This window comes from Salvelinus sp. IW2-2015, linkage group LG8 (genome assembly GCF_002910315.2).
Source record: "Salvelinus sp. IW2-2015 linkage group LG8, ASM291031v2, whole genome shotgun sequence".
Taxonomy (NCBI): Eukaryota; Metazoa; Chordata; class Actinopteri; order Salmoniformes; family Salmonidae; genus Salvelinus; species Salvelinus sp. IW2-2015.
This window is the reverse complement of record NC_036848.1, coordinates 51,716,425-51,788,513: the sequence shown is the minus strand read 5'-3', so window position 1 is coordinate 51,788,513 and position 72,089 is coordinate 51,716,425. Positions and strand designations below refer to the sequence as shown.

General features: G+C 40.9%; 3 protein-coding genes and 1 pseudogene across 3 annotated transcripts in view; 3 read left to right on the top strand and 1 right to left on the bottom strand.

Moving 5' to 3' along the window:
* The first annotated feature begins 19,161 nt into the window (after positions 1–19,161).
* On the top strand, positions 19,162–55,184 carry LOC111968270 (microcephalin-like; annotated as a pseudogene).
* On the bottom strand, positions 33,831–48,393 carry LOC111968113 (angiopoietin-2-like). The gene is made up of 9 exons (XM_023993668.2): positions 47,854–48,393; positions 43,271–43,426; positions 39,651–39,772; positions 39,070–39,302; positions 38,686–38,813; positions 36,803–36,904; positions 36,505–36,671; positions 35,026–35,156; positions 33,831–34,274 (listed from the first exon to the last, which is right to left on the bottom strand). The coding sequence occupies exons 1-9, from the start codon at positions 48,133–48,135 to the stop codon at positions 34,114–34,116; spliced, it is 1,482 nt and encodes a 493-aa protein (XP_023849436.1). The 5' UTR covers positions 48,136–48,393; the 3' UTR covers positions 33,831–34,113.
* A 333-nt stretch (positions 55,185–55,517) lies between the features above and the next one.
* LOC111968112 (1-acyl-sn-glycerol-3-phosphate acyltransferase epsilon) lies at positions 55,518–67,395 on the top strand. The gene is made up of 8 exons (XM_023993667.2): positions 55,518–56,291; positions 57,353–57,422; positions 57,587–57,702; positions 58,155–58,244; positions 58,938–59,028; positions 63,810–63,971; positions 66,094–66,217; positions 66,742–67,395. The coding sequence occupies exons 1-8, from the start codon at positions 56,073–56,075 to the stop codon at positions 66,965–66,967; spliced, it is 1,098 nt and encodes a 365-aa protein (XP_023849435.1). The 5' UTR covers positions 55,518–56,072; the 3' UTR covers positions 66,968–67,395.
* A 3,415-nt stretch (positions 67,396–70,810) lies between these two features.
* LOC111968111 (transmembrane protein 14A) overlaps positions 70,811–72,089 on the top strand; it is a 2,561-nt gene continuing 1,282 nt past the window's right edge. Inside the window, exons 1-2 of the mRNA XM_023993666.2 lie at positions 70,811–71,007; positions 71,182–71,264. Of these exons, the coding sequence (XP_023849434.1) occupies positions 70,928–71,007; positions 71,182–71,264 (163 nt within the window). The 5' untranslated portion in view covers positions 70,811–70,927. The remainder of the gene's footprint in view (positions 71,008–71,181; positions 71,265–72,089) is intronic.

The following is a 72,089-nucleotide window of genomic DNA, read 5'->3' as shown; positions in this document are numbered from 1 at the left end:
AACAAGAGAGCCTCATCGAAAATGCAACAAGCGGTTCTGTGAAAATTTGATTTCATCAGAAGTCACTGCCAGATTTCTGGACAGGGCTGCGCTCAGAGTTTCTTGCCTTGGCAAATCGCGCTGTTAAGACACTGATGCCCTATGCAACCACGTACCTATTAGCCTATCAGAAGCTTTTAGAGCCATGACATCATTTTCTGGAATTTTCCAAGCTGTTTAAAGGCACTTAGTGTATGTAAACTTCTGACCCACTGGAATTGTGATATAGTGAATTATAAGTGAAATAATCTGTCTAAACAATTGTTGGAAAAAGGACTTGTGTCATGCACAAAGTAGATGTCCTAACCGACTTGCCAAAACTATAGTTTGTTAACAAGAAATTTGTGGGGTGGTTGAAAAACGAGTTTTAATGACTCCAACCTAAGTGTATGTAAACTTCCAACTTCAACTGTAGGTATGTACACCTCGAACTCAGGAGACTAATCACTGATCTTAACAGCGCCATTATTACGCTGTCGCATCATCGCACTTGCAACATCGACCTTTATCACAGGTTGGCAAGAGAAATCCAGACCTAGCAACATCACTATAAACCTCATAAAGCTAGCTAACTAGCAACACATCAGTGGAGGCTTCTCAGAGGAGGAAGGGGAGGTACATCCTCCTCAGGGAATTTAATGAAAATAGTGAAACATGAAGAAAAAAAATTACATCAACTATAATAAATATATTCACGTCACAAAATAATTGATTAAAACACACTGTTTTGCAATGAAGGTCTACAGTAGCCTCAACACAACTCTGTAGGGTAGGACCATGGTGTAGCCGGAGGACAGCTACTTTCCATCCTCCTCTGGGTACATTGACTTCAATACAAAACCTAGGCGGCTCATGGTTTTCACCGCCTTCCATAGACTTACACAGTAATTATGACAACTTCTGGAGGATGTCCTCCAACCAATCAGAGCTCTTGCAGCATGAACTGAGATTTTGTCCAACCAATCAAAGGATCAGAGAATGAATCTAGTACTGAAAGCATAAGCTACAGCTAGCTATCACTGCAGTGCTTAACATGTGGTGAGTAATTGACTCAAAGAGAGAGAAAAACAATAGTTGAACAGTTTTGAACAAATATATTTCTTCAAAAATGAAGTTATTTTTTTTACTTTCTAACTTTCTTACTTAGTTAGCTAGTTTAGCCTACTTAAACACCCGGGTCAAACATGTTATGTTAGCAAGCTGGCTATGGCTATCCAACACTGGAACTGTTCCAAGTCAAGGTAAGCTTTTGATTTGATTAATTTATTGCCACTGGGGCCCGCTGGTGTAACTGCTAAACTGCTTGCTCACTGTACTGCATGATTGTAGTGGGTTTACTAATGACAACGATGTAGGCTGTGTGTAGAGGTTAGCGGTTCTGATATGAAGGTTTGGCTTGGAAAGGTTTTTTCGCCTGGTCACAGACAGCTGAGTTTTCTTTAAAAAAATAAATGAACATCAATGCCAATGTCAATATCAGCTCAAACAATTATATTACCATCTTGACCAAGCTGGTCAGCTCAAGCATATTTCCACTAGCTTGGCCAAACTGGTCTACCAGCTCAATCATTAGGCTACTTCCAAGTTCCACCAGCTAGGTCAAGCTATGGTTTACAAGCTGAACCATGTTTCCACCAGCTTGCCAGACAGCTCTGGGACACATGCAGAATTTTGTCCAAGTTTCCATTTAATATCTGTTCTCCTTTTGCTCCCATTCTCCAAGTGCCTCTTTGGAGAAGCATGAATGAGACCCTCTTTAGAGAAGCATGAATGATACCCTCTTTAGAGAAGCATGAATTATACCCTCTTTGGAATCCACTTGTTCAAAATGTGTCTGATGCTGGTGGGAGTACAGCTGTGCAGGAGAGCTTTGGGCAGATGGCAAGAGCTTTCTCTTGTTGCTTAGTTCACTGTTCAATCAGGTCTGCTGGGTTTTTCCCCCTCTCTACGTCTGCTTTGCCAACTATGTGGTGGACTGGAAAATAGCAAACAGTGGTCACGTTCCTCCTTTTTTGTTAGCCCTGGTGCCATCCACATTTTACATTACAGCAGGAGCTCTTATCCAGAGAGACTCACAATAGCAAATGCTCACGTTTGTTGTACTTTTTCATATTGTTCCCCGTGGGAATCAAACCCACAACACTGGCATGGCAAGTGCCATGCTCTACCGACTGAGGCACAAAGGTACAACCTAAGTACCACAGTGTCAAGCTGTCCCAGAGCAGCTGAGCCCATTGCATCTACTCTCTGGTAGTGGAGCCCCACCTCTCCCTAGAATTAATTGGAATAAAGGTAGATGCCAATACACACTGACATGGACCGGAAAGCAGCTGCCATCTCTTTTGAGAATTCTAGCTTCGGAGCTTATTAATCAAAGGTGCTAGAAATCAAAGTATTGTAACCTCAATACAAAATAATCACCGGTCTCTCTCTTACAGTAACATGTCCCAGTATACCTATGAAGAGCTGTATTTTGATGATGTTTGATGATGGACAATGACATGGAAAACAATGCTTGATTTCTCGATACATGTAACTGTGAGCCCGGATATCTGTGTTCAGTTATTAAACTGCTCTGTCTTCCCTGGCAATAGGTGAGATCTGCTATGTGATACATTGTTTATAACAACCTGGTCTCAGAGCATTTCGTATTATTCTGTAAGTAAATCAGAGACACTTCATTTAGTATGTTATTTTACTTTTCATACGGTATGTATTAATTTGTGGATGTCCATCACCCATTTCGTATGATATGTTACGAATTACAATTRGTATTATAAACTCAGCAAAAAAATGAACGTCCCTTTTTCAGGAAGCTGTCTTTCAAAGATAATTCGGAAAAATCCAAATAACTTCACAGATCTTCATTGTATAGGGTTTAAACATTGTTTCCCATGCTTGATCAATGAACCATAAACAATTAATGAACATGCACTTGTGGAACGGTCGTTAAGACACAAACAGCTTACAGACGGTAGGCAATTAAGGTCACAGTTATGAAACCTTAGGACACTAAAGAGMCCTTTCTACTGACTGAAAAACACAAAAAGAAAGATGCCCAGGGTCCCTGCTCATGTTGCAAGGAGGCATGAGGACTGCAGATGTGGCCAGGGCAATAAATTGCAATGTCCGTACTGTGAGATGCCTAAGACAGCGCTACAGTGAGACAGGACGAACAGCTGATCATCCTCGCAGTGGCAGACCCAGTGTAGCAACACCTGCACAGGATCGGTACATCCGAACATCACACCTGTGGGACAGGTACAGGTTGGCAACAACAACTGCCCGAGTTACACCAGGAACGCACAATCCCTCCATCAGTGCTCAGACTGTCCACAATAGACTGAGAGAGGCTGGACTGAGGGCTTCACAAGACATCACCGACAACAACGTCGCCTATGGGCACAAACCCACCGTCGCTGGAGCAGACAGGACTGGCAAAAAGTGCCCTTCACTGACGAGTTGGATTCGCGTTTATCGTCGAAGGAATGAGCGTTACACCGAGGCCTGTACTCTGGAGCGGTATCGATTTGGAGGGTCCGTCATGGTCTGGGGCGGTGTGTCAGAGCATCATCAGACTGAGCTTGTTGTCATTGCAGGCAATCTCCCATTGAGCACGTCTGGGACCTGTTGGATCGGAGGGTGAGGGCTCGGGCCATTCCCCCAGAAATGTCCGGGAACTTGCAGGTGCCTTGATGGAAGAGTGGGGTAACATCTCACAGCAAGAACCGGAAAATCTGGTGCAGTCCATGAGGGGGAGATGCACTGCAGTACTTAATGCAGCTGGTGGCCACAACAGATACTGACTGTTACTTTTGATTTTGACCCCCCCTTTGTTCAGGGACACATTATTCAATTTCTGTTAGTCACTTGTCTGTGGAACTTGTTCAGTTTATGTCTCAGTTGTTGAATCTTGTTATGTTCATACAAATATTTACACATGTTAAGTTTGCTGAAAATAAGTTGACAGTGAGAGGACATTTCTTTTTTTGGTGAGATTATGTTACACATTTGTAAAATGTACAATATGTTAGGAATTTGCTAAACGTATGATATGTTACAAATTCTAGCTAGGTGGCTAGGTGGCTAACATTAGCTAGCTGGCTAACGTTAGCTAGGCTAGGGGTTAAGGTTAAGTTTGGGAGTTAGGGTTAGGGGAAGGGGAAGGGTTAACTAAAAGGGTTAAGGTTGGGGTTAGGGGAAGGGTTAGCTAACATGCTAAGTAGTTGCCAAGTAGCTAAAATATAGTAAGTAGTTGAAAAGTTGCTAATTAGCTACAATTGTCCGTAATGACATTCAAACTCGCCTACCCATCCAACCCGACCAAGTAACCATCTGTCTTATGTAACCATACTAAACGTAATATATCATGCTAATTTGAGTGTCCCGGATTTACGTTTACTATGTTACATCTAGTCTATGAGACCAGGCTGTTTATAAAGGTAGATAACTATTTTTGAGACAGACAGACCAGCAGACAGACGGGTGCTGAAAATAAATTTCCCCATGCAAATTGCAAGCCTGACATGTGGCAAATCTTTACCACACCCTCTATGGGGTATGTCAATTAGATTTAATTCTCAAATGGCTCTTAACAAAATATTTACATCTCACCTACTATTTGATTTAAAAAATGGGTTGTGTTTTCACCATGTCAAGGTGAATTGTGCATGAGGAGGGCACAGCATGCTTGTGGTGGTAGCACATCCAGCCAAACAGGAGCCAACCCTCTCTTTTATACACTGCCAATTTTAGAGGTTTACTTAAATAATGTCATTCCTCTCTCCAGGGAACAGGTAGATGTTGGCCTGAGCACAATACCAGAGTGTATTTCAGATGGTGTATGGTCTTAACGACTGCCAAGGTGTGGTTGCTGTTTGTGCACTTATAACCCAGGTGGGTGCTACATGTCCGACAATGGAGAAACCAATACCTGCGGAGGAGTGGGTTCTATGGACTGTCAGAGAAGCAGATGTGGTGCACTGATGAAGCGCTCCGGGCCTGTTTGTCAGACCGTCTTTGTTTCTCCCTGGCTGTACCATTGATGCCCCCTCCCTCCACTGAAGCTACACTGCCTTTCCAATCCAAACTGCCTCAACTCCAAGCCTTTCATCTCAAGCCAAATAGAGACATTCAATTTCCATCTCTACCATCTCAATTTATATGTGTTGTTTGTTTGTTTTGCTTTTTATGCGCTTTGAGATTATTTTCTGTAATGAAAAGTGCTATGCAAGTTAAATAAATTATTACTATTTCTACTCAAAAAAGACTCCAGACGTGGGTCAAATACGTATGTTACACTTTCAAATACTTAACGTACTTCTTATTTAATTTGCCTGGTATTCTGGAACGAATAGAATAGTCCCTAAAGTGCAAGAGCTAAATCAAGGAGACCTTAAAAGTCTTTGAACAATTCATGTTGTTTAGCAGTTACGCTATCGTTTTTATTCTATATTTATGAGAAATAGTATGTGTCTTCGGTGCCCTTACAATGTATGGTATCACCTTAATGAACTGCTAAATAGAATCAACACAATGGATAAAAATACACACACAGAAAGCATCCCACTGCAGAAAGTTGAGGCAAGCTGGAGACATAGTGACCTCTACTGGCAAGAGGTTGCAGTACAGCATTAGGTTTGTCAACCGTCATATTGAAGGGCCTTAAAAAAAGCATTGAAAATAGATTCATAAAAGAATAATCATAGAACTGTATAAAATAAAATAGTTGTATGTTATAGCTGTTCTAGTTAAGTTTGTGTATGTATGTACTGTCTTGCTGTTTTCCAATCTATGTCAGGGTCTATGAATCCAACAGAGTAGTTAAAAATCAATTAAGCATTACCCCTGCAAATGAGTTTGAGTGATGGAAAGCTTCTCAGTGCCATGCACCTGGGATTGAATTGCACATCTAAATGATCAACCAATCTGAGTTAATGCATTTTCGTCTCTTTTTCTGAAACTTTTTTCTACGGCCCTTAGCTCAACTTTTTTTTTGTATGGAAATTAAAATGTTATACCGATTGTTGGGTTACCAGTCAACCTCTGATGGTTGTGTCCTTTGCACATTATTTACCTTAAAGTAACTGTCCAGTGTTTCCAGATTTCAATGAAATATGACCTATAATTAGTTACAATATGAGTAAAATAGTTTTCCTTACAAGTTTGTTTTATTAAGTATGCTAAAGTGCAGCTTTTCTATGTTGGATTGGTGTGAACGTAACCCAACAACAGGATGGTGTCGGTGTATACCAGCCATTAAAAATATTCATGCGAGTAGATCACTGATTGGCCAGCTCATCCTCTTCAGAAGGATGAGATCATCCTCTATGAGGAAATAGCAAGCATGTTTGAAAACAGTCTGTGGTGGGTTTTTTAAAGTGTTCTTTTCTCCAATGTATGCTTTGGCCACAAATACATAGGTTACACGTTTCGTCACAATATTGGTTTGAACGTTCACTTGAGGACAGACGCCAGAATGAACGTTCTACTCAATATATGGTCAGTCGGCACTGATGAAGATTTCACCAAAAGTGCATTAGAGTCAATAGCGGTGCGTGGGTAAAATCACTGATGAAGCCAAGCCAAGGCAGTAAAAAAAGCCATATTACAACCTACAGTATGCTTAGTGTAGTACACTGAAAACAAACTTAAAGATACCAAATAACTATTTAGTTCAATCAATGTTGCTAAATATCATGTGGCTGTCCATGGTACTGTGGTGGTATTTCCATGGTATTTCTGTCTGTGTGTGTGCGTGATAGGGAGACCTGTTCTCAAATCGTAGTCTACTGCACACAACTTCATCTCTCCTACATCCCATACTCCCCACCTCTTCCTTTACTGACCGGTGCACGCAATATAATTGCCTCCCCCTACTACTAGCATCCGACTCCCATTGCCAAAGATCGAGTACTTTTGCCCGGATCAAGGACTTGACTTCCCTGCAGCCCAGCGAGACCTGAATATTTACCCCCTCTCTCCTCACAGCACTCTTAGTCACAACATCAGCCTTTTCATTATCCTCCACACCCACATGGGCGGGAACCCAGCCAAAGCTTACCACCACTCCCATTCTCTCCAATCCCATTAACAGCACCATCATCTCCACAAACAAGTCTCCCCTATCAGACATGCCCGTCTTCACGCTACTCAACACTGCAGCCGAATCAGAGCAGATCACCACTCTGAGTGGTTTCAACTCACCTCCACCTATAATCATGGCCATCAACTCGGTGGCATACACTGACACAAAATCAGTTAACCGCTAACATACTCTAACATTGAAATCTGGGATATACATCCCTGCCCCCACCCTACCGCTGACTGGATCATTTGAACCATCTGTATATATCCTTAAAAAACAATAAAAACGATTATCTATATATCACTCCGCACCCCGTCTCATGTCATCACCCCATTCTCTCCTGCCCTCAATCATTTCCACATCTACACTTGGTTTTGGAAACAATCACGGAGGAACGTTCCACAATGCATTTGTCGGCCCTATCTCTCTCGCCCAGTCCATATTCTACCACTTTCTGCCCAATCGTCCATCCGTACGCCCTCTGCTTACCCACTCCTTGCTCCCAACATTCCCCAGTTGCCGTGACCACAGGATGTTCTTCTGAACTCCCTTTCAACCTTGCCCAGTACGCTAATGCAATTTTGTCCCGCCTTATCCTCAGTGGCAGTTCCCCACTATCCACCTGAAGCAGGTGTCGTCCTGAAGGCACCCACACACAATCTCAGGACCCTTGACTGTATCCTACCCAGGTGCTGTAGTACCGTTTTGGCTTCCGATCCATATACAAAGCACCCATAATCCAAAGATGACCTGATCAATGATCAACAGTGTTTGTCTATCTGACTCCCAATCATATCCTCACACTGCCTCATGAGGTTCATCACCTTCCTACACTTAATTTCAATATACTCAACATGTCTCTTCCACGTAAGCCTCTCATCAAACCACATACATAACTACTTAAACTCAGCCACCCTACCTCTATCCTGACCGTATATTTGCAGCCTAACATCTTTAACCTTCCTCCTAGAAAACACCATAAAGTAGGACTTGGCCACAGACATCCTAAATCACTATGTTAGAGACCAATCTTCCACAACTGCCACAGCTTCTTGCATCTTCCTTATCACATATTTCACATTCCCACCTCTCTTCCATACATCATCAGCATACAAGGCCACACCCACTCRCTGTCCCACCTCCTTAAATATGTCATCTATCATCGGTGTGAACAACACCGGACTAACCACACTTCCCTGAGGAGTACCATTCTCCACTTCAAACCACATTGACAATTCTGACCCCATCCTCACCCGTATGACTCGATCGAACAGGAAGTCAATGATCCAGTTATACACACGTCCCCCAATGCCCAATGCACTCAACTTGATCAACAACCCTTCCCTCCACATGGTATTGTAAGCTTTCTCAATGTCAAAATACACAACACTCATCACATCTTTTATTGTCAGGGCCTTGGCTGTCTCTGTACTGACTGTCACCAGGGCGTCCATGGCAGACCTTCACCTGAACCCACTCTGTGCTATGCTCATTAAACCCCTTACTTCCAAGAAATACATCATCCTACTCACTAACATCTATTCCATCAACTTTCATGTTGGATGTCAGTGCAATAGGCCTATAACTGCCCGCCCTAGCGGGATCTTTCCCTGGTTTTACAAACGGCAACACCACCGCACATTTCCACCCAGCAGGTATCACCCCAGTCCTCCACACCTTATTATACAACCCTAACACTGCTTCCAACACACTGTTCGGTGTGTGCCTAAACATCACATAACACACCCTATCTTCTACAGGAGCAGTCCGCCCACACCCCTCCAACTCCCTTGTCATCTCAAACATAGAAAACTCTGCATCCATAGCTTCTCCTGATTCCCCTTATTTCTTTAAAACATCTCCACGCTCCTTTAACTTTTCCCTACGTCTCCTCTTACTCMCATCACACAGGTGATCACATCTATGAAAACGGAAACGCACCACCTAGGACATCTGCCTTTTCTTTACTTGATACAGCTGTGATGTTTCCTTCTACCAACACTGGAATTCCAGCATTTTTTGTTGTTGAAATCTCTGTTTATTCTGTTTTACACACAAGACAACACAAAACAATATAAATAATATACTCAACTAGAAAAAATACAAATAAAAAAGAATAGCTTTAAAGATACTGTACTTTAGACAAGTTAAACACACTGGGCAGAAGGCTACAAAGGTTAAAGGGCTAAAGGGCAATCTGTAGTACAGGGACAGAGCAGACACCTCACCATTGTTCCTGTAAACAGACAAGGGATAGGGGTGGAGAAATGCAACCACTCACAGACAGTCATGGCCACAGACCGACCATCCACTGTACCAAAAATAAAGTTTAGAATGTTTTTAAAAAATTATATATATGTAAGCGTGAACAAAATTTTAAATTAAAAAACAGAGCAAAACAAGCTCACATTTTAGTCTCTGACCGGGCAAGATGAACAAGGCATCCGCAGGTCACAATCAATAAGCACATCATCAACCTTAATGCCCCCCCCCAACAAACAAAAAAACACAAAGAAATGCTCATCCAACCCTTAAGTCACAGGGGAGTCAAATACAGACTTATTTTAATTTTAATATGAATGCCATCAGAGGATGGACTGTTTAAAGTGAGACCGTAATGGAGCCCAAGCCTCATAAAACAGCTTGGGGTTCCCACGTGTATTGAATTTAAACAATTCTAGTTTCAGAGAGCACAACACATCTCTCACCCAATATTTATAAGATGGGGGAATTGCCATCTTCCAGTTCTGTAGTATTAGCCGTCAAGCTAAAAGAGTTGTATAAGCAACAGTGTCCAACTAAATTCTTGACAGGGAGGTACCTATGGGCAGTACTCCAAAAAGGGCTGTAAGGGGAGACGGATCTATAACAGTGTCATATATATCAGAGAAACATTTAAATATTAATTCCCAGAAACCTGACAGTTTYWGACAGRCCCAAAACATATGKWACAGTGTGGCTGGTTCRGTTTTACATCMGACACAGGRAGGATCAAAATCAGAGAATATTCTTCRAAGTTTGGCCCCYGACCAGTGGATARGGTGAACCACCTTGAATTGAATGAGGCTGTGTCTAGTGCTAAAAGAGGACGAATGCACCCTGTGCAGCACAGATTCCCAGGTGTCTTCCCCAAGTTCCTCCCATAAATTATTTTCCCATCGAGTCTTTAAAGGCACCAAAGAAGTCATTGATTGCATATACATCTGAAATTGCACCCCTAGGAAACTTGTCCAGCTCAAATATGCTCTCTATAGCTGTATTCACAGGCCTATGTGGAAATTCAGGTGTGTTAGCTCTGACAAAGTTCCTAGTCTGGAGATAGCGGAAGAAGTGGGATTGGGGAGGTTGAACTTTTCCTGTAGCTGAGCAAAAGAGGCAAATGTATCATCAAAGAATAATTGGGCTAGTGAGGAGAGGCCTAGTGAGTGCCAGATGCCAAAAGCCCCATCATTTAAAGATGGAGGAAATAAAATGTTCTGATTGATTGGGCCTGATAGAGAAAAGCCTTGGAGGCTGAAGGCTAAACGGAACTGATTCCAAATTTTAAGAGACTGCTTTACAATTGGGTTGACACACCTTTTGCCTAGGGACACTGGGAGAGACGAGCACAACACAGAAGCAAGTGCAGCAGGTTTACATGATTCAGACTCCATCTGGACCCAGAGTGGTCTAGGGCCAGTAGGATCAGTCTGCAGCCAGTACAAAAGGGCTCTGAAATGTATGTATAGTATGTCTAAAAATTAGGTAGAGCTAAACCACCCAATGCCTTAGGCTTCTGTAAATGTTTTCTATCAATCCGTGGTACCATGCCATCCCAAATAAAATACAGGAATGTTTGATCCAGTGAATTAAAAAAAGATTTTGTAATAAAAATTGATAAACATTGAAGTAAATATAAAAATTTGGGCAACACATTCATTTTAATGACATTAATCCTTCCAATAGGAGAAAGAGGTAGCAAATTCCAAAAAGTAAAAGATTGTTTCAAACTGTCTGCTAGAGCAACAATGTTTTCCTGAAACAAATTTGAATATTTCCTTGTCACTTTAACTCCCAAGTAGGTGAATTGATCCCGGACAATCCTAAACTGAGAACTTGTAAAAGAACACTTTAAAGCAGCCTTATTTACAGGAAAAAGCTCATTCTTGCCTAGATTCAGCTTGTACCCTGAGATTGATCCAAACTTTTTAAGAAAAGATAAGGCACGTGGCAATGAGGTATCAGGTTTGGAAACAGAAGGAGGTCGTCAGCATATAGCGAGACTTTCTGCTCTAAGCCCGTCCTGATTATACCTTGAATGGCATCAATAGAGCGTAGTGCGATGGCGAGGGACTCGATTGCCAAAGCAAACAACAAGGGGGAGAGTGGATAACCCTGTCTGGATCCCCAGTGCAAGGGAAAGTAGTCAGAGGACAAGTTGTCCCACCGAAGCCATGGGAGAAAAATAAAGAATCTTTATCCACGCATTGAATTTGGGGCCAAAGCCAAATCTATAAAGGGCCGCTGTTAGGTAGTCCCACTCAACGCGGTCAAAAGCGTTTTCCACATCAAGTGAGACCACCACCTCTGGGTCCCCCGACGCTGGGGAGTATAGTATATTCATTAGGCGTCTAATATTGAAAAACAAATGCCTATTTCTCACAAAGCCAGTCTGGTCAGAGTGTATTACTTGGTGCAGCGAGCCTTCCATACGAATGGCTAAGAGCTTGGCTAGGATTTTGTAATCACAGTTTAAAAGTGAGATTGGGTGATAGGATCCACATTCCAGGGAGTCTTTGTTTTTCTTTAAAAGTAATGAAATTGAAGCCTGATAAAGATTAGGCGGTAGCTTTGAGGTATTAAGGCACTCTGCAAATAATTGAGACAAGAATGGACAAAGCAGACCAGAAAACGTCCTGTAAAATTTGGTTGGAAAACCGTCCGGACCCGGTGATTTACCACTTTTCATTGCGGACACTGCTGTTGCAATCTCCTCAGGTGTAAATTCTTCTAAACAGTCATGGGAGTCTGTATCAATTGAAGGCATTTTCAAACCATTAAAGAAATAATCAATCAGCAAAGGGTCTTGAGGGGATTCAGAGGTGTATAGCGCAGAGTAAAATTGTTTGAATTGATCATTGATCTCTTTATGTATAACTGTGGTGGCACCAGACAGGGTCCTTATTTGTGGGATTAAACGTGAGGCCTCAGGGAATTCCAGCATTTTTACCTTTCCCCATCATTTTATTTTTTACCAATAGTGGAGAAAAATTCCCGCCATGCCTACCTTTTCCCTCTTAATCGTTCTTCTCGTTATCGCTCTCTTCCTTTGATACTCCATGAGATTCCTTTCTGTCAAGCGATTCCCGTAGAGCTATATCTGTTTCTTGGACCACCTTTGAGCACTCATCTGTCCACCATGGCATCACCCGCTGTCTTCCTCCCCCCTGAACACATCGGAGCGGTCACATCTGCAGCTGATATAATTACAGATGTTACTGCCTCAGCGCACTCATCCACAGACCCCCTCCGTTGATACATTTTGTCCCGCCCGCTCACACCAGGTACTTGAACATCTTCCAGTTAGCTTTCTCAAAGCACCACCTCATGTTATTGCCTCTATTCTGCATACACACACTCATATTGACCTTACTATCGAACCAGAAAATGATCACTCCCTACTGTGGTTTCTCTCATCACTTCCCATTCATACCTCCCTGCCACCACCGCAGATACCAAAGTCTAAGCATGACACTGTACCCCTCGCCACATTGATTCTCGTCCCCCAACCCATCATTAACACACACTAATCCTGTAATCCATACATTCTTTAGCTATACTCCCATTGTTATATTTTATGTTATCTTTTGTTATATTTACGCGTATAACATATTAATTGGCACAACATATTAATTTATGGTTAGATCACAAACACCTTCATAATCAATGGCCTATGCAGAGAATTAAGTCAAAACCACAAATCCAAATCCCAATCTCAGTGGTGTAAAGTACTTAAGTAAAAAATACTTTTAAGTACAATTTAAGTCATTTTTGGGGTATCTGTACTTTACTTTACTATTTTTATTTTTGACAACTTAAAAGTAAATAATGTACTTTTTACTCCTTATATTTTCCCTGGCACCCAAAAGTACTCGTTACATTTTGAATGCTTAGCAGGACAGGAAAATAGTCTAATTCACGCACTTATCAAGAGAACATCCCTGGTAATCCCTACTGCCTCTGATCTGACAGACTCACTAAACATAAATGTTTTGTTTGTAAATTATGTCTGAGTGTTGAACTGTGCCCCTGGCTATCCGTAAATTTAAAAAACAAGAAAATCGTGTCTTCTGTTTGGCTTAATATCAATAAAACGCTACGGCTTCAACATGTTATACTTTTTTTTGGTCCAGACAGCATCAGATACATGAGCTACACATACTGAGACAGAGGGGCGCTGTTCCCTCGCTCGAATGATTTCTCCAGTGAGATTCAGCCACTTGCGAATTGACAGAAAATTATGAAAACACAGAAAGAGATTAATATTTTTTATTGGTCAAATATTTGGGGAACCTATGCATCCATGAATGCATGGCAATGATTCCAGTGTCTTGGAAACACGATGACATTTCAAAAGGAGGGACATAATTCATAGGAAACCTTTTGTCATCATTATGCTGTTGGCAGATTGACTTCAGATGCAGTATAACCACAGATTTGTATTACTACACATTTTTGCATATTTCCGTTGGGGAACGCCTACTCTGTGAAGTGAACGTGTTCAAAACTTGGGTAAAGTCTACAAAACTTAGTCCACGCTGTTCGTAACAGATTGTAATTTTGGAAACAGAAAACTGTATTAAGATCAAATGTTTAATCGATTGGTAAATTATCAGAATGTCGGCCAAAATCCCTCTCGTTCATCCAGTGAACTATTTGTCTCATTGTTCTATCAGTGGTATAACTTCAGGTAACGTAAACTCGTACATCGCCTTGGTCCGTACAGTTGCCCTTATTTTCACTCGATCTGTCCAACTTATCACCTTATCGCCTCTAAAATGTAAATAAAACACTATAAAGAGTTTATATAATGTGTCATTGCATACCTATTTGAAGGTTTGTGTCGAATTTGAATCGGGTTTTTAGGGCGGTGCTAAAGTGATCTCAGAAGTAAACAGCGGCTTTGAGAATGATGATCGCATGCAATGATGACGAAAAAATGACTAGGTATCCCCCCTTACCCCTGTCACTGTCCATTTCTTGTTTTTAAACGATGAGAGAAGTGCTACACCTGGTGGAGAGAGATTGTAACACATAAATAGTTGCTTTATGCGTGCTGTACGTTACGACATGACACGTCAAGATGTATCGGAGGGTCAGTTTTTTCAACTTTTCTCCAATACTATAGAGCCATTACCATGTCGATCAACGCTTGAATAGAAACCTAGTTCACACCCCTGATTTTGAAGTCAACACAGTCCCATTAGTTTTCTTTGTAGCCTCGTTTGAATGTCGCGGTTACGCACATTTGTACGGAATGGGGTGAGTTTACGTTAGCTAGCTAAGATTGAATGGACAGTACAACATTTGAGCTAGCTAATGTTAGCATTGCTAGCTATTTCTGACTAACTTTGGTAGCTAATGGCAACATTTCCCTCTCTTTAAAGTACATTTGACAACATAATGATGGCAAAGTTGCTTCCTACTAATTATTTGCCTACTTTAGCACTGTCATTGTTTTTCAGAGCAAGCTGTAGTTTAATTTAGACAACTCATTATGCCTGTTCAGAATGACGGCATTGGTCATCAGTGGGGCACCAATATGGCTGTGGGCGGCGTCTGTAGAAAGTTCATAACAACCGAGTGAAGTTCATACAACCGAGTGAAGGCGGTGCAATCCATGAATAAAACTAGTKAACAACATAATTTGGGTATGAGTTAACATTTTGATATGCGTGATGTGAGTTGTACATTTCTGACCAACCAGGGTTGCCAGGTCAAGCGAAAATGTCTCACCAATGACCACTCAAAACCCGCCCAAAAGGCCTGAATACTAGCCCTATTTTTTGTTGTTGCCATATCTATACAATAAACCATTTGTTTCATAACGTTTTCGAGCCAATTAAGAAGGAATATCATAGTAACGATGTTAGAAGCTAAATTCGGGTTTCCTCAAAATAATAATTATTGCAAGCTATGACAAAGGAATTTGAATATGTACATTTACATTTTACATTTAAGTCATTTAGCAGACGCTCTTATCCAGAGCGACTTACAAATTGGTGCATTCACCTTATGATATCCAGTGGAACAACCACTTAACAATAGTGCATCTAACTCTTTTAAGGGGGGGGGGGTTCCCTGTAGCAAGAGAAGATCATTTTCCCTTATTAAACTCGCCAGATAAATTTCCATCAATGGATGTCAATGTAACTCGTTTAACTGCTATGATTAAGCAATAAGGCACAAGGGGGTATGATATATGGCCAATATACCACGGCTAAGGGCTGTTCTTAAGCATGACGTAACGCGGAGTGCCTGGATACAGCCGTTAGCCGTGGTATATTGGACATATACCACTACCCCCCGGGGTGCCTTATTGCTATTATAAACTCCTTACCATTGTAATTATAACAGTAAAAAGTTATGTTTTGCCATACCTGTGGTATATGGTCTTTAAGCTTTCAGCCAATCAGAATTCAGGGCTCGATCCAGGTATATAATTGTAAATAAATCCCCTTTGTGCATAACTATAGATAAATCTGACAGGAGAGTTTGAGTGATGAAAGTTGGACAGAGGATCTCTAAATCTCTTGAGCAAGAAATGCTTGGATGTACATTAAAAAAAATAATGTTAGGCAATTGTGCTGTTTTTTTTAAACCTTTATTTAACTAGGCAAGTCAGTTAAGAACAAATTCTTAATTTCAAAGACGGCCTAGGAACAGTGGGTTAACTGCCTTGTTCAGGGGCAGAGCGACAAAGATTACCTTGTCAGCTCAGGGATTCGATCACAAGTCCAACACTCTAACCACTAGGCTACCTGCCACCGCCTGTTATTATGTGCCAGATGTCAAGACTACAAACCGTTATAAATGGCCCATTTGCAAAATTGATTTTGCATTTCAATAGATATAGGCTACAGACTAAAATCTGTGTTTATGATTGTAATTACATTTTGCCATAGTTTGCTTAAATAAAGGCAGGTAGCCTATAGCCCCTGATAGGCCTACATCTCACCCTTAGTTCAAATGAACAGAATAATTTATTCAACATGAATAGCGAGGCGATTTCGCAATAAGAAGTGCTTGTGTTTCCCAGTAATAGGCTACTGAGGAGGTGGTCATAATTTCAATCACTGAATTAAATATTAATAATATGTATATGAACCAAATATGCTTGTCAACAACAGCCAGTGTTTATTTTTTATAATTTGTTTTACCTGTAGCCTAATCTGACTACTGTTACTGTCAATCTAATGCGTTCATAATAACACAAGGCTATAACAACAATAAACTGAAGTTATAGGCTACTTATGCCAGCTCCTATAGGCTACACAAGTGGCACAAATTGATTTGCAATGACTCTAGTGATATTGTTATTTCAACATATGTATTGTATAAAATGGAAGCCTACAATGGCATAGACATTAATAGGCTACTTGACGGCCGACAGAAGCAAATGTATAATTCTCCACATTTAGCCTAATGTCAGCTTCATTGAGGACTTTTCCCCATAGAAAGAACCTTGCTAGGTTCCATAACTTCAACTTCCATTTGAAATTTCCACTAGGGCAGCCCCTGAGACTCAAGAACTGAGCATGCATAAAGCACTTGGCTTGATAACCATTTTCTTTAAGCAGTCAACATTAGAATGCAGTTTAAACCACCTCCTAGCGGATTTGTGTAATGCGCTCTAGTGCGCCCAAAGTCTTTTTCCAGTGCTTTGTCTGCACTATTTCTTGATGTGCATCAGTTCTAGCGCATTAATGTGTTACAGAGAAAGGTTTGGAAAGCAGCAGGTCACAGTGAAATATATTGTCACAACCTGCTCTCTCTCCTCTATATATTTTGAAGAGAAATGGCGTCCACCATGGCATTTTTCTTTAAAATATATTTCACTGTGACCTGCTGCTGACTGTCAGGTAGTTAGGCAGGCTGTTGCTAAGTGAGTGTTTGGTGGGAGGGTGTGTGTGAGTGTGTGTTGAGAGCAGTACAGTTATAAGCTAAGTCACAGTGAATGTACACCAAATAGCAGTAAATTGCAGTGTGCTGCTTAGGCCGCCCATTGTGAGTCGCTTGTGGGTATGCTGGCAGCATATGGCAGCATGTTCGATTGTGCGTCAAGAATTCAGCATAGCAAGTTTGTATGAAGTTCTGGTTATTAAATGGGTACATAGTTCAATAGGAATATCCTCTAAAAAGCTCTGGTGACAAACAAACTTTGCTGCCCTGTTTCCAATTGTCCACATGCCGGGAGAAGGTAAAGTAAATAAACTCAGCAAAAAAAGAAACGTCCTCTCACTGTCAACTGTGTTTATTTTCAGGAAACTTAACATGTGTAAATATTTGTATGAACATAACAAGATTCAACAACTGAGACATAAATTGAACAAGTTCCACAGACCTGTGACTAACAGAAATGGAATAATGTGTCCCTAAACAAAGGGGGGGTCAAAATCAAAAGTAACAGTCAGTATCTGGTGTGGCCACCAGCTGCATTAAGTACTGCAGTGCATCTTCTCCTCGTGGACTGCACCAGATGTGCCAGATCTTGCTGTGAGATGTTACCCCACTCTTCCACCAAGGCACCTGCAAGTTCCCGGACATTTCTGGGGGGAATGGCCCTAGCCCTCACCCTCCGATCCAGCAGGTCCCAGACGTGCTCAATGGGATTGAGATCCGGGCTCTTCGCTGGCCATGGCAGAYCACTGACATTCCTGTCTTGCAGGAAATCACGCACAGAACGAGCAGTATGGTTGGTGGCATTGTCATGCTGGAGGGTCATGTCAGGATGAGRCTGCAGGAAGGGTACCACATGAGGGAGGAGGATGTCTTCCCTGTAACGCACAGCGTTGAGATTGCCTGCAATGACAACAAGCTCAGMCCGATGATGCTGTGACACACCGCCCCAGACCATGACGGACCCTCCACCTCCAAATCGATCCCGCTCCAGAGTACAGGCCTCGGTGTAACGCTCACTGCTTTGACGATAAACACGAATCCGACCATCACCCCTGGTGAGACAAAACCGCAACCCAGTCCMGTCTGGTCCAGCGACGGTGGGTTTGTGCCCATAGGCGACGTTGTTGCTGGTGATGTCTGGTGAGGACCTGCCTTACAACAGGTCTACAAGCCCTCAGTCCAGCCGCTCTCAGCCTATTGTGGACAGTCTGAGCACTGATGGAGGGATTGTGCATTCCTGGTGTAACTCGGGCAGTTGTTGTTGCCATCCTGTACCTATCCCGCAGGTGTGATATTCAGATGTACCTTTCCTGTGCAGGTGTTGTTACACATGGTCTGCCACTGCGAGGACGATCAGCTGTCCGTCCTCTCTCCCTGTAGCGCTGTCTTAGGCATCTCACAGTACGGACATTGCAATGTATTGCCCTGGCCACATCTGCAGTCCTCATGCCTCCTTGCAGCATGCCTAAGCACGTTCACGCAGATGAGCAGGGACCCTGGGCATCTTTCTTTTGGTGTTTTTCAGAGTCCGTAGAAAGGCCTCTTTAGTGTCATAAGTTTTCATAACTGTGACCTTAATTGCCTACCGTCTGTAAGCTGTTTGTGTCTTAACGACCGTTCCACAAGTGCATGTTCATTAATTGTTTATGGTTCATTGAACAAGCATGGGAAACAGTGTTTAAACCCTTTACAATAAAGATCTGTGAAGTTATTTGTATTTTGACTAATTATCTTTGAAAGACCGGGTCCAGAAAAAGGGATGTTTCTTTTTGTTTTCTGAGTTTACATTTTGAAAATGTAAAAAAACGATGTATTGAGCTGCCTTCTAGCTAGCTATCTAGCCAACTTCACATACTGTATAGATAGCTAAGTTAATGAAAAATCACCATCTGCTTAACTTCATATTAGCTAGCTATCTTGATGTTTTTATCACTGTAAAAAACTAACTCCAAATGCATTTGTAGGTAGCTAGCTAACAGCCATGGAGGAGGGTGAAAGGATAGCAGCCCCAACTGTCAGTAAGAGAGTAAGCTATTCTGGATAGGGCAGGTACTTTTGTGTAGTTCCTGGCCCTAGAAGTGAGGATGGAGATAATAGTAACATAATATTCAGTGCGGTGTAATTTGACTATAATGAAGTKTGTTTCTTGTGATGTTTTCTGTGCTCAGATAAAGAGAGCTATGAAAGCCTGTCTACATATGAAGAGGTCCCAATGAAGAGCAGTGGTTCTCAGTCCTGGGAACTCAAAGGGGTGCACATTTTGGTTTTTTCCTTAGCGCTGCAGAGCTGTTTGAAATGATCAACTCATCATCAAGCTTCAAGTGGTATTTATGTATTAATTTGTGATGCTATCCTTGTTATGATCCTGTTATTGTCACATGCTACACATACACATATGTGTGCCCATGCATCTATCAATCCAATGTTATCATGATTTGTTATCAGGGATATTATACTTTAGTAATCCACAATGACCTGGTGATGTAAAAGTCTAATAATTACATTTGTCTTCCATATTCCTACAGATACCTTGTAACTGGAGATTCCTTCATAATGATTGCTTACAGTTAACTTGTCACCCAACCTTGCAGTGCCCTACAAGGGCCATCTGGGACTGCCTCCTGGAGGAATTCGGGTGTGTTAAGGCTACCTGTGTCCTGCATAACTTCATGAGGATGGACACGAGGAGCAGGAGAGGATGTGCAGCTCGCTGCCGTGTGCCAAAGGAGTAGTCTGCTGCTCTGCAGGATGTTTCAAGGATGGGGTCCAACAACACAGCAAGACAGGCAATCTGTGTGCGGGAGATCTTCACCTCCTACTTCTTCGAAGAGGGTGCTGTTCCCTGGCAACACCATAGACTACAGTATGCACAACCAAAGGCTCTTTAAAGAGCCATTCACATTGCAATAAGAGTATTCTTCCATTAACTTAGCTATGTCAACTGCAGTTATTCAATTCCCAGTTTCTCTCTCTTTGATTTCTACTTCTCAGATGAGGGGGCTGTTTAGGTATAATTTTTTTTTTTTAAACAGGCTATTTTAAATCACCCATATTGAAAAAATATAGAACAATTAGACACGCAATATCCCACACCTACACAGTCATGTATCAATCTGATTGATGGATTGTGTTGTGCAGTAAGCAGGCTCAGGTGTATAACTGTGGCTCCTTCCACCTTCAAAGAATAGGCAAGAGGGCCAACCATGGAGAGTAAGACACGTCATTATTTCTATAACTACGCTATATTGTTTGTCCTAATGTGTTCGTTCATGTTTTTCAGCATAAAGTACTCTGCAGCCACTTAGTGTGGTGTGGACACCAGGTGAGGCCACACACACAGATTCCTGTTGAACACTGTCTCTTTAACTACCTTATTTTTTTGAATGAGTCTCTCCTTCACTTCATCCCTCTCTCCTCTTCTCCCTAAATCCTCTAGGTTATATCAGCTGTGTCGGTGAACCCTTCCCGCATCTGAACTGGCTACATAGAGGCCACAGCATGCTGGCTACATAGAGGCCACAGCATGATCAGAGGTGAGAGGTCAACAGGAAGTATTATAAAGAGGTGCTTTACATTGAAATACAGATAGAGATGCAGTAGTCCCAGAGTTAATGATCCAAGGTCAGTAAAAAAAAAAAAAGCATAATCGTTTGTCTCTACATTAGCTAACATATTCCTCTCAACTGTAAATTTTTAGCATGATTCGTTATGACGTTATAATCATTTGCTATTCTTGTCAGCCATCTTTGCTGAAGAAAGTTTCCAGCCTTGGGTCGCATAGCGTCAAATTCGTCATGGGAACTACTCGATATGATTGGTCATCACCCAGCCGTTGCCACTGGTGATTTGCATAAAGTTGGGAAAGTTTATATTTTTCACCGCGTCCTATACCACCTTCGCACCGCCCTATTCGCGTCTCAAACTGTCCTTCCATTGAAATGAATGTGAAGCAGTGTTTCACCGCGCGGCATCCTGTGTGTGTGTCATTTTCACCCGCGACGTCGTTTTCAAAATAGGCCAATTCCAGGAAAACTTCAAACATGGCAACACTTTCACCAACCAATGACAGGTTACACCACATCCACTTCCCAGCAAGCCTTGTGTCCTAAAAAATACACCCGCGGAAAGTCAAGATTTTGGAAAGGATTTGTCCAGCGCCCGACTAAGTAGCAAAAAGTGTGTATATATAACGTTATATATATATTTTGTTTTTTTAACCACACATTTTAGTTAACAGATTACACACTTTATACAATTAGTAGCAAAATGACAGTAACTACTCTGTTTGAAATGGTCTTAATTCAGTCGAAATGTTCTAGCTAGCTAGCTAAAGTTAGCACTCCTTACTCAATGGCAAGTAGCTAGTCATGGTCACAGTTTGCAGGGAAATTAAAGCGTTTACGATTTGCATTCAAAAGTTAGCTACTTTGCTAGATGTCTTCGGACCCAATGTTTTGTGAATTTGCTTGCAGTAGTATACATACACTTTGTAGTTCTAGTTAGCTACCTAGCCTAACTAGATAGTTACGAGTTTGCAAATGGGTGTAGTTACAGTCCGGTAAACGGTACCGGAGCACCGGCTCTCGGACCAACAGGCTCCGAGACAACTTCTACCCCCATAAGACTGTTTCGTAGCCAGACTGTTAAATAGTAAGTTAAAGATGCGCTATGCAGAAATCTCTCCGCCATTTCCTGGTTGCTAGAATTCTATTTGTTCGCCTAATTTTAGTTTGTGACAAAACAAGCAACTAATTAAATAGTGTAGATAATGTGCCATCTAAACAGCTGTGAAATATATTTTACATAACCAAAAATATTTTATTTTCAGCTGTCTGAAGTTGGTATACAAAACCGAAAGTAAAAGGCGAACAAAATAACTTAAGAACGGTAAGCATATACATAAAATACATAGAACAGCTCTACTGCTCCTTAGACTTTCTTTCAATGYGAATGACAGATCTATACCACTTCGGTGTGAATTTGGTCAGGTCCTACAAAAAGTTAGATATGGCAGCTTATTAATGGTACCCAAACTATCTGCACATACACTACCACACAACCCCCACACATTCACTTACGCAACATATGCACATGCAGACTGATACAACACAAACACATTCATGCGCACGAACACACTTTTACTCATTTGCTGCTCTGTTATTTATTTTACTGTCATTATTTTCTATCCTGTTGCCCAGTCAATTTACCCTGCCTTCATGTATATCTACCTCTTATCTCTGCACTTTGATCTGGTACTGGTGCTCCATTGTTGTATTTTATTTTATTCCGCTTGTGTTACTATTTTATTTTTAAACTTTGCATCGTTGAGAAGGGTTCGTAAGCAAACATTTCACTGTAAATTCTACACCTGTTGTATTCGGCACATGTGACAAATACAAATGGATTTGTAGCTTTTTGTAATATGTCATCAAATATGGTTTATATTACTTGCCAGAAGCACCCCCCCCCCCCCCCCCAGCATGCGCCCCCATTGCACTAGCTAACTGACTGCACTTTCCTTCCTCAAATTGAACTTGGTTACTTCTTTCTCCAATTTTGTAGGGAAATCCTTCAGTAAGAGACTCAAATGACCACAAACAGTACACCTAAATCTGCTTCTATTCTGAAAGGTAAATGTGTAAACTAACATCATGGTTTGGATAGCTTGCCTAACTAGCTACAGCTTTTTCTTGTATTTTCTCATTTGTCTTTGAATAAAGGATGGGGGGGTGGGGTTTGATATTTTCTCTAGATGTTGTTGCCTACGTTGACGTGTGGTCATCAAGTAAAACAGAGAATTACTCGAAACCGTTCATCCAGCAGCTGCAGGATATGGGAGGTGTGGTGAGTTACCCTTTTATACATGGATAACTAACCCTTTTATACATGGATAACTAACCCTGTCATAGATGCTAACTACATTAGCGCCTATTGACGATAGTGTATTCTGGTTGAGGGGGTTCTGTTAAGATCCCAGACTCTCATTCTGAACGTTAAAACGCATCGCTTGCGGTACGTTTTTGGAAACACAAGGAACGTATCTTTCATATTGGCGAGGAGGGGGAAAAGGGTTAAATTACATCTTTTATAGGTTAGTGTTCCCACATGGCCATATATTTCCATGTTACAGCTCATGTTTAGACATAGCTAATTAGCACAGCTGGCCACCTATCTAGCATGCTCCTAACACCTGTATGTAAGCGTAACTAGAGAGGAAGTTCGTCAACTGGAGGCACACAGCTTGTGGATCTGTGCAAAACGGCTACATTTTTATTTGGAAGATTCCTTCTCGCTCTTATGAAAGATAAGGAGCATATGTTTAGGGGGGGAAACAGTTTGAAAGTGATTATTGATGTGTCTAAACGTTAAAACACAGCGTCGGAATTGTAGTTCACATGGAGCCAACTGTGGGCGACTAACTGCTGAAAACCCTATGTACGGAGAAGGGTTTTCGAGAGCTATTGGCTAACTACACAGACGTTTGTTTTGTGAAAAATTCCACTCAAATCCGTTATCTTTTGGTATTATGCAAAACACATCATACTGTGACATTTTTTTTTTTTTTTTTTTTGTTCTGTATCTTGAAAATGTGACTGCTGACATGCAAATAATTTTGGAGACTATCAAAACACACCAACACTGTTTTTGAGTGGTATTTTCCTTTAAGTAGTTGGAAAGGTTATTACTATGTACACATTTCACATTGTGATATTTACCTGTATCATTCCAGGTATCTAAAACCTTCAAGAAACAAGTCACACACGTAGTCTTTAAAAATGGCCATCAAGCAACCTGGAATAAAGCCAAGAAGACAGGTGTGAGACTTGTGTCTGTCCTCTGGGTGGCCAGGTAAGCCTCAAGCTTCATTTCCATTTTCAACATTTAGCAGACGCTCTTATTCAGAGCGACTCGCAGTAGTGAGTGCATACATTTATATACTGGTCCCCTTTGGGAATTGAACCCACAACTCTGGTGTTGCAAGTGCCATGCTTTACCAACTGCGCTACACAGGACTACAGAGTAAACGCTGTTCGGCCTTAAAGTGCAACATCGTAGCAATGACAACGATGTGTCGTCAATATCTATTGGTCTGCATGATGACAAGTCGGTGACCATTTTGTTGTTTTTGCAATTATTTCATCAGCCACAAGGTGTCACTGACTGACAAATAAAATAGCTGTGAGCTCTTATTTATACTGAGCGAAATATAAACGTGACCATTTCAACGATTTTACTGAATTACAGTTCATATAATGAAATCAATCAATTGAATTAAACTAATTAGGCCCTAATCTATGGATTTCACATGACTGTGCAGGGGCCCAACCATGGCTGGGCCTTGGAGGGCAGGGGCCCACCCACTTGGTAGTCAGGCCCAACACAAGGGCTTTATTAATGACATAAATATTCATCAGTTGTCTGGGTGGTTGGTCTCAGATGTTCCCACAGGAACACATTTGTGCATAACATATTAGCTAAATAAACTTTTTGTGAGTATGGAAKATTTCAGGGATATTTTAAGCTCATGGCACATGGGACCAACGCTTTACATGTTGTGTTTATATTTTAGTCATTTAGCACACACACTTATCCAGAGCGACTTACATGAGCAAATCCAATTATATTTTTCACATGCGCCGAATACAGCAGGTATACAGCAATACAGAAGGTACCTTACCAGAAAATGCTTACTTACAAGCCCTTAACCAATGCACTTTTAAGATTTTTTTAAACCAAATATAAAGATACTTAAAGTCACTCAATAAAATAACAATATTGAGGCTATATACAGGGGGTACCGAGTCAATGTGCGGGAGTACATGTTAGTCGAGGTAATTTGTACATGTAGGTAAGGGTAAAGTGACTATCCATAGATAATAAACAGTGAGTAGCAACAGTGTGAAAACAAAAATGTGGGGTAAGTGCCAGTCAGCTCAGGGCCCAACACTCTTAACCGTAGGCTACCTTCTGCCCCTGTTATCCTGTCACTCATATTGTTTGTTTTATTAATGCAGATGTAAAGATGATGGTGAACATGTTGATGAGGAGTTGTATCCGGCATTAAATGATGAAGTCAATTCAGCACTCAAGAAAAGGGTGGTAGGCAAATTTAATTCTCAGTTAGGTTTAAGGATTCACAGTGCATAACTTCTCTTGGGTTTCACTATCAAGAAGACATTAATATACCAGTGGGCAATAGTTAATCACTGTCATTAATTACTTAGCTTTCTGCAATTCATCCATTACTGCATATTTACCTAATTTCTTTAAATTATTAGGCTATGGAGATTATTTTTATTGAAAGGGTCTATTGAAGTGTTTTTATCTAAAATGAGTGTTATATCTTTTATTTTATTTTTATACAGCATCGTTGTATGCAGCCAAGAGACACCCCTGAGAGGACCCCTGAGAATGACAGGCGCATGAAGAAAAAACTGGACAAGATGATCGAAGACCTAGTACCAAAATCACCTTTTAGTAAGGAATCTCTCCTCATGTCATACATTATATTCATAATATGTTATTCATTTAATATAAATAAATGTTTTTTTTTATGTGTGGTTGTGGTTTCATATGTAAATATATTTCTGTGTAGTAGCAGATGTGTCCCCTTACATTATTGACGAAGAGAAAGGAATAGTTTACAGTCCTTCTATGAAACGGTGTGACTTCATGGCACAGAGGCTGAAGGAGATGAGAGAAGCTAGGGAAAATCTATCCGCCACAGGTATGTTTTGTGACTGGCCAATAGTTTTATGTGTATAGTATGTGTAGCATCTGCAAAACATGGGCCGGGGTGTTAAACGATTGAGTTGAGACATATTTGCTGACTCTAGTTAATGCTTTCTCTCAGCTTCACAGATGGGACAATCTAGGTTATCACCTGAGTTTAAGCCTTCTCTTGGGAATACACCATCCCACTCTTTCTTGAAAAACCTGGGTAAGTACATAAGATGCATTGACGGTATCAATTTTACCATGCTAGAAGTTTATCAGTATATTTTCTTCTCATAATGGCATATCTTTCTCCTGCAGAAGAAGAATCTGATCAGGATTTTAATACATATTTTGGCTCAAATCAGACTGATGGAGAGGAGCAACATGAAGCCACCTGTGAACCACAGCACAAGAAAGACTTTCAGAAACCTTGGAAGTCAACGTGCAGTGATTTGCCCAGACAAAATGCATTGGTTCAAAGCCCTTTGCCCAATTCACCGGCTAAAGAGCGTAAACAAGACAAAAATCCTAAGAGGACCTCAATTAAATGTAATGTCATCAAAAAGCACATATCCTTAGAGAGTCCCTGTCTGGATGACTGCCCGGAGGGTAGCAAGAGTGTGCAATCAGTGTTTACGTTTAACAGTTTCGGGATGGGAAAAAATGGGCTATCATCCAGCAGAAGTAATATGGAAAAAGTCACACCACCTGTCAGGAAAAGCAGAACACCACAGTCCCTTCCAGAAAGTAAGCCAACTACTAATCTGGAGATTTCTAGTCGCCGTTCTTCAAAATTTTTACCCGAAAAACCCACTGTGCCTCATCGAACATCCCTAAAGATTACCACACCGAAATCAAAAGTGAGCGAATGTAGAAAATCCTCGCTTCCTGCTCTAGAAAGATCTTGCACGGTCTCAAATAGCTTCCGTGCCTCCCCTTGTGCAGACGATGATGATGGGGTATTTGTGGACTTCTTCTCTCCAGCTAACAACCCTAGGAGACAACGAAGCTGCCTCTTACCCAGCTTGCCCTTAGAGTCCAAGGTTCCGATCCCCTTTGAACTGGAGCCTCAGCCTAGCCCTGGGAAGAGGAAGAGGGGCAAGAGTGAAACCACAGGGTCTGAGTCGGCCAGTGCCAAAAAGAGAACACATGGGGTGCCCAGTGTAAGAGAAACCAGCAGTGTAAACAGCATGTTAGATCAACATGCTCATCCACGCCAGGATACAAAGGGATGTCCATCCTCCGAGGACAATAATACAAAACAAACTCTGACTAGAAGAAGTAGGCATAGCGCATTGCCATTCTCTAGAGTGTCTAAAGACTTCACTGATGAACTGACTAGTGCCCCTGACCAGCAGAGTGCTTCAACAGATCCCACACACCTTTCAAAACCAAGTTTGGCAGCAGCAAACAAAGCACTAGATAAGCAAAAAAGTTTGATTCTCTTAACTCGGCACAAGGACAAACAAGTAAAAAGTAGCCGACATTTCAAAAGTATATGAATTCTAAACTGTATATACTACGTGTTGGGATGTTACCATGTCATCAATATAATCAATGCAATGGTATTCAAGACATTAGCATGTTTTACTAATCAATATACATGGAGTATACAAAACAGTAAGAACACCTGCATGACAGACTGACAAGGTGAATCCAGGTGAAAGCTATGTCACCCGTTAAATCCACTTCAATCAGTTTAGATGAAGGGGAGATTGTTTTAAAGAAGGATTTAAGCCTAGAGACAATTGAGACATGGATTGTGTATGTGTGCCATTCAGCAGGTGAATGGGCAAGGCAAAAGATTTAAGTGCCTTTGAACAGTAGGTAGTAGATAGTAGGTACCAGGCGTACCTGTTTGTGCCAAAAACTGCAACACTGCTGGGTTTAATATCAAGAATGGTGCACCACCCAAAGGACATACAGCCAACTTGACACAACTGTGGGAAGCATTGGAGTCAACATGGGCCAGCATCTCTGGAACGCTTTCGACACCTAGTTGAGTCCATGCCCTGACGAATTGAGGCTGTTCTGAGGGCAACACAATATTAGGAAGGTAATTCTCAATGTTTGCTATACTTAAATGTAACTGATCAACATCAAACACTTTTGCCTCTCAGGTAATAATAATAATATGCTGTAGAATTGGCACAGTGGTTGTTGAGTTTCATTATCCACATGAATGTTTGCAATCTTTTCTCTGCCAGTGTCCCAAAATGTGATACCATTTTATTACAGCATCAGTATTGCATTCATTAACCATATCATACTACCTTGATGCAAAGGCTGAAAAACATTGTATGGCCCATGTAAGTTAATCATATTGTGAATTGGAAGTTTTAATATAGCCTATTGAGGATTCCCCTGAAATGATGGGAAAACAATATTAAATTAACGGTTTAATACTGATGGGGTGATACATTTTCTAATAAACAAATGTTAACCTTTCTTGAAGAACCTTACTGACAATGTCTGTTCGCCTGATACCATCATCACACAAAAACAAGCGAATACGCATTCAGCAGTTGTAGGCAGAGGAACTGCCTACGCTGCAGCAGCTGGTGACACGGACACAATTTTTGACCATTTAAATTTAAGCAAACGGAAAAGACAAGTCAATGTGTTGGGCAAGAGCATGGACAAAAATACAAAGGGAACCAAATTGATCATCTTAAGTTGCTTCTGTGGTGGTGTTGGTTGTAATTATTATAGCCCGCAATTGGTTTACCCAATAAATTACCTGAAGCTTGTATATCGTGTATGACTCTTTTACTTTTTATAGCCAATCATTTTAAACAGTGTCATGGTTTTTATTTTCATAGATATTTATTTAACCTGACAGTTTGTGACTGGAATACGACTTAGGCCCGACACCTAGAGTTGGTCTACTTGTTCGCTATGATCTCTTGGTAAAGCCAACCTGTGGAGGAACAGTGGCATATTGTTTGCCTTTTGTGTTCCATTCCTTTTGAACACAGCTGCTCAAACTGCAGTGGGTGAATGAGTAGTCATGATGGTCTTTGAAGCTGCTGCCACAGGGGCTCTCTGTGGTACCTACATGTTGGTAGGATAACATCCTCTCCTGTGAAAATGTACCTGACACTGTCTTCTGTGTTCGCTCAACCTGAACAAAACTTCAGCTCTTAACACTATGAAGAAATCTTGTTTGAATTCCCATGTGAACTGTATCGCAGAATACATCATATTTTTTRCATCATTACATGCGCTAGTTCGTCTACTTTCTTAGTTTACATTTAATAGAGTGATTTGAATAGAATGTGTCATGAAACTTCCACCCCAAAATCTGATGGAGGAAAAAGAAATCGGGGTACTTATCAGGAGAACTGGCCCCTTGATTTACAACTGTGGAAGAGATTTCAACCTTCACAGAAGAGCCTGTGTAATAGGAGCGAGGGTTCTCCCCAATGAATGTAAGCTTGTAAGAGGTGCTGCTCCACTTTGTGGAATGTGCATTTTTTTTTTATGAAATAGTTTTTCCTTGATTTGTTATCATATAAGGCCATTTTTTGCGCTATGTTGCAGGAACTGGCATTTACAGGTGTTTTTAAAAAAAAAAATGCAAAAATCTCCAAAGGAGTGCCTTGTTAAAAAGTCCTGGGAGCACTCATAAGATATTATGGAGTGAACTGTTTGGATTTGGCTTCAATCCCCTCCGCATCTCAACAAAGGTAGACTTACCATTCACCAAGAGTGGAATGAAGTCATGTGCAAGTACAACAGTCATGACATAAACCACTTTTAACCTCTTTGTTCTTCTGACACTATCAGCATTATCAAACTTAGTCTATGATTTTGTAGAGTAGTTTACTGAGGCAAAATATATGTTTAATGAAATGTTTTGATGAAGCATGACATCTGATGTGATCTTTGTACCCTTAGCAGTAAGGGGAGTTGTCCTGTATGTGTATCATTGAGCATTTATTTGTATGACCCCCTAATGTAGAAATGAGTTGATTTTTATCTTGAGTACTTGGCTTTATAAGATGCCATTGTGCATGTGCTCTTAAAGAACTTCAGGAAACATGATGCCGTAACCACTTTATTGGCTTCATGCAGCCTAACCGTGTGATTGTTGATGTTTTCTATGCARGGCTGTTGCAAATGTTCAATCGGTAATCAGATCTTTGTACCCTTGTGCTTTTCAGTTAAAATTGGCCATTCCAGCCCCCCTGACCCCAGATAGATTAGGACAAAGGCCAATGGAAGTTGACTGTATGGATAGAGCCTGAGTCATTTCAGTTTGCATAGACCGGCCATCAACGGGACCTCGTCATACCCAAAATAATTTCCTTCATTTGTGAGAGGCGCATTGAAATGGAGCCTGGTGCAACAGTTTACACCAACTCTTTGTCTTAGGTTTATTTAGTGCAGACTCTTTGTTCAATGCCTGCCCTCTTGCACTGCTGCCAGAACATTGCATAAGTGAAGCCAAAAATCCCCTTTGAGGAAACTCCAAAAAAACGTAGTTGTTGAAATTCCTCATTTGTTTCTTGGCAAAAGAGTGAAAAATGAATAATAGTTCTTTAGGCTTTTTACCCTCTAACAGAAAATCCTCCTAGCCAGCTTGTTTGATGTCAGAAAAACATTCCCAGATCAGTGTCAGCAATGGGCAGCCAGTCTCTTGCATTGCTACTGAAAACATTGTTTCCTCCCTGATGCACACCTTTCTTTGGTATTATCAACAGCAGCATTTCTTTCCATCCCATATAATCAGCTTCCATCACAGTGATGATGGTTGATGTCCATCTTAAAGATCAGTGAGTAACTTATTTCAGCACTGCGCTAAGGACAATCGTTTGCGATGAAGGATGACCAAACCATGCCATGCTTTACTAAAGAAAGCTGAAACCTTTTTTACATTTTTATCAATGAATCCTTTTATGTCCATTTGTATAGGGGTTTTGGGTGTGTTTTTCTTTTGAGTATGGCAGACTTAAAAGGGTTCTGTTGTCACGGAGGATCTAGGTGTTGTAAAACCTTCAAATGAAAAACAAGAACATGTCTAAAGTGTGGTTGGACAGGGTGAATTATTTAATTATTGTCGATTGCTAACACACTTTGTCACAACAGCCCTCAGATGAAATGTCAAGCAATCCTCAGCTCAGTCGATATACTGGGCTACCTTCTCAACAAAAGGCCTGTTAAACTTTTCTCGACCCTTGCCGTATGCTGACTGTTTCCAACCCCGCCATTACTAATACGCAACGAGCAACCTTTTTATCACACCTGGGCCACATTGATGTCACGGATGCCCTGTTATGCATGTAAAGCAGTCATGTATGGGGCCGTGTACTGGTGGGCTTTTTTAGATGCCCTCTGCTCAGGACGTTATCACCCCAGACTTCCGGCTGGGGGACTGGAGAGCGGTTCCTGCCGGGAAAGAGCCTGTTCGCCCTGTCACTAACTGTCGCTCAGGTGTTCAGTGCTGATTGACTGTGAGGGGGCGGTGGTACTACTGTGTCTGTATATAAGATGGATGGTCCAGAATAATTTTAAATACCGGCGGTGCGCTCCAACCTGTTTTACACTGTTTCATGGCCTTGGGGGCGTTTATTTCCTCTTCACACATCAAATTCTGCAGATATCTGGCATGTGGTGTTCACTGTTTACCTATCCAGAGCTGTACCACTGTGTTGCCGCTCGATATCAACAAAGGAAAGCAATATGCAAACTATTGAAAACTGAGACTTTATGGCTGCTATTATCCCTTAGTCATTATTTAGGTGTGTACTTTGTATTGAACTCACTGTGTGCTAATGTACTCTAAAGTGCATATAATTTGTTTATAATTTTTCAATCCAGACTAAGGACATTAGTTATGACCAGCATGCCCACAAAGTAAGTAGATCCAAACCTATTTGTTACAGCCACATTTGGGATCTTAGACAGATTAACATTTGATCATGTCTTGTTGAACTTCTTGGCAGTACTTTGCCTTCTCAACCTACTAACCTCGATATTTAGAAAGGTTTTCTTCTTTACACCTCTGGCTCCTCAGAAAGCAGCACATATTGACCCAGGTGGTCCAAACTCTGGATGGGTTCCCAGTGGTGGACCAGGTGTGTAAGAACACAACCCACGTGGTGTCGGTGGGCCACCGGTGGACCCTCAACATTCTCCTGGGCGTCGCCCGTGACTGCTAGTAATATTCCCCTAAACAGGTTTTGTGGTGTTTGGAGCAAAGGCAATTCCAGAAGAACCATGTGAACTTTCAGATCAGTTTCCAGCAGCACCTGTAAGTAACTGAAGATTCTACTAATATTGTATACTATTCTTATTCAAACATAGCCCTTGGGGTCATATTGGTTAAGTCTATGCTTTTATAATGAAATTGCCTGGTCAGTTTACTAGCATATGCTGCAACTGTCTCTAAGAGCTGGAATTCCAAACAATAGGAAGTGGGTAGGACACCTAATTTTATTGCCATTAATTAATTTTCAAAGCAGTTTTTCACTCCAGCATCCTGTGTCATATGTGGATGTTGCTTCTTCCTGTCCTCTTCCATTCATTAATCTTTGGCTTGCATCTGTGAAGGGGAAGGGGTGTTTTGCTATAGAATACTGTCTCATCACATTTCCTTTTGAAATTGCACACAGTTCTGTTGTGGCGGCCAAAACAATCTCCACACTCCCTGAAGGCTCTTGATGAGCCAGGTCATTTGATTTGAATGGGGCCATTCAGCATTTTTACCTGACACACGCTCAATCTGTGCTGATTTCTGTCTTGTGCAGTAGTGGGTAGTGCTGAGGTAAATAGCTTCCTGCAAAAGCCTGACGTTGTCCGAGAATCTAACTGAATTGAAAGTTGAAGGCATTTTTTAAACATCATAGGCATGACACATCAGACATTTTAAACACATTTTTAATGTTTTGTGTTAAAGCAGAATGAAGACATAACTGTAGCTTGAATTTAAGATAATTTAATTTGCATGGTGTTCTAATGTCTTTCTTTGCCTTTCTGACAACCATTATCCATACTCCACATCATTGTTTCACATCAGATTGCGCGACGGCCGTCGGTGGAGGGACGAGCGTCACGTAGGAGTGACAGGATCTGACAAGACATTGTACTCCACACAGAAAAATTCCTAAATACACTAATCCTACTCATAACGCCAGTCGTTTAGAAGAATTAAGTGAAAAGGTTTTGGTCCCAAATGTTCACAGAAGCATGGGTAAAATGTATTACATAAATTATTATAACCATAAATCACATTTCTACAGTACAACAATTAAATTCGATTGATAAATATAAGCAGATATGCTCCACTTTCTCTGGATACCTTGTACAGATTAGGATCACAACAGAGTACGTAGCCTAAGTCAGGCAAAGGATGTGGAAGTCAAATTACTCAGTCGATTGTGTAATCATGGAAAAAGTTGAACACACTTGCAATAGATTCCCACAAGTGCATAATTAGGTTAATTGACATTGATTACATGTTTTGAGTAACATCCCAATCAAAGTTATCACATCTGATTTTAATACATTTTGTGAACCATCTATACATTTTAAATTATATCATGTGAGTATGTACAAGCTCTAAGAAAGAAAAGCAGTAGATTCATTACTGATGACCATAGTGCGTTATGTTCATATTTGATCAAGTATTTGTACCCTAGTTCTCTGCTTTTAGTATTAGGCCTATTATAAAATAAAGTAACCATTTTCAAATTCATTGTATCAAATGTAATGGGGTGAAATATCGTTATTACAGAATGTACTTGGTCAACCTTGCATTGTGTTACACACTGACCTTTCCCCTGGTATTGCTTGTTATAGAAAACAATACTGTTATCTCTACCACAGTTCCAGTTAGCTATAAATACCTGTTTTATCCTTTGACTGCCTTGTCCTGGTTGGTTATGCAGTCCAAAGCCCATATGTTTCTGAAAATACACAGTTCATAGACTTCTGCATGTTTTCACCTGTCAATTTTGTTGGAGTGAATTAATTTGTTCCTTTCCTTGTGGTGAGGTTGCTGTTATGGAGCAGTTCAGTCTTTTTTTGCCTGTCTTGTCTGTAGTTTCCCAGAGTGACAATGCTCTCCTATGTCCGTCTGTGAGAGGCATGTCTCTGGGACAGCCTCAGAAGTCTACTGGTCTGATCATCATTGTGGTAGACTTCAGTGAGTAGCCTGAGCCCTTCCAGTAGTACCATTTGATTCCATTGAATCGATTAGAGTTCTGGCCGTGCTGGAAAAATATTCCGTTCAAGTTAGAGGGGCCGCAGGCGTCAAACCACCAGCCTTGAAAAGCAGAAAACAAGAGATTGTCAGTCTGAGGTTTTTCATGATGTGCATGGTCTATAAGACAACAAGCCCAATCAGGGGCTGTGCTTCTCCTTCTAACAGTGACGTTTTGTATTATCACATTACGATTAACTCCCACAGTTTTGTAGCCTCAGTTTCGTTGAGTTCAATGGGAAAGTCGGGATTGTTATATCACATGGACTGCAAGTTGTGCAGCTCATCCCCCCCCCCCTGTGTATGTCATCTTAGTCCTATTTTTGTTCATATGCAGCTGGTTATCCCCAACAATTCCCTGAGGTATAGGGATTCCTCTATGCGAGACCTCGGGAGGGGAAATCATTTGGAGAGCAGCTTACATGTAGAGTAGGCAGACCCCCGATACACGGAACAAGTCCAAGTCTAGCGCCCAAAGCAGTCTACAAATCAGAGGCATGGAGGAGGACCTCTATTCTGAGCTCAGAGAGAGGGGGAGGGGGAAATCCTTAGTTCCCAGACTATTAATGTCAACTGTTGCAGGGGCTGAATTCCCAACTGAGTTAATTACTGATCAGCTCATATCTAATTTTGCTTGAGAGCCTTGACCCCACGACAGAAGGAAAAGGCAAGACGTCTTTTAACTTTTTTTTCTGGGGGTAGTGCCAAACGCTTGTGGGGGGGGGGGGTTAAATGTGAAAATGGAGGAAATAATTGATCTTAATGAAGGCCGGTGGAAAAGCCGAGGAGATTGGCAAATGAACCTGTTCCTTACCTCCTGTTGTCAGTTGTGAGCATTTGCAAACACATCTGTCATTGTCGGCATCTTTTGTGCTGAAATCACTTCCTGGTTGACCAAGGCTACTAATTTTGCCTGCTGTTCCACTGTAGCCTTTAAGGTGTATCCTGTGTAAAGAAAACAGAGAAATACAATGTGAGGAGGAAGTACATGATTGCCATTCGTCGGAAGACCCAAGTTTAGTCCGCCAAGGATTCCTTACTCTGCTAGCACTAACCTACAAGATGCTGTGTTTGTAGATCCCTTGGTTTTCCGTGACTACTTTTGAACCTTTCTTGTGCTCCATGACAAGCTATCGGCACCCAAACTCAACTCTGGACCACGAAACCAGTGCCACGGAATTTTTTCATTGGTCCCCTCTAATGAGGGACTGATTTAGACCTGGGACACCGGGTGTGTGCAATGAACTATCAGGTAGAACAGAAAACCAGCAGGCTCTGTACCTTGTAGGGTAAGAGTTGAGTAACCCTAGTATAGGCTATGTCTTCACACTAGTCATTTGCAAGTTAAGTGAAGCATGACAGCTGCAGTAGGGTTTGCTGACAGAAGGGCCCTGTTATGGTTTGGTTGTTTTTTACATTTTAGTCATTTAGCAGATGCTCTTTTCCAGAGCGACTTACAGGAGCAATTAGGGTTAAGTGCCTTGCTCAAGGGCACATCGACAGATTTTACACCTAGTTGGCTCGGGGATTTGAACCAGCGATATTTTGGTTACTGGTTCAATGCTCTAACCGCTAGGCCTAACTTCCGCCCACTCATTCTGTCGAAAATATCAGTGCTGGTGATGAGGTATTGATGTCATTGCTAACCTCCGTTGTTTTGTGGCCTTTGAATTTTAGTATTAAGATGAGTTATATGGAAACATTTATATTTCTGGTTCTAGAATAGTCAAGGGTCATACTTCGAGACTAAAGTAATGAATAGGAGTGTGCTTGAGTAGAGGTCTAATGCTCAAACAGAGGAAGTATCAGTTCTCTCCTTAAAATCAGCTTATGTTCAGCAAAGAAAATGGCAGGTACTGGTGATGTCTAGGGGTGCAGATTGAATGTTTAGGAGACCGAAGCATTTTAGTCTTCTGTTTCACAGATCCTGACCATTTTCCAGATTACAAAATATTTATTTTGGACTGGTGACAAGTGTTTGATCTTCCCACCGCCCACCCTACATATTTATATTTTCAGGCAAGGTAAATGTTTTGTTTGTTGATTTTCAAGAACATGTTGTATGCACCATTTTGTTAGAACTTACTTTAACATTACTACATCAAAACATCTTGAGTAACAGACTAAATCTGTCTCTGTCATGCAGCTATGATAATGTGTTTCAGTCCACATCGCAAAGTACTAAAAGCGATCACCTATATTTAAAGGTCCTCCACACAGACTCCCCCAACATAGTTTCCGTCACATAAGTAGCCTAGCATTGGAACACCACACCTGGGAAATCTAGGCATACCTGTAGTTTTCTGCTTCACTACCGAGAGAGAACTGGTCATATAGTGAGAATCCTGAGTTTTCCTCCCAATCCATCATCTGTATTCTCAAGACGTATGGTTGCTGATTGGTCAGTATCGAAACAAACTCATTTCCCAACCAGTATTCATCTGAAGGGTTTCCAAAGCCCTTTGAAGGAATATAAAAACATAATTATTCAACTTTTAATATGATCATAATGTTTGTTCTGTTTGTTGCCACTGGCCAGCGTTATCTAAGCTTTGTGCTGTGGGACTGGGATCATTTCCTCTAGCGCTCACCATTTTGTACTCTTTCCACGTACGGTGGAAGTCAACCCGACCATCAAATCGTTTTTGTAGTACTGTCCATCCACCCCCCTCCATCTCCATGTCACAGTAAGCCTTCAAACAAAACAACAAAGATTTTCTCCCGGTATCTACAGCAACAAACTTAACAATAAAAACAGTTCCATATCAGTAGTTTAAAAGCAATGGTAGTTTTGTGAGAACAAGCGATGTGTAATTGCCAGATTGTAACTCACCAATGAAAAGTATCTAAGGAGAACCCCTACTCAACCACTCCACAAATTTCTTGTTAACAAACTATAGTTTTGGCAAGTCGGTTTAAACATCCACTTTGTGCATGATTTTTCCAACAATTGTTTACAGACAGATTATTTCACTGTATCACAATTCCAGTGGGTCAGAAGTTTACATACACTAAGTTGACTGTGCCTTTAAACAGCTTGGAACATTCCAGAAAATGATGTCATGGCTTTAGAAGCTTCTGATAGGCTAATTGACATCATTTGAGTCAATTGGAGGTGTACCTGTGGAAGTATTTCAAGGCCTACCTTCAAACTCAGTGCCTCCTTGCTTGACATAATGGGAAAATCAAAAGAAATCAGCCAAGACCTCAGAAAATAAATTGTAGACCTCCACAAGTCTGGTTCATTCTTGGGAGCAATTTCCAAACGCCTGAAGGTACCACATTCATCTGTACAAACAATAGTACGCAAGTATAAACACAATGGGACCACTCAGCCGTCATACCGCTCAGGAAGGAGAAACGTTCTGTCTCCTAGAGATGGACGTACTTTGGTGTGAAAAGTGCAAAGCAATCCCAGAACAACAGCAAAGGACCTTGTGAAGATGCTGGAGGAAACCGGTACAAAAGTATCTATCCACAGTAAAACGAGTCCTATATCGACATAACCTGAAAGGCCGCTCAGCAAGGAGGAAGCCACTGCTCCAAAACCGCCATAAAAAAGCCAGACTACGGTTTGCAACTGCACATGGGGACAAAGATCGTACTTTTTGGAGAAATGTCCTCTGGTCTGATGCAACAAAAATAGAACTGTTTGGCCATAATGACCATCGTTATGTTTGGAGGAAAAAGGGGGAGGCTTGCAAGCCGAAGAACACATCCCAACCGTGAAGCACGGGGGTTGCTGCAGGAGGGACTGGTGCACTTCACAAAATAGATGGCACCATGAGGCAGGAAAATTGTTGATATATTGAAGCAACATCTCAAGACATCAGTCAGGAAGTTAAAGCTTGGTCGCAAATGGGTCTTCCAAATGGACAATGACCCCAAGCATACTTCCAAAGTTGTGGCAAAATGGCTTAAGGAAAACAAAGTCAAGGTATTGGAGTGGCCATCACAAAGCCCTGACCTCAATCCCATAGAAAATTTGTGGGCAGAACAAAAAAAGCATGTGCGAGTAAGGAGGCCTACAAACCTGACTCGGTTACAGCAGCTCTGTCAGGAGGAATGGGCCAAAATTCACCCAACTTATTGTGGGAAGCTTGTGGAAGGCTACCTGAAATGTTTGACCCAAGTTGAACAATTTAAAGGCAATGCTACCAAATACTAATTGAGTGTATGTAAACTTCTGACCCGTGCGAATGTGATGAAAGAAATATAAGCTGAAATAAATCATTCTCTCTACTATTATTCTGACATTTCACATTCTTAAAATAAAGTGGTGATCCTAACTGACATAAGACAGGGAATTTTTACTAGGACTAAATGTCAGGAATTGTGAAACTGAGTTTAAATGTATTTGGCTAAGGTGTATGTAAACTTCTGACTTCAACTGTAATTGTACATTTATTCTGAATGTAGACAGCTTATAAATTGCATAGGACAAATGGATATTAACATAAGAGTTTAATTGTACCTTAATCTCCTGTGTAGTGTTGGGAAGGGCCAGTGAGTAGACTCCACTGTCTGTGTTCCCCGACTTGTAGAGTGCAGCACAGTCTGGGTATGTGGTCGGTGTATCCTGCATCATGGTAGGCTTGTTCACTGCAAAAAGTGGATAGCACATCAAATTTATACTGCAGCAAGTTTACTTTTCCATAAATATATAGTAGGATAGTTACTTTTCAACAGTGGTTTTGATCTACTACATTTGAAACAATTTTTATTTTTTACTAAACCTATGTCTTATTAGACTAATTGAATTGACCATAGCATTCTGGCCTTAATCAATGATGCTGCTGAGATGCCAATATCCCCCCCCCCCCTCCTGAGTCTATCAGACTCTGTCACCCTCCTCCACCTGCGGGGACGGAGATGGTGTAGATTAGGTTGTTGACGGTCTCCAGTAGCTCCTGTTGCTGCCGCTGCAGGGCAGAGCTGTTGGTGGTGGCCCGGAGCAGCTGTTTCTCCAGCTCCTCGATGACGGCAGTCTGTCTCAGTACCAGTGTGGAGAGCTGCTCCTTCTTCTCCTTCAGCTGCTCCAGCTCCACCTGCATCTGCACCTCCATCTCCCCCACCCTCTTCTCCAGGTAGCTGAGGAGGAGGAAGGGCAGGGTACACGCTCAGCAACTCGCAACAGAGCTGACAGGGCATTACTGGTCTTATAGCACTACATAGTATGTTTGTGTTGTCCCAGCAATTATTACTGTTGTGGACTGTTGTACAATACATATGGCAACTCAACTTCCCTGGTTTCCAATCCAAGCAACTAGCTATCTTATCAAGAGGTTTGTTTTACAAAACTGTTTCACACAGAATATAGGAAACATTAGACTAAATATTTACTATCTGGTGTTTGTAGCCTGTTTAGTTAAAGCATGATTTAGAGATTGGGCACCTGCATGACAGTGCAGTTTACTACAAACAACAAAACATCCTTACCTGTTTTTGTCATTCAGCTTGCTTATTTCATTTATTTGGAAAATGAGCTGTTTTTCCAACTTATTCGTTGACAGAAAGTTCTCAAGAAGCTGACGTTCGAGCCGAGTTGTATTATTTATTACCTAAAGATGAGAGACAATTACTTCCCACAGAAAATGTTAGATGAGATTGCGCTATTAATTGCTGCAAGCCTTTTACAGATTAAATTAAGTAAACATACTTTTGTTGTCATTGTCAGATATTTGTCAAGAATCAAATTAAGAACACAGGATCTTGAGGGATTTGCTTTTGTTTTCCCGCAAGTAATTTTTGTTTTGTATTTTCAGAATCTGCCCTTAAAGGGGCAATCAGCAGTTGCTACCTTGCCATGAACAAGTATTTGCCCCCTTTCTGATTTTCTKTTTTTTTTAATATATTTCTGACACTTAATGTTATCAGATCTTCAACCTTGACCTAATATTATATAAAAGAAACCTGAGTGAACAAATGACAATGTTGATACTTAATTAACAAAGTTATGCCACACCCAATGTCCCTGTGTGAAAAAGTAATTGCCCCCTTACACTCAATAACTGGTTGTGCCACCTTTAGCTGCAATGACTGAAACCAAATGCTTCCTGTAGTCTTTCCCATCCCTGGGGATACATTTTGGCCTACTCTTCCATCCAGAACTGCTGTAACTTAGCAACATTAGTGGGGTTTTGAGCATGAACTGCTAGTTTCAGGTCCTGCCACAACCTCTCGACCGGGTGGTGGTAGTAGTGTAATAGTTTGGGGATGCTTTGCTGCCTCAGGACCTGGATGATTTGCCTTCCTTGAAGGAACCATAAATTCTCCTCTGTATCAAAGAGTTCTAAAGGAGGCCATACGTCCATGAGCTGGAGCACAGCTGGGTCATGGAGCAAGACAATGATCCAAAACACACAAGTCAGTCTGCATCAGAATGGATGAAAAGCAACAAATTTAAAGTTCTGGAATGGCCTAGTCAAAGATGAGACCTAAACCCAATTTGAGATGTTGTGGCAGGATCTGAAACAATCATGTCATGCTTGAAAGTATCTGTTATTTGATCACATCTAATATTAGGTTTTGGTTGAAGATCTGATAACATTCAGTGTCAGTTATGTGCAAAATAGAGAATGAGAAAGGGGGCAAATACTTTTCACGGCACTGTATATACATTTTTGGACTTTCCCATTAATGAAATGTACCCATTGATTCTTGAAGAATAGAACTTATAAATTCCTCATCAGAGCCCAAAATATAAGCTTGTTTTACTACAATGGTGTAAACAAAGTCAATGTAAACAAACACTGTATATTCAAAAAACCTCGATATAACTAATTTTGATATCATGGATGGTCAATCCTATCATTAATAGCTCCATCTATGAATTTGAGTGGTTCCAATTCTCCACCCCCATCCCTCAGCTTTTTACCGAAACAGTGGCGGGGACTCGTTATTGTTTCAACTACTGATTACTTTAAAGTGGCAATCTCAATTGGGAATGTGGTATGACTAAATGAAACATTGGTCTTTTCCTGGCTAGAAAAATATCTCAAATTAGTAATATGTAATGGATTCTGATATCTCCCTGTATTCTCTAGAGTAGTCCGTTTCATAAACAGCTCCATAGTTCACTGCAATTCTTTTGGATCAGCTACAGTTGAAAATAAATTGTGCACAGCCTGCCATAAGTTTAGTTTTTATCCACACTCACAGTAGACTGAAAACATTTACAATACAACACCCTCAAGAGATTTGTATTTTGTAAATGTAGCCCTTGATAAAAATTCTAGGAGTGCAAACTCAATTTGTAACAGTCCTATCTTACTTCATGTGCAAACACTTTGTGGTTCACTTCACGTTCTTAGAGCACAATTAGCATGGGTGTAGATGGTCGTGGAAATCTGTTTCGAAACAGGAAAAAACTGAACAATCAAATTCCAATAAAGGACAAATATATTGGAAAGGGGCAGAGGATGTAGAGGCTACTGTGAAAGAGTGGCTCTATAATGTAATGAATTTCTTTAGATGTTTTGAAATCCTAGGTCCAGAAAACCCCTTCTGATTTTCCAGTTTGAGGAACTGAACTCAGCAAAATCCTGGGCCAATTTGTTGTTTACATGAATGTTGGGTATGTGTCTGTCTACCATTTGGAGCTGGTGTTGGTGACTTTGAACACACGGATGTCTGATTGTGACAAATTGATAAACCCTTTCTTGTGGGAATACAATGGCGTTAGTAACAGGAAATGCTGTGTAGTTCGTTCACAAAATGGTCAATGGCCTTCTAAAGCAAATCATAATCCTGGCCCTGTTGGACAGCATTCGATTAAAAATATATATATATTTTGCCAATTTGATTACTTTTGTCATTAATTGCAGTGTTTCCCCTAGGATTTTTTTCAGTGGTGGTGGCAAAGTTAGCATGGGGGGGTGGGGCTAACGGCGGTGTCTCTGACCAAACATTTTAGAGGCCCTCTTGGCCACAAAGCTAATTTCCTGCAATTCTACACATTTTAACCATGGGGCAGAGAAAAAATTGCAGTTTTAAAGCTAATTTCCTGCAGTTCTACACTTTTCCATGGCTTATGCAGTTTTCTTATGCTATTGGAATGTGTCAAACATAAGAAAATTAATGGGGTCCCCATGCCATGACATTTTTGGAATTGAGCATTCTCCCTGACTCAAGTTTTTTTTATTTTGGTGATTGTTTTGGTGACTTTATTTTGGTGATATATAGAGCTCCATGATCTTTTCTACATACTTTGTCTGGTTTTAGTCGTCTACTTTTACACTGAAAACATTTTACTATCCCCGCTGCTGCTAAATGAATGTTTAGTCATTTAGCATACAGTGCCGTGAAAGTATTTGCACCATTTCTGATTTTCTCTATTTTTGCATATTTTTTTATACTGAATGTTGTCAGATCTTCAACCAAAACCTAATATTAGATAAAGGGAACCTGACTTTACAAATAACAAAAATGTATACTTTGGGGATGCTTTGCTGCCTCGGGACTTGGACGACTTGCCTTAATAGAAGGAATCATGAATTCTGCTCTGTATCAGAGAATTCTAGCGATGTGAGACTGATCAACAACTACAGGAAGCGTTTGGTTGGAGTCATTGCAGCTAAAGGGAGCACAACCAGTTATTGAGTGTAAGGGGACATTCACACAGGGGCATTGGGTGGCATTGGGGCAGCAGGTAGCCTACTGGTTAGAGCGTTGGACTAGTAACCAAAAGGTTGTAAGATCGAATCCCCGAGCTGACAAGGTAAAATTCTGTCGCTCTGCCCCTGAACAAAGCAGTTAACCCACTGTTCCTAGCCCGTCATTGAAAATAAGAATTTGTTCTTAACTGACTTGCCAGGTAAAATAAAAATTGGGTGTGACAATTTTTTTTTAAATGAGATAAGTATGCAATTGTATTATTTGTTCATTCAGGATCCTGTTATCTAATATTAGGTTTCGATTGAAGATCTGATAACATTCAGTATAAAAAAAAATGCGAAAGTAGAGAATTAGAAAGGCGGCAAATACTTTTTCACAGCACTGTATACAGTATGTATATATATCACACACACAACCAATATTGTTAAGTTAAAGGTCCTCACCTGCGCCTCTACGTTGGTCAGTTTCCGTGTTTGCTCAGTGGTCTGACTCAGCAAGTTAGCCCCAATCTCTATCATGGCTGCCGTGTGGTTGTGGACAGCATTCTGCTGGATCTGGGCCATCTCCTGCTTCATGCTTTCCTGGATATAGTTCTCCAGCTGCAGTAAGGATCAATAAGAGTTGACGAAGGCAGGTTAGTGAGATGGTTTAAGTGATATATCAGTATTATTGGTTCACTGTGATGGCGTCAAATGAATTGTGTATGATACTGTGGTTTACCATATGGATGTCCCAGTGAATGTGTAGCCTATTTCCCTTTTAGAATTACTCCTTTTAAGCAGTACAGCCTTGTCATGGAGTTCATGGCTTTTCCCCTTGTCTGACCGAGAAGTCTTGAGGTAGATGTAGACAATTATCCAGTGACAGGCCAGGCATTTTGACTAGTGTTTAGATTTACATTATATTGAAGCCTCAAATTGCTGCAGGAAGTTCACTTGCTTCTGTTGGGGTCAAAAATAGAAGACTGAGAATATTTTCCCAGCATCCCTTCTGATTCATATTAATTAATGCCATCACTTGAACTATACTAGAGATTAATATCTAACTGAATCTACACATTTTTTATATGGTTGTTTTTGGTAACATCAAATTGTATCACAATCAATGGGGACTGCACTGTAATTCCCTGTCAACATGCTATATTCAACCGCTAAGGTTCTTTTTGTAAAATTGTACTTCTGAATGAGCCTTTACATGACTTAGGTTCAGTCATCGTGACGACAACTAATAAATTGTCAAATATCTACTAGTGGAAAAGTTCTAAATAAGCTGTCTTCTCTAGTGTCTATCCCACATGGTATCATTGTCTTCAGAGAAAATAAAAGCTTTAGATAGGAGTTATGTCCCCTAATCAGTATCCACCTGTCAGATTTAGAACAAACCCAATCATAAAGCTTTTTCTGCATCAAGTTCCTGAGTGGCAATTAGGCCTGAAAGTCGTGTAAACAGGCTGGAAATGATGAGTGATGAGTTGCATCCTCTACGACACAGCGTCTTCCACTGCAAGATGATATCATGGCACTTGTAGACCGAGTTTTTCTGGTATTTTGCGTAAACAATTAGGTTGTATACCCATCCGCCAAGAAGCTAAACTATTGTGACTAAGTTTAAACTGGGAAGCATATTTAGCCTTTTCCCATGTCAATGAATGACAGTGCTGCAGTCAGTGCTAATTTTCTTTTTTTCTTCCTWTCTCCACTTCCATATTGGCTGTGATCTTGGACACAGACACGTGGAGGCTGGAAGAGTGTGCCATCGGAACTGCAAGCGGGAAGTTCCCAATGACGGCTATCTAATCAGCTGTTTACTCCACTCCTGCCTCTAAGGATTCCACGAGCAATGCTTGTTTTTCCTCCCCGTTAACATGAAAAGCGTGATCGCAAACTGACACATCTTTTAAGTTCATCCGCTGGACTCCCTATTTTTTTTCAGAGTGGGACAGTGCAATAATTTGAGGTATTATCTCTGCTCTCACAATAAATGTTCATTTCATCAGTTGATGTACAGTGATTTCCTTTGTCCTTGACTCAGGGTCTTACATTGTGCAGTACAGAGGAAGAGCCTTTCCTCTGTTATTACAGATCATGCCAATATTCCCACAAGCTGTAGTGTGTGAAATTATGACGTGTCAGGAAAAATTATATTTTATTTTATTAGCAATGTATTTGGGAAATAGATACTTACATTTTGCATAAGGCTTTGTTCTTACTTGTTAGTATTAGTAATTCTCTTCAAATGACCCTATTACATAGTCTACTTTTTCCTTTAAAATACCTCCAGAATTCTGGATGCATTGAGCCGACCTCACTTTTACCAGGAGTCTCTGAACCTTTGCAGATCTCCTATAGATTAGTTCCGCTCACTTGTTTGTTTTACATCCAATGTATTGCATTTCAGTTAAAGACTGGACTTCCTTTCCATGACAGACATTAATGACAATGTTCTTAATCCTTTCCATCCAGAGTAGTCACTTTAGGCCAAATCCTAACCTTGAACACACATAACTCTGACTATTGTGTAGCATAAATCATGCATGTCAATTGGATTTGAGATTTTAGCAGAGTTACACGCATGTTTGCGCATAACAAATCTGTCCTTCGAGGATAGAATTCTGTGAGGCAGTGAACGCTTAATGAACTGAATGACGGATTATCACGGAGTCTGAAGACTACAGATTCACTATTTTAACGGCTTCATTTCGAGGCTTTTAAACTCCGGAGTGAGAGCTGACTTTTCAGATCAATCACTGTCCTTAGCTTAAAAGTTGCTGTCCGTAATGTATTTCTAAGCTATGTTGAGTGCCATATTCAAAACATCATCCTTTAAAGACTACATTTTTCTAATTGAGGTGTTCTTATTAAGCAGTGGCTCTGATGTAACAGCAATGACAAAAGGTCTAGGGACCCTAACGCTTAGCAGCAGCTGACCTAGCTGGCGGAGTGATTCAGGTCAGGGTCTGTTTCCTTGAAGAGGTGTGAGCTGTGTGATAAGACTTTGAAGTTGTGCTTGTCTTGTCAGAGCTCTATAGACCTCATCATTAATCAAACTCTATAGAGAAGAAAGAATGGAGGCAGCCCAAGCAGAGGCACTCTGTTTCTTTCACAAGCGATGGCTCAGCAGTGCTGAAAGGGATGCGCACGCCCTTCATCTGGGCACCTGTGTTGAGGCTTTGTCACTTCTCAGGCCCTTCTCACCCACTCACAGAGCCACCACAGCCCTGCTTCTGTTCTGGGACGCTTCTTTGTTTTATGGTCTTTCAGGATACTTTCTTCCTACTTCGGCTCACATTCACTTTCTTATTGCTCAAGACTGAATCCATTTCAAGATGCCCCCTTCGAATAGTAGGACAATGTCACAATTCACTTGCCTACATCCTTACAAGGTCAAGTTCAGTCCTCTCAATCAGAATCTGAGGATTCTTTGAATCTGAATGGAAGTCTTTCAAAGCCATCTTGGCAGTAAGGAAAGTGACTGGAGTATAACGTGCCTGCACATCACTGAAGAGTTGGTGTGTACACTAGGGCTGTGAAGATACTGGTATCACTGTTTTTGGGGGAAGAAATGATTTGTTCCTTTTAATAACCTGCTGTATGTAAAATATTGTGTGCTATAGCTTGGAAAATAAATGTGACTCTGGATGACATGTTTGTTTCCAACATTAGGGATGTTTTCCTAAGGAAGTCAAATCCGCTTTGTTTTGTTTCCTGCCATGATACTAACGAGAATCATGATACTGGTATAGTCCTGGTTCTACTGTATACTCTTGTATTCTCTCATGGGGGGGAAATAAAATTGTCCTATAGAAAGCAACTTGTAAAACGGGGCTCTCCAACCTTGTTCCTGGAGAGCAACTGTCCTGTAGGTTTTCGCTCCAACCCTAATCTAGGGCACCGGATTCAATTAATTAGCTGGTTGATAAACTGAATCAGGTTAGTTGCAACTAGGGTTGAATTGAAAACCTACACAAGGGTAGCTCTCCAGGAACCGGTTTGGAGAGCCCTGTTGTAAGCCATATTGAGCGGAGTGGGAAACCAGAACCTGTAACTGGCCTAAATGAATATTTCCCTGAGTTGAAATGAGTCCATGATACTACATAACATCACCTCTGCACAGTAAGATACATAATGAGGTCAGTTTAACACAGATTATACATCTATGCCGAAGGCTGCAAAAGCTTACTGTCTCTTAACTTTATCATCTTAAATTTACGTAACATAATTAGGGCTGTGACGATCAAGGAATTTTGGATGATTGTAATTGGCCAGCCAAATGACCGCAGTCACCATTTGAATAGCAATATTTTTTTTATTTCTATGCATTTGCTGCCATAGAAATATACTGAATATAACGGGCGTCCCTTTTCAAGTCAACGATGGCATAATGGGTGGACTGGCGGCCATTGCGAGTGTACCCATAGGCGCAAACAGGAAGTAAAATGATATGCTGTGATTTGTTGATTCAACTCAATATCATAACAAATACATTCCATTACATGACCCACATCAGTTAACAGAATTTGAATGACATTTTTTTTTACATTACAATAAAGTTTCATGTTAAGAGTCCATGGTACAGCTGAAATGGACTCAACTGCAGGAATGCTCAGCGGTCCTGTCTTCAATCAGCTGATTTAAAAATGTTATGGTTATGATGGTTATTTTCATGACTCTTCATCCATAACCGTCAGTTATACGGTGATTGTGCCAGCCCTAAACATAGTGGCAGAGCAGCAGAGCCATTCATTTACTGCTTAATCACTGAACGGCTCATAGCACCCAACGGGGTATCCGSAACCAAGTCCCTTATGTTTTAAATATGGGCACTCATCCAAAGAGTGCAAATAACATACCTTTTCGTGGAACCATTTGTAACATAAATTAATTAGAAAGACGAAACAGATCATAAGATATAGAGTGACTGAATAAAAAAACGTATAATATCATGCGAATGGGTGTGAGACCTTGTTGAACACACACACCTGCACTCCCAGTAGAGAAGCTGTGAGAAGTCAAGCAGAACACTGTACCTTGAGGAGCCACTGCGTGTTGTTCTCCATGATGTTCTCCAGCTGCTCCAGCCTCTGGGCAGACTCGTCATACTCTGCCGGATCGTCCTTCTGYACCAGGTTGGTGTAGGTGCTGCTCGGGGTCCTGCAGTTGTCCTGCTCAGGCAGCAGAAAGGTGTAGCTGCACGGGCCATTCTGGATCTGGTACTGTCTCTGATTAACAGCTGTCGTGTCTGGAGTTTTCCTGTAGCCGGTCCCCCGGGCCAAGCAGCCACTCAAGACCAGTAAGCCAACATAAAACATTTTAAGAATTAAAACGAAAATTTGTATTGTAAAATTGTTATCCAAAATTCTTCTTTTGGGTCACTCACTGCCTTTCAATGGATTTGTTTTTAGAAGGGAAATATTGTTGTAATTCTTTCCTCTGGAATATCCAAATGCACACAGTCCTCTTTCAATTCTTCAGGTTCTTTTATAGGCGGGAGGAGGGGATACGGTCAGCGGGTATACCGGGTAGATGGTGTCATTCCTGCAGGTTCCCAGTCCTAGACTGCACGCTTACCCTTTTTCATTAAGCCCCCAGCCTCTTGGTTTCAGCTGCAGTTGGCCCTCTGATTAGCTAGATATGTGAGTGAAGGCAAGGCCCCTCCCACTACATCCCTGTGGCCAGTCACTGTGAAGAGCAGCTGGGCTGGAAGCAGCAATGTGGAGACTAGTTCTTACACACACACACACACAGGAGCAGATGCATTAATTAAACACTTCCCGCCATATCCTCTTGTTTGCATGAGAGTGAGAGCTTTATGAACAGGTCAGGGAGACAGATGGGCAGATAGTATAAAGTAATTACCATATTTTTGTGTTCTCACAAGCCGATGGCCGATCATCTATTCTGGATGCAGCTGCCTTCTTAAAGCAATAGCTGCAATTGCAATATCCATCCCTACCCACTGTAAATATTTTTTCCCCTGTCGACGACAAAAGCACAGGCATTTGTCTAAGTATGAGAATGTTGCGGGAAAGAGACTATTTCTCTGTCGTCACTCATCCCATTCCGAGCTCTTTGCTCAGTCTTAAGAAACATTAGCTCTTATTTCCTGTCATTCTCCAACTCTGGGCTGTATCAGGGTCTTGGTTACATATGAAGGGGTGAGATCCAGTATGTTTACAGAGGGAGAAGAGTATCTGGCTGAAGTTCTGGGGACATTAATAAAGCTCATCCGTCCACTTCATGTCATCTTAATAAGATGCTAAATCTCCATTAATGTGACTTAAAATAAACTGATCTTGGCTTCACAGAGCCCTGTTGTTTTTTTTCCTGTGTGGGAATGAAGTAGTCAAGGTTCTTCATCTAGTCCTTTTTCAAGGCGCTTCTTTTTTCTTTATCACCTCTGATCTTGGCAGCTGTAGACAGGCAGCTGTGAAACTACCATAATCACAGTACTACACAGTAGCCATGTCTGAAGCCAATGTAATTTACCTGACTATTAGCTTATTGTACTGTAGTTAACTTAGAACCTTCAGAGGTGCCTGGCTGTCGCCAGACCACGTTCTCCTCTTGATTTCCCACCTTTGATTTGAGAGGATGTGTTCCCTGCATCCTGTCTCAAGCCTTTCTTAGACTAGCATGGAGTATCATGAGGAGAAAACGGTCCCAAGTAGTCTAGTCAGTTGAAACCAGACAGGTTGAAATAGTATTAAAAAACATTGTCCATACTGCTAAAATATTGTGGTTTATTCAGGAGCTCAAGCATGGTTTGATACGTATTTATCCATAGGGAGGGGACATAGACAATAAATGTTGTTGGGAAAACTGTCTTCCAAGGAGGGGCAAGGATTATTTATTTTTTATGCTGGCTCATTTTCAAAGGTGCCAATGAGCTCTGGAATGTGTGCTTTGTTTTAACTTAGTGGTTGATTTTTGGTTGTGTGTGTGTGTGTACAGTCACCCTCGGGAGATTTTACATGGTCGGCTATTCAAGGCTTTCAGGTAAAGTAGAGCGTGACATGCTACTTGATGAAGGGAGGTGCATAAGCGCTATAAAAACCATGACCATTTTGACATCTCTACAGCTACATCTACTTGCATGCTTGATACATTTCAGGAGTTCTAGATGTATAAATAAGTCCTGTGGTTTGACATGTAGGACATTAACATAATGCTGTTCATGCATATACTGAAACACATGGCAAACATAGCTGGTTTACATTAACCTTTGGCTTGAATGGATGAGAGATCAAGTTGGGTCGGTGCAAAGTGAGGGTCACACATTAACAAACCTGACAAGAGCCCCTCTCAGTTCTATGCAGTCCAGTTCAGTAGTTGAGCTCTTCTAGTGACGACAGACATAAAACATAAAATACTAATAACGAGGCTGATTTGCTTTATACACAAGGCTGATTATTACTTTTAAATAATTTAGCAATATTTAAACATGACTTATGGTGTATTGCGTTTATTATTTTCAAGATGAGCCAGCCTGTTAAGTATAGTAAAAATGTTTTACAAGTCATTGTCTATTCTAATGATGTGAGCTATATTAAACCGCTGATATCACACACGGGGCCATGCAGGTGGTCTACAAAGGAAGTGAATCCGCTTGGAGGATGTTTTGTCTTAAACCCCAGGGATGTTTCTCCATCATTGTCATCTTCCTATTGCTCCACTAGCTTCATTCTTCATTTCCCTTAACACTGAAGCTCTACATATTTCACATCTGGGTGAAACAGCTAGTCTCTCTCTTTGATTGACCGTTTTTTTACTTTGAGACCGGTTTTACAAATATTCCAAAGGTCATATAACCTTTTTAGGTATGTTCTGTGTGTATTTTTAAGCATCAGTTTCTGTTACAATGCATTGCATTTGTCTTCTACTCATACTCAAGTCCCAGCACACACAAGAAGCGGAATTACAGGAAGTGAAGTGAGGTAACAGAATGTGAAGGAAATGCAGCACGTTTTAGGCAGATGACCACAGAGGAAGGCCGCTTTCAGAAAAACGAGTTGGTTCATGAGTTCCAGTTGAATCGCTAAGCCATTAGATGTGTGGCCGTCTGATTGTCTGTCAGTCGTTTCATGTCTGGAGGAAGCTCATCAGGGGGAAGGAGGTGACTCACACAATGACCTAGCCTATTTTATGCCGGAATTGTGATCCAAAGCACAATCCACTCATGCTCCTTTGTGGATGCTAAAAGGCTATATCAACACAATAGGCTACTAGTAGTAGTTGTGTATAATGTAGAGGTATTTATTGTTTATGAAATAGTTTGTTCTTAGGACACATTTTAAGATAATTAAAGACAACTTATTTTCAAAGACGCACATAACTGCTCCATGGGCGCTCAGTGTGGCAGCCCCCTGCACCTCTCCAACCTGTATACGTATGCATGTCTTTCGGAGGGTTTGGGACAAAGCGTATGTCGAATTTCTGTTGGACCCAGCTGACGAAAGAAGAGACCTTAAACTTGTTAAGATTATTCTTGGTCTCTCAATAATCATTCATTTATTTGACTCATGAGATTTAAAAAACTTTAATGTCTAGTTACTGCAAACCTGTGATTTTGATCAGCTGTTGTAGCTTAACCTTCTCATAAAGTAAACCCAACTGTCACCTTTTTTGAGGACTGCTTTTGTGACCTGTTTGACTGCACAGAATCTGCCAAGCAGCTGTTTTACATTGGAACCCAATTTTAGAAAAACCACAAACTCAATGTGTTTCATTTTCTGAATTTTTGTTAATAACAACCAAAATGTTGACAGCCACGGAATAACTTCGAATGTCATAAAAGGAGAGTGTTAAGACGAATTACATTTCCAAAGGAACATAATTTGAAAGAAATCCAACCCCCCCCCCAACACACAATATTTTCCAATATAGATTAATACATATATAAAGGATCTTAATTTGACCAGTTTCTCACAGCAAAAAAATTATCCTACAGCAATAGGAAATGTGAATTATTTGTGTAGATGATCATTTATGGACATTTTTGTAGGGGTTGATACATTTTTAGTTGGGTCAAGCCTGAAATATATAAGTGGAAATTACAAACTTTAGAAGCCCTTTTGAACCTTGAATACACTACAAGTTAGCATTTTCTGCTTTTCAGGAGATTTCCTGCAACAACAGGGTGATACAATTAAGATCCTACATCTGTAAAGACAATACATTAGTTCAGAGTAATAACTTTACAAAGATAGACTTTCTTTAGGGTTGAGCTTTATGCTAAATATTGTGGCGTGACTAATGAGTTTAAAGTTATATTGAGTGTCAATTTTTGCCAGCTGTATATGCCACAGTTAGCCTACTTCAAATAATATGAGATGTCTCCTGATTGATATTCAACCAATTGCAATGCTTCCTTAGGCCAAGTCTGTCACAAATCTCTTGAGAATCAATGCTTCACTTGATTCAAATCAGTGTTCCCTGATGAAAGACACAGTTTTCACTGATAATCCTCATGTCTTCATTATGAATCCACCCCAAGTATCACGCCCCATGAAGTGAACAATGTACTTTAATGCTCCGTTCACTCTCCCTTTGAACCAAATGTTATTTTATAGTATTAGTGATAAAAAGGCTCCTGCTATGTACAGAGGAGGACCAACATGCTTTAAAGTCTGAGAATGGCCTACCAAAAAAAAGTTCCAAAAGGTCTAATTCAAGGTAAAGCCTGTTTTCTGGCACTCATTCATAAAGCAGCAGATTGGAGCAGCACTCCAAACATCCCCTGTAGCTGAGAACTCCACTCTGTAGTCTTAAGACGGAGCACAATGTCAGCGAAGACTGCCTGTATGTTCTCATTCAGTGCTCTCGGGCAATGAGGATGGACAGCCTGGACCGCAGCCCCAGGAAGTCAAACAAGGCGCGGAGAATGGCATTTTATTGAATCTTTGACGTATTACTCGGCGCAACTGCAAGCTATGAGCTGTGTCAGCCAATGTCATCCACTCCTAGAGGCTGTGGAGAAGGGTTATTTGTCCACCCCTAGAGGCTGCGGAGAAGGGCTATCTGTCCACCCCTAGAGGCTGCGGAGAAGGGCTATTTGTCCACCCCTAGAGGCTGCGGAGAAGGGCTATTTGTCCACCCCTAGAGGCTGCGGAGAAGGGCTATTTGTCCACCCCTAGAGGCTGTGGAGAAGGGCTGTTGCTTACACAGAGATGTGGACTGGAGTCCAGGGTGACCAACGTGTCCTCATAGTGAAATATAAATGTCTACCTGGTCTGAGTAGGGGATCACCTTTTAGATTAAGCTTAATATAGTTACCCTGTTCTACTCCTTGTCGGACCCCCAAAATATGCATCGTTATAAACCTAAGACATTAAATCCATTGCTCAAATTACACAATGGAAAGCAGTAAACAAAATGAGTGGATACATATTTTTCCATGTGGTTAGCTTGTTCATATTTTCAATCATTACAAGTCAATAAGCATGGCCCCAGATTACAAAAACCACATCATTCATCACGACTCCTGTTATAACATTATTTTACTGCTAAGAGGTTTTATGGTTCACTCTGGCAGGCAGATGTTCATTTTCAATTCAAACCTCAAATCCCTTTCACATATCATGTTGTATTTCACATATGTTTTATTTAAATTCAACATTTGTCAAGATACCAAGTTAGTAGATTGTTCAAGTGGAGAAATACTAGACTGGGTGAGTTTGGAGTCAGATGGGGGTCAAGCCTTTTGGAGGGTATTTGATTATACAGGTGATGACAGCAGCTCTGTTTGTATGAAATGTGGTTATCCCTATACAGGCTAAAGGAAGACTTGTTTACAAATTCAAGGTGTTTTTCTGCCCTCTCCTTGTGAAAAGAGAACACTGCAACACACTGGTTGTGACAACTAATGGTCAGCCAAACAAACAATACATATACAAAATGTACATTGCTGAATAACTACTCTTTTAGCTATATTAAGATGGGCTCTTTTTTTTTAAACACTGCAAACAACTCCCCTTTCTGGGAAAATACATACCACCTTAGACTCTGTCATGTCTCTCCTCCCAGATCTGTAATCTGAAGCAGCTCCTGTCTGCAGGGGAGTGCCAGCAGGACCTGTTCCTGGGTCAGCCTGCAATGTTTGTCTCCCGGGACGCCCAGCCCCCAACCCACAGCCTGGTGGAGCTTATCGAGCTGTGTGGGGGCACAGTCTGCAAAACGGTCCGGCTGGCAGGCCTCTGCATGGGGAAGTACAAAGGCAAGAGACCAGATGGGAGCAGGATTCTCTCCGAGCAGTGGGTGCTGGGTAAGATGTCAGGCCAGTGTTAATTAATATGTAGCCCTTTACACTGCATCACGTATACAGGTTGAAAATAGCATATTTGGTCACTGATAAGTGCTTAAATGGGAACACAGTGGCTGAACACTAACATACTATACATTATGTGAGAGCGGGCTCTAGGTCTCTGCTTTACGGCGGGATTCAACTGACAGACGTTCTAAGCAGGTGTAGCACCCGCAACTTGTTGCCCCCGTCCTGCCCGCAAATTGGGTTACCTTTGCATATTGTGGTGTTGTCAAGGTGATTTTGTAAATCAAAAGCAGGATGTTATGTCATACAAGCAAACCACACACCTGTGAGTAAAACATTTGAATTTCACATTTCTGTTCGAGAACTCATGTAGACTACAAGTAGAATGCACATAAAATCAAGAGTATAGTGTTAGGATTCGGCCTTGTCAGATGAACTGTTGTGTCCTCACACTTGTTCTGATAATTTCCGCATTATCTTAAAATTGTTCCCTTTTCAATTGCTACCATGGTATTCATACTGTATGCGTCTCATATTTTTTCTGTTAGAAACATTTAAATGTACCCCTCCTAAATATATTTAAGTATCAAATGTAACAAGTACTTTTGGGTGGTAGGGAAAATGTATGGAGTAAAAAGTACATTATTTTCTTTAGGAATGTAGTGAAGTAAAAGTTGTGAAAAATAAAAATAGTAAAGTACAGATACCCCAAAATACTTCATAAGTAGTACTTTACACAACTGTATACTGTATAGATCTATCTATTACAGCAGCATGAATCACAAGGATAAACTATGAATGTAACTTTTTCTTAACTCTTTAGACTTTTATTCAAATAGTATTTTACTTTTACTCAAGTGTGACAATTTAGTACTTTTTCCACCACTGACAGTATATTTGATACGATTTGTATTTGACAGTGTGGTATTAACGTTTAGCTTTGGTTTAGAATATTTATGGGAAATGTGACGTTTTTACTCTCCGTCTCATTATGCTTTTTAAACAACCACATTACTTTACTTCCTTTTTCCTTTAGATTGTATCACACATCTTAAGCAACTTCCATATTTCTTGGTATGGAAATCCCAGTAATATGAAGTTGGACTAGGAGTTTGCTATGCATCAAAGATGGTTACTTATACAACAAACTGATACAGGGACCAGACTAGTGCTTTCATCCATTTGACATTGTCAGTCGTTTACCTTCAAGATATACTGCAGATCACATATCAGACACACACTACTACCAAAATAGCTTGCAAACTCAGAGCATTTTAAGCAGATCTTGCTTTACTGCGGCGAGCACCTGGCACTGTTATTTTATACCTCAGACTGACACCAGCAAGTTAGCAACTGTCCACTCTTAGCAACCACCACTTCAGAACTCTTCTTTAGACCAATGAGCTTGCAAGATGTTGGTAAGTGGCTTACGAGTTACGCCCCATTACACCATGGAGTCCATGGTAGAGGCAGTTTTTGAATCGAAGTTAAAACTTAACTGTGGGCCAAGGAGAACTTAGATTATAAGCATGTAGTTGTGATTTACCAATGTAGTTTAAACCGTTATTTTGTAAAACAGCATTTAATCTTTTGGGTCATGGGTCCGTTGAGCAGTGTTTAGCGAAAGCTTGTAGCTAGCCGCGGCGTAAGCTAACGTTAGCCGTTTAGCTAGGTAAAGTTAGGTGGCTATCAGAGATTCGAGGTCGTTTGCTGGTTGTTACGTTGAACTTTTGCGATATGCATAACATTGACATGTGGTATTACTATAACGTTATGCTTTTTTCTCCATTTGCAACTTCTCACTACGATAATTTGGGGTGGCTGTCAAGCTTCCGCTAACGCGTTAGCTATCTCTTGCTTTGACAGTTTACAAAGATAACGGTCAACAGAGAAGAAGTGAAAGTGCTGTCTGGTATTAATATACCAGATATCTTGTAACGTTAGTTATCGCTACTTGAACAAGCTATTACGCAGTACAGAATGCTGCTCTCCCTTGTTGTGCACACGTACTCGTTGCGGTACTGGTTTCCTGCAGCGGTTATGATAGGCACAGCTCCGGCTTATATACTGTCATGGGGTGCTTGTCGCTTGATTTCGGCTTTCCTACCATCAAGAATATACCGCAGGATGGACGACCACCTCTATAACATCTACCAGAGCCTCGTCCTCTTTTTCTTTGAAAACTATACCGGGGTGGAGGTGAGTAGGCATACATTTCACTTAGTTTAAGGATACACTGACTTACAGCTTGTGAAGTATCTTGTATGGTGACATGTTATTACATGATGTCACCAGAGAAAGATAGTATTAGCTCTAATGGTATGTAGTAAGAGTGTTGGTAGTCATTAGTGCCGGGCTACTTGGCCAGTACTAGAGATCAAAATAATGGCAAATTTAAAGCTGAGAAATAAATGTGGTCTGTATACATATATTAGGCCTATACGAGTCTGGGACATTGCACAAGGCATCCAGTTTTACCTGTGGTATGCTGTTTTTTTCCCGTCTTTTTAAAATTTGATTTAACTAGGCATGTCAGTTAAGAACAAATTCTTATTTACAATGACGGCCTACTCCGGCCTAACCCGGACGACGCTGGGCCAATTGTGCACCACCCTATGGGACTCCCAATCACAGCCGGCTGTGATACAGCCTGGAATCAGACCAGAGTCTGTAGTGATGCCTCTAGCCTTAGACCACTGCGCCACTCGGTTTATCAGTGTTTGTCTGATCAGTCAAATAGTTAACTTCACAGCCACCCTTTTTTCGTTCATCTTGGTGTTTTCTATTTAAGCCTAGTCTGGTGGTGATTTATTGTGGGTGTTCTTGAATATGGCTCTCATAATGATATAATTGCACATATGCCTACAGTAGGAATACCAGTAGACCCATTGAAGACCTGGAGTTCCGTACTGTTTCAAACATGTTATCTTATGAAGCACAGCAATGRCTCAGGTGTTTGAACAGGTGACAAAGTTTAGACGCTCTTGATTCATTATTAACAGCTTGTATAAGGCTATTAAGATGATGAGAACAGTTTATGAACAAAAAAACTGAGACATGGCTGGTGTGCCATTGGATTTCTCAGTGCCAAGTGGATTTTCCACTACAAAATCCTGGGTGAAAGTCTAATTACAAAGGTTGGCACAAATTATATCAGTTTGGCAACCACCCAAATTTCTTCCATTTTGTTTCTGATGTCCCTCATTATGCCATTAAGGTGTCTTTTAGGCCTAAAATAGTGCTCATTCCTCCTTCTTTAGATTGTTATTTATGGAGACATACCAAAGAATAAAGAGAATGTGGTCTACCTTTCCAACCATCAATGCACAGGTGAGCTTTTCCTATTCAACAAGATGTTTTACTAATTCATCTCTTTTCATTCTGAGATAAAAGTGTGGCATATGATGTGGTGAAATTTGAGGATTTCATCAGAACGCTGCAGTTTGCACTGCAGTTGGACTAAAACCCTTATTTTCCATTGTCTTGTCATACAGCGGACTGGATCATTGCTGACATGTTAGCCATTAGGCAGAAAGCACTTGGCCATGTGAGATATGTCCTGAAAGATGGTCTGAAGTGGCTCCCATTGTACGGATGGTATTTCTCTCAGGTAATATATTTATGTAAAATATGTAGGCCTTTGTTTCCTTTTTCTGTACGTACTGAGTTTATTACTTATGAATACTTTAGTTATGTACCTTTTTGTAATGTTTTTTTTTTCTTCATCTGAGTGGCACTCAGGTTAAAGTGTGTTGTGTTGTGTGTGTGTGTGTGTGTGTGTGTGTGTGTGTGTGTGTGTGTGTGTGTGTGTGTGTGTGTGTGAAATAACGAATGAAAAATAAATTAACTGAATATGAAATTAGATTAATTTAAATATTATACCTGTAACACCCCCCCCCCCCTCTCCCAACAACAAATTATTACACTTTGGTCACTAAAAAATCTGAAAGATTTTTGCACTGTCAAAGATATGTTGTGTGTTGTACTTATTGGTATGATTCATTTAAGCCTGTTTTTTGTACATTTTTTTACCAAATGTTTCATTTTATTTATTTATTTTAGCATGGAGGTGTCTACGTGAAGCGAAGTGCAACGTTTGACGAGAAGGCAATGAAAAAGAAGCTCTCTTCACAGACAGTGTTGGGAACACCAGTAAGTATTTATGGAGCACACTGACAGAAACTGTCTATGTGAATGTTATTTCCTTCCAAAAACCATTACAAAAAAATATATATATATATTTGCATGTTTTTTGCATTGCAGCCTATAACTTTTTACATGGCTGCCAACAAAACGAATGTTTAATACTGTCACTTCATTCAAATGGATTATATTGATGGGCTGTCAGTAAATACCATGAAAATGCTCTTACATTATCCAAATTGTCATTTTTTTAAAGAGCATTGCTATTCTAAAAGATACAAAATACATGAAACCAACTGAAATATTTATAATGGCATTTTTGGTCACTGGCATGTCCCTTCTAAATGTTTCTCTGTGTCTAGTCTATATCAGGAAGGACAGCTGTTGCCAAATAACTTTTTCCCAGGACATGAAGATCCACAGCTTGTTGTTTGGTCTTCTGGGCTAGCGTTTTGGCATGATTTTATGACTTGTCTAGTCTACATGACACCCAAGTTGCAGAGTTTTCAGATGTGCAGCTACGGGTATGTAGAGTATAGACAGGGATGTATGAAATGGGTACCAGTCAGTACCTTGATGTCTAGTAACCTTGCTGTAAAACTGTACTCGTATACTACTTATCTTAAGAGCAATGATGTGCTGATCTCCCCTGTAAGACTTCCTGTCCTAACTCCATCCCTGTTTGTTTTGTTTTCTGTGCAGATGTATCTTGTCATCTTCCCAGAAGGAACCCGATACAACCCTGAACTCAAGAAGATGATCAGCGACAGTCAGGCTTTTTCCGCTAAAGAAGGTGCTCTTTCATACTTTCAAATGTAGTATTATTGATTTGGAGGGAGTGTATTCTTGCATGACTAATAGCAAAGCTTTGGGGATGAAGAATGAATGAGGGGTCATGTATGTTAATGCGTTGCAACAGGTACTTCAGGTTCTACAAAGGTTTTTAATACAATTCGCAACATGAAAGCAAAATCCATTTACTATAACAGCAGATACGTTCTACCCACAACTAACTTTTTGCCATCTATGTAAAAATGTCAAGACCCAAGTATTTGTTGACAGCATTAGAGGGGAAGCTTAGACAAAATGAAAAGCCGCCTGGCTGTTTTGTATTTTTTCTCATCGTCAGTGGATTGCTGGTACAGCGCCAAGAGCTTGGCAGCTCCAACCAGTGATCAGGTTTAATGAAATATCCCAGAGGCTGTAGCTTAAAAATTGGGCAAAAGATTAACTTGTGATTACAAAAGTATTTTACTGCTGGCTGATAAGTGATTTATAATGTTGCTAGACCTAATTCGCAAGGGCAAATTTTAATGGTTTAAAAGCTGGTGCATATGACATTTTGTTTAATAATTAGAATATATTAGTTTGGTAGCAGACATTTTGTTTAATAAAGTAGGATTTATTAGTTTGGCAGCCGACTGACTATATTACTTATAGTTTACTATAAGGTACTTATTTTTTTATATTTAAAGTGGAATATTAATAAAAATTAATAATTCCTTGTCTGAGCTTATAACATTTGTCCATCAGATTTCCCAATGAATTGCTTTGGCCCTCACAGCTATATCACCATGTTATGGAGCGTAACATATACACAGTGTGGTACTTGATAAACTGCAGTCCTTTGCGTGCGTAGCTACAGATTTAACTTGAAAAATCTGTCACTGAAATCAAAATGTGAAATATCACCTGCCCCTCTAAGTCCTAGTAAACCGCTCTAGGGATTTGGGCTTGGCACATGACTATATGATCTGCTTGCCGTAAGGTGGGGGGTATAGTAGAGAAAATAATCAAATCAAATTTTATTGGTCATATACAGTGGGGCAAAAAAGTATTTAGTCAGCCACCAATTGTGCAAGTTCTCCCACTTAAAAATATGAGAGGCCTGTAATTTTCATCATAGGTKCACTTCAACTATGACAGACAAAATGAGGAAAAGAAATCCAGAAAATCACATTGTAGGATTTTTWATGAATTTATTTGCAAATTATGGTGGAAAATAAGTATTTGGTCACCTACAAACAAGCAAGATTTCTGGCTCTCACAGACCTGTAACTTCTTCTTTAAGAGGCTCCTCTGTCCTCCACTCGTTACCTGTATTAATGGTACCTGTTTGAACTTGTTATCAGTATAAAAGACACCTGTCCACAACCTCAAACAGTCCACACTCCAAACTCCACTATGGCCAAGACCAAAGAGCTGTCAAAGGACACCAGAAAACAAATTGTAGACCTGCACCAGGCTGGGAAGACTGAATCTGCAATAGGTAAGCAGCTTGGTTTGAAGAAATCAACTGTGGGAGCAAAATCCATTAAGAAATGGAAGACATACAAGACCACTGATAATCTCCCTCGATCTGAGGCTCCACGCAAGATCTCACCCCGTGGGGTCAAAATGATCACAAGAACGGTGAGCAAAAATCCCAGAACCACACGGGGGGACCAAGTGAATGACCTGCAGAGAGCTGGGACCAAAGTAACAAAGCCTACCATTAGTAACACACTACGCCGCCAGGGACTCAAATCCTGCAGTGCAAAAAGTTTGCTAGAGAGCATTTGGATGATCCAGAAAGAATTGGGAGAATGTCATATGGTCAGATGAACCAAAATAGAACTTTTTGTAAAAACTCAACTCGTTGTGTTTGGAGGACAAAGAATGCTGAGTTGCATCCAAAGAACACCATACCTACTGTGAAGCATGGGGGTGGAAACATCATTCTTTGGGGCTGTTTTTCTGCAAAGGGACCAGGACGACTGATCCGTGTAAAGGACAGAATGAATGGGGCCATGTATCGTGAGATTTTGAGTGAAAACCTCCTTCCATCAGCAAGGGCATTGAAGATGAAACGTGGCTGGGTCTTTCAGCATGACAATGATCCCAAACACACCGCCCGCCAACGAAGGAGTGGCTTCGTAAGAAGCATTTCAAGGTCCTGGAGTGGCCTAGCCAGTCTCCAGATCTCAACCCCATAGAAATCTTTGGAGGGGTTGAAAGTCCGTGTTGCCCAGCAACAGCCCCAAAACATTTACATTACATTAAGTCATTTAGCAGACGCTCTTATCCAGAGCGACTTACAAATTGGTGCATTCACCTTATGATATCCAGTGGAACAACCACTTTACAATAGTGCCTCTAACTCTTTTAAGGGGGGGGTTAGAAGGATTACTTTATCCTATCCTAGGTATTCCTTAAAGAGGTGGGGTTTCAGGTGTCTCCGGAAGGTGGTGATTGACTCCGCTGACCTGGCGTCGTGAGGGAGTTTGTTCCACCATTGGGGTGCCAGAGCAGCGAACAGTTTTGACTGGGCTGAGCGGGAACTGTACTTCCTCAGAGGTAGGGAGGCGAGCAGGCCAGAGGTGGATGAACGCAGTGCCCTTGTTTGGTGTAGGGCGTAGGGCCTGATCAGAGCCTGAAGGTACGGAGGTGCCGTTCCCTCACAGCTCCGTAGGCAAGCACCATGGTCTTGTAGCGGATGCGAGCTTCAACTGGAACCAGTGGAGAGAGCGGAGGAGCGGGGTGACGTGAGAGAACTTGGGAAGGTTGAACACCAGACCGGCTGTGGGCGTTCTGGATGAGTTGTGGGGTTTACTGCAAACAGGCAGGGAGCCCAGCCAACAGCGAGTTGCAGTAATCCAGACGGGAGATGACAAGTGCCTGGATTAGGACCTGCGCCGCTTCCTGTGTGAGGCAGGGTCGTACTCTGTGAATGTTGTAGAGCATGAACCTACAGGAACGGGTCACCGCCTAGATGTTAGTTGAGAACGACAGTGTGTTGTCCAGGATCACGCCAAGGTTCTTAGCACTCTGGGAGGAGGACGCAATGGAGTTGTCAACCGTGATGGCGAGATCATGGAACGGGCAGTCCTTCCCCGGGAGGAAGAGCAGCTCCGTCTTGCCGAGGTTCAGCTTGAGGTGGTGATCCGTCATCCACACTGATATGTCTGCCAGACATGCAGAGATGCGATTCGCCACCTGGTTATCAGAAGGGGGAAAGGAGGAGATTAATTGTGTGTCGTCTGCATAGCGATGATAGGAGAGATCATGTGAGGATATGACAGAGCCAAGTGACTTGGTGTATAGCGAGAATAGGAGAGGGCCTAGAACAGAGCCCTGGGGMACACCAGTGGTGAGAGCACGTGTCCCCCAGGGCATACCCCCAAAACATCACTGCTCTAGAGGATATCTGCATGGAGGAATGGGCCAAAATACCAGCAACAGTGTGTGAAAACCTTGTGAGGACTTACAGAAAACGTTTGACCTCTGTCATTGCCAACAAAGGGTATATAACAAAGTATTGAGAAACTTTTGTTATTGACCAAATACTTATTTTCCACCATAATTTGCAAATAAATTCATAAAAAATCCTACAATGTGATTTTCTGGATTTTCTTTTCTCATTTTGTCTGTCATAGTTGAAGTGTACCTATGATGAAAATTACAGGCCTCTCTCATCTTTTTAAGTGGGAGAACTTGCACAATTGGTGGCTGACTAAATACTTTTTTGCCCCACTGTACATGTTTAGCAGATGTTATTGTGGGTGTAGTGAAATGCATGGGTTTCTAGCACCAACAGTGCAGTAATATCGAACAATTCACAACAATGCACACAACCTGAAAGTAAAAGAATGGAATTAAGGAATATTTAAATATTAGGATGAGCAATGTTGGAGTGGCATAGACTAAAATACAGTAGAAAATAATACAGTATATATATATATATATATATATATATATGAGATGAGTAAAGCAAAAATATGTAAACATTATTAAAGTGGCCAGTGATTTCAAGTCTATGTATATAGGGCAGCAGCCTCTAAGGTGCAGGGTTACGTAACCGGGTGGAAGCCGCCTAGTGATGGTGCCACTTTATTCTACTAACAACAGGATGGGACAACACATTTGTTATGCAGTAGTAGTTGGTCCCAAAGAAAAACCTGTGGACTTTGGACAGAGTACAATCAAGATTAAATCAGAGGAGAATAACAGGCCTGTTAAATGACCTATTAATTGTGTGTATATATGGTTTTAGATAATTTCTGGTCTCAAATGCAGCCAACAATCTTTCTGATCAGTGATTACAACAACCGGGTGACATTTGGAAGACGTCATTATGGGATAGTTTGACCGTTGTTAATTAAATTTGTCCACTGTTGTCTACCATTCAGTTATGTGAACAAGTCAAGGTTATGTGACCTGATCATTTGAATGGAGGTCTTTATTCCCCAGACACTATACTTTTTCTTGGCATTCATTGAAAGATCCAAGTGAAATGCTGGTACTAGAAACAGTGTCTTGTTTAGCACTGCTATTGGAAACTTGCTATAATTAACATTGCATGTCACCTGGCACAACCAAGAGATTTAACAGCGGCAGGTAGCCTAGAGGTTAAGAGCGTTGCAACCAAACTCCAGTAACTGAAAGGTCCCTGGTTTGAATCCCGAGCTGACTAGGTGAAAAATCTGTCTGTGCCCTTGAGCAAGGCACCGAACCCGAATTGCTCCTCTAAGTGTCTCTGGATAAGATGTAAATGTAAAAAAAATGAACAAATACTCTTCTGTTCATTTCCTTCAGGACTGGCTGTCTTGGACCACGTTCTGACCCCAAGAATGAAAGCCTCGCACATTGCCATAGAAACCATGAGGGACCACCTGGATGCTGTGTATGATGTCACCGTGGTGTATGAGGGAACACTGGGCACAAGCAGTGAAAGACATCCTGCCCCATCAATGCCAGGTATGAGGTTGTTCCAGATAATTCAGTTCTTTCAGGTATTAAGGGGGGATTTTGATGCATGCAATAATCTTCTAAATTCCCACACGCAACTGGAGTTACTCAGTTCATTATCAGTATAACATTGTTCTCCTAATTAAAACAGAAAATAAGTTGGCTTCCTGTAAACAGTGCGTGTTATGTTGTGGTGTTTTTGATTCCTCTGTGTTCCCAAAGTGTTTTTGAAAAGCCTTGGTGTGAAAACATCCTGTTGCTTTCAGGAATAAACAGTGATGTACTGGTAGTAAACAGCATGGGAAGAATAGAAAAGCATGTTTGTCTAAGTACACCTCCTGTTAATTTCCCAGTATTTCACATGTTATTGAGATGACTGTATTGAGGGAAGAAATGATTGGACCGTGTTTGAACTGAAACCAGGAATGTTTTACTCACTGAAACGGTTAACCTTCTTGCAACCAAACTCAATGGGTATCAAATCATTTGGAAATCAAATCTTGTCACCCCTAATCTTTCACCCTTATTGATAAAACACACAAGCATTTGCTCTGATTGGCTGGTGTCCAGGCTATTCCTGGTTTCAAGCTAGGTTGAAATAACAACGGTTAAGACAACGTAATAATTCCATGCAGAAGTGTTTGAAAATAAACAAATTCATTGGACCAGTCTTAGCGCAAAAATGACTGGAGGTGAATGTTTGCACTACAGAAAGTTTGCCATCGAAGTGGAAAATAAACACAGTCTTAGTGAATTTCAGCTAACAGATAGCATACCTGTTTTACTGTCTATTCATTTAAATGTTTTTCAAATTATCTACAGCCAATGCTGGTCACGTTTTCAATAAATCCGCAACAGCGCTGGTCCACTGAATGTGTTTCTTTTCGAATGCTCCGCACCTGCATATTTTTGACCTAGTTATCATGTGAACCCATGTTGATATTAACTGAAATCAAATGTAATATCCATTGAATGACTGATGCAGTGGTTATGGGAGTTTGGTTGAAATTATTCCATGGGAATGTTTCGATGCACGGCCCCAGATTCAGCTGTTTGCTTACTTTTAACGTCAACGTTTCCATGGGAGCTTTCAGCTAAGCTGTCTGACCAGAGTTATTGTTTTGTTATGTACAACATGCGCAGGGATTTTACTTTTCTCTAATCTTGGCTTTTAACCTTCATGTGGCAGGATTCAAAATGCTGCCAGTCCTCAAGACTAATGCCCCTCTTGCATTGATGGAATTATCATGACATCAGAACATGTCAGTGATGTTTGATATAGTGGTTTTAAAATGTCACCTGCGATTAGGACCTCTAATATTTATCAGATGACGCCATGTCTTTCGAACAAAATGGCTCAAGGAATTGAAGACCATCCGAGCATTCATTCTTGTCAAATCAATTCTCGAGAAATTTGACATACGAATCAGAGCTGGTGTGTAATGCGTTTGTCTATCATGAGATAATAGCTCTACGCTTTAGAATCACTGTGCCATCTTGACCTTCTTTAAAAGGCAGGAGTTAGTGTAAATCAACCATGTAATGGATGTTTTCCAATGGGTCACAGGAAAGGCTGACTTCTGTCATAAGTGCTCTCCCTCTGGGGAGGCTCGAGTGACGTGACATGCGGTCTTTGGGCTTTCTTATATCTCAGGAGGCTTTTGTCAAACTATCCAGCTGTTTCTCCATTTCTACAAATTGCCCTCACGAGTGTAGTGTGAGGGATAATGATTTTAATCACAGCTTTACCCTTGTGGATCTGGCTGATTGGATGAGTCATATGAAAATGCCAAATGGGTACTATGATTACGAATAGGCCTATAGGCTAATCTGAGGGCCTGTAAGAAAAACAGAGCAGGCAGGGCTTTTGAGGAGACTATAGTTTCTAAAGCTGGTCATTCAAATCCTGCTCAGATTGTACAGTGTTTTGTAAACACACCTCTGTGGAAGCTGTAGCCACTTAATTCCTGTTTTTGGAGTTAGAGGACGGAAGTTCAGATCCATAAGATACTGTATCTGAACCTACGTAGTGCCTCATTCACAAACACAATTTGATGGCTACGTGGTCTTTGGCTGCTATGGTCTTCCTGATGTTGTTTTCTCTCTCATTCATGTTTTCTCTGTTTGACAGAATTCCTGTGTAAGGAATGTCCCAAAGTTCACATCCACTTTGAACGTGTGGACGTGAAGGAAATTCCTCCGGAGTCTGTGTTTTTCCGCAGGTGGCTGCACGAGAGATTTGAGATCAAGGACCAGTGAGTATCCTCTTTCCACCCTCTCTCTAACCCTGTCTGACATTACGACACTGACCGATGCACCAATTCCACATTTAGGCCAAGGTTGAGTTCATGTTAAGAAAATGTATCTGAAATGAATCTGAAATTTCCGGCAGCACTTCCAACTACTCAAATGGTGGACTGCAATATTATGTTTAAGGATGCTGGAGCTAGTCTGCTTTGATAACTAATTTAATAATGTGTTGATGCCCCCACTGCACATGAAGTGTGCACTGACTACGGTTGCAAAATTCCAGTAAATTGCCTGGTTTTACAGAAATCCTGGTTGGAGGATTCTGGATTTTGTGGTTATTCTCACTTAATTACGGGACTCTTTCCACCAGAATTACTGGAAAACCTGGGAATTTTGGGTAAGGTTATTGGAATTTTGCAACCATACCACTTACTAACAATCACAGTTATAAATTGTCATGATTGGCTGATTAGACATGAGCTGGGGATATGCTTTAACTCTAAAGGGAACCTTCTCTCTTTCGCCACAGGATGTTGACTACTTTCTATGAGTCTGAGGATCCAGACAAAAAAGGCAGATTCCCTGGAGAAGGTCAAAGGTCCCATCTGAGCATTACGAAGACGTTGCCATCGCTGCTATTTCTGAGCGGGCTAACACTGCCAATGTTGTTGACAGAGTCTGGCAGGAAACTCTATGTCCGAACCTGGGTGTATGGGACTCTGTTGGGATGGCTCTGGGTGAATGTTAGTCCATAGGAAGCTCATGGTGGTCATCAATGCCATCTGCTATGGCTATGGAAAGACCTTGCCCTTTCACTCACCCATCAGGCAGGGGGCGTATGTTTTTCGAAACAAAGCACTTGTTGCTGTTAAGGTTTGGTTCTTCTAGAATTCTGTCCAAATGGATGGCTCATTGCCTACCTAACAGCTGTAAGAAGAGAGATAGGGAGATAGATAGAGAAGCGGTTTTGTTTCTTGTGCTGCTTCTTCATTGCTCTATGGTTGTGTGCATCAACTTGCAACCAGATAAGGTGAGCAAAATTGAAATGGGGATGTTGTATGTATTTCTTTCCTTGAATTTCCCCCTTTTATCTCAGCCATAAAGTATGAATAGACAGATTTTCTTCCCTATACCGTTTAGCCTATTACATAATTAAATTCTGTGCTTTTGCATATCCAGTGTCCAGCATCCCTTTTCAACATGAGTTTACCAGAGTTAAGGTTCAGCTCTCTGTTTGAGATGATATGCTGTGTTCATGTGCTCTTCGAATTATTAACAACTCGGGACTGAGAAACTCTCAGAATGTTCATAACTCTGAGTTGACAATGTCCAAAAAGTTATTTATGATCATCCAAGTAGGAAATAGGAGAGGGGAGATAACATGTATCGTCCTCTGATCTGTCCAGTAAGATAGTTTAGACTTTCTTATTCTGAGGAGCATGTGAACCCAGCATTAGAGAGCAGATTTAATTTTCAGTACTAATTACAAAGTACTCATTGCAAAAGAGAGTGATTAGTGTTTATTCATTGTCCAATTAATACATTATTGAGGGTGATGGAGTGTTTAGGTCTAAGTGATGGTTACTTAGCCATGTGTTTAAAGTTCTCCTTTTTATTGCCCGGTTACAATGTGTCTGCTGTATATGTGCTTTGTTTGAGTTTTTGCAAAAGTTCCACAAATTGTTGCCAAACTCTATACAAGTGCAGGGGTATCAAACAAGTGTTTTAGTTGAAGGAATGTATCTGTAATCAGGTCAGCTGTACCTGAGGAACCAATATTGTATTTTTTAATTGACCTAAAGAGCTTGTTATAGAGTAATTTTTGTATATGCTGCCTTTGCCATGTTACAGATTACACAAAAGGTAGAGATAGCTATATATTGAGAAGGCCAATTGTAGTGTATCACAATATAGAATTCATATTCCTTTGTTTACAAAGTCAACTGTATATGCGTCACTATTCTAAAAACAGTTATATACTGTATGTCCATCATTTTTCATAATGAAAACAACTTTTTCAACTGTTGTCACTACATGTTCGTATTCTTATTTTATTGAATAATTAAAGTGGTCTTCCAATATGGATTAAATTAGCCCATGGTAATTACACCTGCCATACCAAGGTCTCATTTACATATCCTTCCTTTAATAACAATGTGGAATGGCAATAGTTTAAAAACTTTAATTCATTCAATTTATTTTGTTCAATTCTGTCAACTTGATAAAAAAAAAAAAGATTGTAAATAATCAAACAATTCTGGTAGACACTATTGTGCCAATTGAACCCAGAAATGTGTGCCTTCTACCAGAGGAGTTAGTCCTCAGCTTCCACCCAGAGGACTGCACTGGGACTCTATCTACTGGACAGCACTGGAACTGTTTTGCACAGCATAGTTTATTGGTGTAATTGTCTTCAGTTATGAGCTTTTGGTGTCAGTAGTATGTGGTTGAATATTGTTTTTAAAGGACTTGATTTTGAGAAACAAAAGTAATATGTTTTAGTTTTTATTTCCTTTTGTAAATAAAGTACCTCTTGGTGTTTCATCAAGTAAGAGTTTATTGTCCATGTTGTCTTTTTCATACTCTGGCGCAAAGCTACAAGTCTTTTTATTCTGTTATTACAGTAATGTGTCATGCTTTTGAATGTCACTGGTCAAAAAATACATTGTGGCTACCAAACACACCCACATACAGTGCAAAATGTTTACCCAATGCCATGGTATAAAATGTTCATAATCACAAATATTGCTATTCCACTCTGTTCCAATGGTATTTTATTATTCACTTTGGAGTTTGTTTCAAGTATACTTTTAAATTCAGTTTTCTTTGAAGTTGTTTATCATACACAACATCTACAAAAGTATGTGGAGGTCCCTTCAAATTAGTGGATTCGGCTAATTCAGCTACACCCGTTGCTGACAGGTGTATAAAATCAAGCACACAGCCATGCATTCTCCATAGACATACATTGGAAGTAGAATAGGCCCTACTGAAGAGCTCAGTGACTTTCAACATGGCACCGTCATAGGACGCCACCTTTACACCAAGTCAGTTTGTCAAATTTCTGCCCTGCTTGAGCTGCCCCGGTCAACTGTAAGTGCTGTTATTGTGAAGTAGAAATGTCTACGAGCAACAACGGCTCAGCCGCAAGGTGGTAGGCAACACAAGCTCACAGAACGGGACCGGAGAGTGCTGTAGCGCGTAAAAAAATCTTCTGTCCTCGGTTCCAACACTCACTACTGAGTTCCAAACTACCTCTGGAAGCAATGTCAGCACAAGAACTGTTCGTCGGGAGCTTCCATGGCCAAGCAGCCTATCACCATGCGCAATGCCAAGCGTCGGCTGGAGTGTGTAAAGTTTGCCGCCACTGGACTCTGGAGTAGTGGAAACGCGTTCTCTGGTGTGATGAATCATGCTTCACCATCTGGCAGTCCGATGGACTAATCTGGGTCTGGTGGATGCCAGGAGAACGCTAACTACCCAATTGCATAGTGAGAACTATAACGTTTGGTGGGGGAGGAATAATGGTCTGGGGCTATTTTTCATGGTTCAGGCTAGGCCCCTTAATTCCAGTGAAGGGAAATCTTAACGCTACAGCATACAATGACATTCTAGATGATTCTGGGCTTCCAACTTTGTGGCAACAGTTTGTGGAATGCCCTTTCCTGTTTTCAGCATGACAATGCCCTCGTGCACAAAGTGAGGTCCATACAGAAATGGTTTGTCAAGATCGGTGTGGAAGAACACAGATCCCTGACCTCAACCCCATCGAACACCTTTGGGATGAATTGGAACGCTGACTGAGAGCCAGGCCTTATCGCCCAACATCAGTGCCCGATCTCACTAATGCTTGTGGCTGAATGGAAGCAAGTCCCCGCAGCAATGTTCCAACATCTAGTGGAAAGCCTTCCCAGAAGAGTGGAGGCTGTTATAGCAGCAAAAGGGGGACCAAATCCATATTAATGCCCATGATTTGAAATGAGATGTTCGACGAGCAGGTGTCCACATACTTCTGGTTATGTAGTGTATGTACATGGACAGACTGTTTTGTTGACATCCTGTACCTTACTTGAACAGTTGTGCATGCCTTTCCTGAAATGCAGATACAAAAAATCCTATGAATATAGAATGAAAATGTTACCTTGTTGATTGAAGAGATACATTTATATTTTGTATTTGTTAATTTCCTAAATATTCCTCTCAAATTATCTAATGCGCTGCTAAGAAAGTTCAGAAGATTGTGCTGCTCTTATGCATATCCTTTAATACTTGTTAATGCAATGCAGAAAAAGTGCCTTAGTCATAAATGTACTTTGACCTACTCACCTTGCCCTATACCACATTTGAACCTGATCTGACACCATAAACTTGTTCAATGATTCAATTATGCTTGTGTTCATTTGTGTTTTTGAGACTTATGTAATAACGGAATGACAATCAAAAGCGTTTGGTATTTTCTTTGTTCGTTTCTTTTTCGTTATTAATTTCTTTTTTAATGTATTTTTTAGTGGGTTATTGAAGACAGGTTGAAAGGGAAGTGATGCAGTTGTGAGCGCGTAATTTGTACGCGCATGCGCACTTTCACATAACACTTCCTAGTGCCACTGGGCGAGTTCGTTTCGCATGGACCGGTACCCGGGTGGCTGAAAATTTAACCTAAGCACCAATGGAATGGTCGCAAATGTACTACCTCCACTCATCCTGGACACCGGGGCATGCAAAACGAACAGACCCATTGGGACAACAGGCGTACATTTTTACTCATTTATTTTACGTTTAAATTAGCAAATACCAGGTAAATGAATTCATTATATTCCTATCTGAGTTGTATGCATATATTTCAAGTGGTCAGTGTTTGTCAAGTGTCCGTTTCCGTTCACTACATAATTGTATCTAGCTACAGTATCTTGTAACAGTTAGCAATGTAGTCTAAGATGAATTGGTGTTTACCCATACTCCTGCTCCACAGCACTGCAATGGCAATTGACTGGCTTGGATTTGGCTACGCTGCAGCCATAGTCTTTGGGGGATTCATGGGATACAAGAAAAAAGGTAGGAGTTTCTAGTCAAGCAGTTCAAAATGCACAAAGCAACATTAATTTGTCATTATCACAGTTTCATGCAAGTTTCAAGTTTTGAATGTCACTTGCATAAATAAGTACAGTGAAATGCCTTTCTTGCAAACTCAAAACCCAACAATGCAATAATCAATAACAGTGTAATACTTGAAAAAACACCAGAAAGAAGAAGAAATATGAAGAACACAATAACGAAGTAATTATACTGTGTACAGGGTCAATTCCAATACCATATTAACAATGTGCAGGGATACTGGAGTGGTGGGAGGTAGATATGTATAGGGGTAAGGTGACTAGGCAACAGGATATAAGATAAACAGAGTAGCAGCAGCAGCTTGTATGTGAGTGTGTATAGAGTCAGTATAAATGTATGTGCATATAATGTGAGTGAGCAGATGATGGAGTGTGTGTATGTGCAGGGCCCTGTGCAAAACTAAAAGGTAAATAAAGATTGTCCGTGTAGCTATTTTGTTAGCTATTTATCAGTCTTATTGCTTGGAGATAGAAGCTGTTCAAGAGCCTGTTGGTGTCAGACTTGATGCACCGGTACCGGTTGCCGTACGGAAGCAGACAAAATAGTCTATGGCTGGGGGGGTTGGAGTCTAACGATTTTCAGGGCCTTCCTTCCACACTGCCTGATATAGATGTCCAGGAAGGCAGGGAGCTCGGCCCCAATGATGTGGTGGGCTGTCCGCACCATCCTCTGTAGCGCCATGCGATCGAGGACGGTGCTATTGTCATACTAGGCAGTGATGCAGCCAGTCAAAATGCTCTCAATGGTACAGCTGTAGAACTTTTT

What these genes read in the sequence shown, in the direction of transcription:
- LOC111968112 (XM_023993667.2), top strand. Translation starts at nt 56,073, where the DNA reads ATGCTGCTCTCCCTTGTTGTGCACACGTACTCGTTGCGGTACTGGTTT. An exon ending in AGACAGTGTTGGGAACACCA is followed by an intron (nt 58,245 to 58,937) that starts GTAAGTATTTAT and finishes TTTTCTGTGCAG; the next exon opens with ATGTATCTTGTCATCTTCCC. An exon ending in GGCTTTTTCCGCTAAAGAAG is followed by an intron (nt 59,029 to 63,809) that starts GTGCTCTTTCAT and finishes CATTTCCTTCAG; the next exon opens with GACTGGCTGTCTTGGACCAC.